At 42.5% G+C, this 72089-nt stretch overlaps 4 protein-coding genes across 4 annotated transcripts; 3 read left to right on the top strand and 1 right to left on the bottom strand.

The window, feature by feature from the left end:
* The first annotated feature begins 7335 nt into the window (after window positions 1–7335).
* entpd3 (ectonucleoside triphosphate diphosphohydrolase 3) lies at window positions 7336–16516 on the top strand. The gene is made up of 9 exons (XM_036539825.1): window positions 7336–7455; window positions 8705–8822; window positions 9458–9617; window positions 10823–10982; window positions 11623–11856; window positions 12612–12875; window positions 13277–13387; window positions 14258–14392; window positions 16260–16516. The coding sequence occupies exons 1-9, from the start codon at window positions 7336–7338 to the stop codon at window positions 16449–16451; spliced, it is 1494 nt and encodes a 497-aa protein (XP_036395718.1). The 3' UTR covers window positions 16452–16516.
* Window positions 16517–18009: 1493 nt separating this feature from the next.
* Window positions 18010–21299, top strand: LOC118785093 (60S ribosomal protein L14-like). The gene is made up of 6 exons (XM_036539629.1): window positions 18010–18060; window positions 19210–19311; window positions 19414–19508; window positions 20022–20121; window positions 20625–20678; window positions 21237–21299. Exons 1-6 carry the CDS (start codon window positions 18058–18060, stop codon window positions 21297–21299), a joined length of 417 nt encoding a protein of 138 aa, XP_036395522.1. The 5' UTR covers window positions 18010–18057.
* An 11050-nt stretch (window positions 21300–32349) lies between these two features.
* On the top strand, window positions 32350–44318 carry gask1a (golgi associated kinase 1A). The gene is made up of 5 exons (XM_036539548.1): window positions 32350–32361; window positions 33312–34835; window positions 39877–39999; window positions 42597–42700; window positions 44114–44318. Exons 1-5 carry the CDS (start codon window positions 32350–32352, stop codon window positions 44316–44318), a joined length of 1968 nt encoding a protein of 655 aa, XP_036395441.1.
* Window positions 44319–57342: 13024 nt separating this feature from the next.
* pomgnt2 (protein O-linked mannose N-acetylglucosaminyltransferase 2 (beta 1,4-)) lies at window positions 57343–71726 on the bottom strand. The gene is made up of 2 exons (XM_036539432.1): window positions 71464–71726; window positions 57343–59461 (listed from the first exon to the last, which is right to left on the bottom strand). The coding sequence occupies exon 2, from the start codon at window positions 59400–59402 to the stop codon at window positions 57633–57635; it is 1770 nt and encodes a 589-aa protein (XP_036395325.1). The 5' UTR covers window positions 59403–59461; window positions 71464–71726; the 3' UTR covers window positions 57343–57632.
* Between the last annotated feature and the right edge of the window lie 363 nt (window positions 71727–72089).

The following is a 72089-nucleotide window of genomic DNA, read 5'->3' as shown; positions in this document are numbered from 1 at the left end:
TAATAACACATTTAAGTCAACGTGCGTTTGGTATCTCTCTTTGATATGTCTTAGGGATTCACTCCCCTGTGTTTTCAGGGCTTGGTTTGTTAGTGCTCAGAACGCTGCTGTCAACATAATCATAGGTGTTATCACTTGGAGTGAGTAATTACCATAGGACTGTGAGGAGATGGCAGTGGTGGATATGAAAAAAACCCCAGGCAAAGTCAGTCACAGGTGTGTTGTTCTCTTCATGTGCCTATCTTTTTTTTTATAAAAATATAAATAGTTTATCTTTTTATAAAAAAAAAATAAAATAAAAATACACCATGGTGCTGAGTCTAAATTGTACTGCAGTTAACCCAAGCAGCACAACCAGAGCTGGTTAGATTGGGAACTAGCTACCACACTATTTTTGCCACACATTTTTATCAACGGGACTGAGGACAGTTTTAGGTAATAACTTGTGTTTGTGAATGGTTCATAATGATGTTTGTGAATTTGTGAAAGTGAGAGCTTTGAGTGTCTGAAATAAATAATTTGGGGTGGAATGAACTTCCTGTTGCGGTCGGAAGAGCTGAATCGTTAGCCACATTCCGGCACAGAGTGAAGACCCACCTCCTCAAACTGTACCACATTTCCCCTAATCTGATCTTGTTCCTCTTTTATGTACTTTTAATACATCAGTTTTGTTGCTTGTAGTTTTTTGTAGTTTTGTAGTTTTTCATTCCCATAATAATGGAGCCTTTCATTTATTGAATATGACGCTGAATCATGTACATGTCCATTTTTTACCACATTTCATCCTGGTTTGTTAAATGCACTTTGAATTTGCACATTGGTAGTTGCCCTGGATAAGAGTGTTTGCTAAGCCATAATGTAAATGCCTGAGTTGGGGCTGTGTGAGTGTTCTGAATGGGTGAGACTTATGAATGGTAGGATTCTGAATGTGTGAGTGTTCTGAATGTTAGAATTCTGAATGTGAGTGCTCTGAATGTGCGAGACCTCTGAGTGGTGGAATCCTGAATATGTGAGTGCTGAACTGTGGAGTGAGGTTCTTCAGTATCGCAAGGCACTCACGCTTCACTCTCCAAATCAAATAGTGAAGGTCTGCCTTTCCGGCCTGCTCAGACTAATGGGTGTCAGATCACACATCCACCTGCTAAAAATACACTGATTCACCACACAGCATAATGAGGAAAGGGTGTAATTCAGCGATGGTGTCATGCTCTCCATCAGAGTCCACACAAAGACATACACTGCATCTGACAAACAGACCAGGCCAAGGGGGTCCCCCTCACCCAGCTTTCCACAATGCCAACGCCCATCACAACAGCCGGTTTCAAGCCTGATGGAGTTTCCCATTGAATTGTGATGCAGCTGCAGACACAGGGTGATGGAAGGTCCTCCTTCCTCTGGTCCATGCATTTCCTATAAACCAACACCCCCCCCAGTACCCCTCCCCCCACAAATCTACAACACTGCATTTTCTTGGGTTTCCAGAAAATGCTTTCAAAATGCACAATTAACCATGCACTCACACCACTTATTGCTGACTTGCAAGAGAAATGAAAAAAAAATTGAAGTACATGAAAGCCTCTGCACTTAGAATGTGATGTTAAATTAAAATCCATGGATAGGTGAAATATTTCAGCAAGACCGTGAGAACAGAGAGAAGGTCTCTCTGTTGAATGATTGAGATATATATATATATATATATATATATATATATATATATATATATATATGTATATTTTTTCGGCTTATGTTTCAGCATCACAGTCTTCCCATGATGCGTTGTTAACAGTGCCATCATGTTTTCTGTCATACAGGTTGCCTGAAACTGAAACACTCAATGACATTAATCACATGTATGTCTGATGTGTGGCATACTGCTCATGGGAGGTGTCCCACCGGCGGAGATTATCTGTAATCCGGGGACACAGAACACGCCGTGTTTTCGGCAGGGGTGTTTATGATGCCTGTGTGAGAGAGGTGGTCTGCCTACCACTGGCAGATGGGTATCTCAGGGTTGTCTGTAGCCTACACAAGCAACCGTCTCTTCCCATACAGCGACGGTTTCTGCCAACGCACTTAGTTTACTTGCTTGGGTGGCACCCATGTCCAGCCTGGCTTATACGTTTTACATGGCACAGTACACTTTACTTATAAGAAATATTGATATTGTATTCAGAAACACTGCAACAGCATCATTTCTATTCTGCTGCTGACTAAAAACTCCACTTGCTAGAATCAAGCAGTCAGTTAATAAGAATCAATCTGGGCTTACTCACAAAATGAAATACAGTACTCACCGGAGCACAATGGTGCATAATTTACAGAAAAAGACGGTTGAATCTGTATGTCTCTTATCATTTACATTTACATTTTGTCACCTGTACTTGGCAAATATTTTGGCAAGAATAAGGAATTTGAAATATTTCTGAATGTGTGAATCTTCTACAATTGAAAATGTTGCTCTCTTGACTCTCACAATGATCTTAAGATCAATGAAGGAAATGCATCTGAGAAATTGGGCTTTCTTCAGCCTACACTTAAGAGTCTCTGAAGATCTACAGTATGATGGCAACGTCAAGAAAATGACTTTTACAGCACTGCAGTGCTGATTAATACAGGCACACTCAAAAACATTGGCTCCTGAGTGGCTCAATCAGGAAGATGATTGTGTTGAGTGCATGCTGGGCCCTAGGGGTTGAATCAAATCTGCCCGAGTCATCTGCCAAAAAATGACCAGGAGCCCGCAGCAGCGGAACAAATTGCCTTTGTTCTGCCAGGGATAGGCGTGGACAGGTTGGCCAGAAATTCCTTCCTTCTCACTTCTCTCAGGCAATCTTGCAATTCTTCAGGTGCCCATCCTCAAAATGGCACCCACTTCACTGTGGTGTACTGTGGGACTTCTAATGCGTTAAATGCCACACGCTTGCCCTAATAAAAACCTAATCTAGTGCCTTTCCGCCTTCAGAGAGAGGTTTGTCTGGATGGTGGTGACCTGAAGTGAGTCATCTTAGCATTTTGAGATCCGAGAGTGAGAGGCACTGTACAATATCCACTTTCTATGGAACTGTGATCCATCTCAGCAAACCACCTGCAAATCCAGGTGTATTCATTATTCAGCAACATAGCACTTTGACTACATTCATTCACTTCACTTCCGTTTTACACCGCAGATGCACCCTTCATTTTGATTAAAACAAGATTTAAACTCCTGACATTTAAAATAGGGTTTTTTTCCTGTGAAATGGCAAATGTCCAACCAGCATACCATCTGCTTAAGTGACCATTTTCCCTCAAAGTCTCAGTAACTGAGTGTCAGAGATGAATGGGGCTGAATGATCTGTGCATATCTGCTCTGCATGGGCTTGTGTGTGCATATGTGCCTTTATGCAATAATTGCACAATTACACATTAACAGTGAATGTTTTTAGTGTTTTGCTGATTACAGTAACATACTTACCAGTAACAACAATTTAAGTAGGTGTCACCCATCAGCAGTTGATCTTTTTTTGCTGAAATGTATTTGTGCACCTCGCATTAAATGATTATAATAAAATAATAATGATATAACGTGATCAGAGATGGGTTTAGACAAGTTGTTTGTTTGTTCATTTGGTATAATCAAAATGATCAGATGGGATGGGTAATTAAATGCCATTCGATGGGTAGGTTAATGCTATCATAGATGCAATCAAGTAAGAAGTAATCAGCTGCTAAATAGGTGGTCCTTATTTAAATTGGTATGCTGCTTAATTCTTAATTTACTAAACAATCAAAAACAGTTTCAGAATTATGATCAGGTAGAGCCATGGTGCTGCTTTCCCCATTTAGAGCTCATAAGTCACCATTGGTACAGTATGTGTATGAATGTGTGTGTGTGTGTGTGTGCGTGTGTTCGTGTGTGTGTGTGTGTGTGTGTGTGCTCAACAGTGTGCATAATGTGTGTGTACGCATGTATGCATGAATGTGTGCAACGTAATGGGGGTTGTCAATGAGGACAGGGCTTTTCTGAGCCTCCTCATCGATGGCAGTCAAGCATGAGGAATGGGAGGGGCCAGTGAGAGATGGGAGGGGCCAGACAGAGTCCAGATGTCTGCCCTCCACTCAGCAGAGCTGAGTTCTCCAGAACAAGCTGATCAGTGAGGACTGCTCTCACCAAGGGAGCGGCCAGCGACTCTGCCCCTCTCAGCAAGACACAGCACGACACAGGTAAGCACATGCCTCAGCTGCTCCTGGAGGGGCGCCCTTCAGCGCAGCGCTGTAATGCTAAAGGTTTGCGCTGGGGTAGATGATGCCTCACTTATCTCTGCTTTCATCTGACTGCACTATAGATCCTTAACTGTTGATGCGTTTAAATGATTTAAGACAGAAGTATGTGTGCCCCAGGGGCACTTGGTCATGTTGAGGGGCTCTTCTCAGATTTTCTTAGATTATACTGTTCAATTACTGCCAAAACTTAGACAAACAGAACTTTAGACAATGGTTTATTTGTGTACTTTTTTGCTACTCTATATAAGTGCATCCTATGTAAAAAATGCCTTACATGTGCAGCTGCAGAGGGGGACGGAAGTGGGAGGGATTGTGCTATCTGGATGTGTCTATTTGCTTTGCATATTGGCAGCAGAGGTGCATTCCCTTGCCTAGATGAAAAAGGGAGTATAGCAATAGAAGTGAGGAGATAGAAAAAGAAATTTAATCTCAACAGAAATGGACACATACAGGAGACCTCAGGAAGCGTTTCTGTTATGAGCTCTCTGCCAAGTGTACCATGGCAGAGAGGTTTTTGACACATAGAGGCCATGAGCCCAGAGTCCTGTCTGTCTGATTATGTGCAGCTTTTGTAATTTTACAGCTGGTTGGGAGAGAAAGAGTTGAATAAAAAAGAACTGTACTGTCAGGAAATGAATTCACTATTCCCCCACACAGGGGGTGAGGTTGGGACAGTGTGAATTACCCAGTTATTCATGTAACTTGCTTTGATTGCAGTCAAGCACACTGTACTTCAAATTGCTTTGTTGTATTATTTGGTTCACCACACACTTTTCTGTCCCGTTCCACATTGTATTCTCACAAAATAAACACAGAACAAAGCAAGATGTATCTGTCAGCGCCCCACCTTTGATGATATGATAACGTTTGAATCTGTGTGGGCAATTGCAATTTACATCTCATATCCTTAACTGTTGTATTGAGGTGACCAATGTTACGTTATGCCTTGGAGAAATTCTAAAAAGCTGAGGGGGCCACTAGTTAAAGCGATGGTACATACATCATGTAAGCAATGCAATTCTTTGGTGTTGGAGAGAGACAAAACCCTGTTACTGAATGTTACTTGTGAGAAAATACCTCAGCCCATACATTTATTTCTTGCATTGATCATGTCAGTGCATTTGCATTAGTGAAGGAAAGTAAGTTGAAAACCAATTAGAGACTAATTTAATTTATATATGGTGCCTACAAGATTGGAGATCTTTTTCATACACCAAAAATACTGTTGGTGTAATTATAGATTTCTTATTGTATTTATTTTATTTATCATTTATTTAACCAGGAGAACCCCATCAAGATGCAGATCTCATAAATTCTTGTTGAGTCCTGCAAAGACTTAACAATACGAAATTAATATAAATGCTTTAATGCTGGATTTTTCCAAGGTTTCATGTACCCCTTGAACATACAGTCTTAATGCATTGTACACATATTCATTGAAAAACAAAGTTTTGATTGTTGAAATGTTTCAGGGTGTAGACTTGTGAATTATAAAATGCATTACATCTATTTTTTAAATCAATGTTTGCATACTGTTTCTACAGTAAAGATTTCAACAAAGAAACAAAAAGTGCAAACAAAAGTAGTTTACTGTGTGCAACATTTTATCTCTGCGTGAAACCTTATAATAAAGCAATAGAAGTCACTGGTCGATAACTAGCTAAATTGCAGTCATAGGTTCCAGCTGCACAGATTCTAGCTACTAACTTATCAGGGTGCTCCTGGGCCACACCCTTATCACAACATGTGCAGGCCTCTCAAATCTTTTCCCTGCTTTTCAAATGTATTTTAAATATAATTATTATATCATGATAATATTCCATGACTACAGTCACATTAGCTGAATGACTATGCATGTCAATTGATTAGTTAAATTAGTGGTATTTTATACGTGTATAATTTTGCAAGTAAGAGGCAGGCAATACATTAGTTTTAATTAAAAGAATTAGACAATATTGCGTAATATACATTTGCTTCTAAGTGTACACAGTCCTCCCACAGAATACAAGGAAACTGAATACAATATTGCATGTACTAATAAAGTCAGGCAGGCTTTAATCTGAACTAACTCAGCATCAGCATCTGCAGAGTCTCAGCGTGAGTCAGAATAGTGTCACCTCTCTGGTGTTACAATGAGCCACACCAAAATGACAGCCTATATGAGCCAAAACGTGCCCCACCTGTACCTCCTGTGTTATTTTTGGGGATAGGAGAGAGATGACCTTCAGAAAGAAGTCATGAAACAGGTGTGTAATTGCTGTGTGTGCAGGCAGAGGCAAAGCTGCACTTAGATGATGACTCTCAGTGCACACCACCTTTTTTTCTGCTTCTTATCTGTGGAGAACTGTGCCTAGGCAGACATACTGTATGTGTGACAGAAAGGGTGTAGTCAGTGTCCCAGTGATGTCATGGTGACAGTAGAGCACAAGGTAAGGGAGTGTCTTCTTACGTTCTAATGAAAGGGAGAGCAACACATCAACATCCACCGTGCCAATGAAGAGGTGTATTTCTTAGAGTGACCGAAGTAAATGACATCAGCCCACGTCTGAATGACAGATCGCACTGTAAATCTGCTGGTGACTTAAATTTAGCTGTAGTCACTTAGGGTTTATGCTGATCCATCAGTTGTGGACAAACTAAAGATTGACCATGTCTGTATTCCTTCTTAAAATAACGATCCAGCTTGTTCTCTGCGGCATTTTTCTCTGCAGTTAAACGTCCTTCTATTTTTACTGAAGCCCAAAGTTTTATTTGTGTATTTATTTTACAGACATGATCAATCAGATCAGATCTGCATTCATCCAAAGACCATATTTTGATTGCATTAGTAAAGTCTACAAATAACTGTTATTAATCCGCCAAATTGTGTCTTCTCTAGACACAAGATATTGTCACATAGCTCTTCCAAATAACAAACAGAGGTGAACTTTATGAACAAATCTAACAGGTCTGTTTAGGTAGATAATCGAACTGAGCTAACCTGGGCAAGTTCACAGTATTGCCATTATCAATTAAGTGTTATCAATGATTGAGAGGAATCAGACAGGGGTTTATGCTTCCCTCTGCACAGGAATGGCATCGAAGTTCTCAGCCGGCCTTGCTCTGTTCTTCCTGCTGGCGAGCGTGGCGGTTCTCATTGCTGTGGCCATTGTCCAGGTTCACAAGAGGAGCTATGAGTCCCCAGGGCTGAGGGTGAGACACACTGACGAACAGAACGCAATCATTTTAAAGACGCGCTGACGAGCAGAACATGGCCGTTTTAAAGACATGCTGGCAAACAAAGCACAACCATTTTACAACACTGACAGAAATGGAAGGAACACAAGTGAACACAACAATTGGCACAGGAAGGGCAGCCCCTCTTCCCCCTAAGTACTGTGCAACAGTGAGGAATCACTGTGGAATCATAGGACACCTGATTGGGGGCGACATGACATGGCTCATGCAGCTGGGCCACAGCAGCACTGGGCCAAATGTGCTGGCATCGTTGCTTTTAAATGTTTTTCCAAACGTCTACACTTTGTGCCTTGCTATGTGAGAGCTGTGCAAAAGCAACAATCATGGTGCAGTGGAATTCAGCGCTCTGATCGGATCAGAGCTGCAAACCCCCAACATCAGCAGCAAATTACAAACCATCCTCAAGGGCATGTTGCCACAGCGTCGAACCTTTGGGACACAGTATGTTTCCAGGGAGGGCTCTGTTTGTAATTTGTCACCGGGAAACATAATTCTTGTTAAATTTGAACCATAGCAGAGAGATAAACATACAACAGTCAGAATTCATAAGAACCATCACTCCGGTCCGATTTCATTTGAAGGAAGTATTCATTTCTAAACATTCGTAAATGAATGAAGGACGTTAACAGTTTATGTTGGGATTTGTGAGATTTTCCTGATATGAGCAGTGTGCATTTCTGTGTAATCCACATAATGGATCTGGATCTGTCCACCTCATCGTTCCCAATATCCCTAAAAGGGTTCAGTAGATTTGTGACGAAACTGATGATGTCAGGCATTTTAATAGCCTAACACCCCCTGGGGATGGTCAAGTTTCAGGAGTGTAACACATAAAAAAGCTGATGGTCTATTCTGAGGTGGTTCACGTTCAGACCAAAAGCACAGTGCACATTTTTCAGAGATCCTTATTATAGGTTGGGGCTTTCTTCAAAACTCTTCACAGGGTATCGTCCCAGGATGCACTCAGCCATTACCATATGGCCCCAAAATGCCATTTATACGGACAGAACACCATATAAGCTAAAGAATATAATGGGCCAAAAGCAGAACAGCTGATGAAATGATTGGTGGTGAATGAAAAGAGTGGACCTCTGTGAATAAGTGAGTAAAAATTGCAAGTGTAAATCTTACTCTGAATGTACGGCTGAGGCAGGCACTGGTGAAGGCTGGTGCTGTGGGACATCGTTCTTTTCTGTTCACGCAGTACGGGATTGTCCTGGATGCCGGCTCCTCACGCACTACGGTCTACCTGTACCAGTGGCCTGCCGAGAAGGAGAACAACACCGGCGTGGTCAACCAGACGCTCAGATGTTTGGTTGATGGTAAGAGCATGTCAGGCAAGGGGCACATGAGAGATCAGTGGTTAATCTTACATGTGATCTATGCCAACACAGTATAAGAAACAGAGAGCTTCCACAAGGAAGCACAGCTTTATCCTGATAATAACATTGCATTGAATATTTGCTCAGCAGCCGTCTTTACGAGGGGCAACTTACATGGATCATATATTTCTATCACTGTGAAGGGGCTATCATCTGCAAACACAGCTGGGTATTTTCTGCAGCAGATCAGTCTCAGCACTTTGCTCATAGGTACAGCAGTAATGCTCCATCTGGGATTTGAATCTTCTACCACACAATACCATACTTTTGCTCCAGCATTGATATGCGTATCCCACTGGACAGAGACAAGTGGTACATTAGTGATTAAACCGATCAATATCTGCCTCCTGCGGACAAATTCCCACGATTCCTTTTTGTGACCATCCCTCAGATCAGTAATAGAGAACTGAGGTTTCTGCTCTTTCTTTATGTTAAGGGCTTAGATCACCACATCACTGAATGGTGAAGCTGAGTGAAAGCAAAGACTTTACTGCTGTATACTGTGCCACCTGACTGTACATTATATAATCTGACTGCATTTGATACTCTGAGCAGGTTCTGTGCTTCACCCTTAGGTCCTGGTATCTCCAGTTTTGGCCAGGATGCAATTCAGGACCAAAAGACCTGGAATTCCATGGCGGACTGCATTAATCGGACCAAACAGGCCGTCCCCCTTGACCTGCAGAGCTCCACCCCCATTTTTCTGGGGGCAACAGCTGGCATGAGACTGCTCAGGTGACCAATGAGGAAAGACATCTAGCCTTAGCGTTCCTCTGAACTTCCCCTCCCGAGAGCATCCAAATATCACAGCAATCATACTGGACTCAAGTAAAGGGTCAGTCATGATCCTGTCAGTAGACTGGCACAAGGAGCAAGCACGCTCATGCCCTTACCTCCTGGTGTTTTTGTTTCAACATTTTGTGTCTAATATCGCAGAGAGCTTGTTCAGAGTTTCAGGCTTGTGATACTATTTATGTACTGTCTGTGGTACTCTTCATTTTAAAGTGAGGAGAGATCACCTATTGATGAGCACTGGATGCTGTTTGTGAGGCTGGACCTCTGTACATGTTTCTTGTTCATATTTTAAATATATTTTGCCTGGGGGTGCATAACCAACTCCTCCATTAGAAACAAACTTACTATATAGAGGACAGATCAGCTTAACTTACTGTTTCTGCTCCCTGGTCCTGGAAACACAGAGAACTTGGGTTTTCCTTCAAATTGATTTTAATTTCATTTGGTTTAACAGGTCTTTGACGACAGATATAGGATGTGTTTGTATGGGGTATATTTGTTTTTTTAAGAGAAGGATACAAGTGAAAGTAATTAAGTTATTTACATTCATTGAGCCCATTAAACAAATCTGTAATAGATTTATTCGGCTGAATTATTCAAGAGTAAGTAGTTTTCTAGTAAGGACTATAACAATTAACTGAGCAATGCATTTAGAATAATTGAGACTGCTGCCCCAGTTTTCTTGAAGGAGCAGATATTAAAAACATATTAAGTAAAAAAAGAGTAGTATAAGCACACCTCCAACAGGATATTTTCCCCAGAGAAAATATAGAAAAGATAATTTTCTTTTAATTTTTTGGAAAGAAATTTATACATAGACATCAACTTAATTATTGATATTTGTCTAAGAAACAAACTTCAAGCATTTAAGCATAGATTTTGAGAACAAAACGATAATATCATTGTTTGATATATAATATATATAATATATACTACTGTCTGATGACAATCAGTAGTCAGTTAACAGCTCAGTTAAATCTAATGAATTATTGTACTTGAAAGTTCAGCTGAAGTGTAAATCAGCACACACCGGTGTGGGTGCAGGACCGGGGGCTTGGAAACAGAGGTCTTATGCAGGTAAACCCAGGGGAATGGATCCCTTTAGCAGGGAGTGAACTCTGCTTGCCTCTTTATCTGTGTGCTAGAATTCAGAATGAAACGGCCTCAGATGAAATATTAAGGTCCATGGAGAAGTACCTGCGAAGTTTACCTTTCAACTTCCAGAACGCCTCTATTATCTCCGGGGAGGAAGAGGGGCTGTATGGGTGGATCACAGCGAACTACCTGATGGGAAATTTCCTGGAGGTAAGGTGACCGACAGATTCCGAGTCCTTGACTAATTTAAACACGAAACAAATTGTTTTCAGGCAAAAGAAATTTCATTTGACTTGTGCTTTTGGTTTATTAAATATTAGATGGCTTTTTAAAATATGACTGATGCATCACTGAACAAGGCATCTTCTGGGTATCCCATAACATTTTCGCAACTATAGTTAAATGTTTTAGCATTGTTGCCACATTATTAAAATGCCAGGAAAATTTTGTGAGAATGTTACATTTTATTTCACCTGTCCTGCTCCAAAAGACATCAAGACACACCTGCGCAAACATTTTCCAAAGTGTTTACAAATAAGGCCACTGCATATAGCCTATGATTACGGTGTGATCTGATCAGCCAGTGAAGAATCTGATAAATGAGCAATCCAATGATTTAATACGACAGGGCTAGACAGACGCATATAGCACATCTCAGTGGCTGTTGAACAAAACCAGACATGCCTTACAACACAATGTTAAAGGCCTTGGGGCAAATCTCATTGCTGTTTTTGTTCAGGATGGAGTCTTGATTTTGCTCTTGCTTAACTCTGACTGGTCCCTGCTGGTTCTTCATGCTGTGAACATGATGAGATCACAGAGGGCTGAGTAAGGCCATCCTGTCCCACAGAGGAACCTGTGGAATGCGTGGGTCCGTCCCCACGGTGCCCAGACCGTTGGCTCGCTGGATTTAGGGGGGGCCTCCACCCAGATCGCCTTCACCGCTCCTCTGGACGAGGGCATCGGGACCGAGGGATACACACGGGTTCGGCTGTACGGTTATGAGTACAACGTCTACACCCACAGCTTCCTCTGCTACGGCAAGAACGAGGCAGAGAAGAGAGTCCTGGCGGCGCTGGCGCAGGTACCCGTGCTCCTTCACACTTCGTTATGCTTTCGCTGGTGAACCGGCTCATATCTAACATGTGGCATAAAGCTGTAATTTTGCATCTTAGCCTGTCCTCCTTGCGTGTTCCTCCGTTGGACTCTCAGAATGATGATTGAGCTCTTATTTTAAGTGCCTGCCCTGGGCCAGTGTAATTAACGCTTTGCATTGTCTGTGTCTGGGAAGTCCATTAATACCCACAGCACCTAACTCTATCTGCCATCTGCTGCATTGAGACAGGGCTGGCTTTGAGAATGCAGACAGATGATACATTATGGGATGAGTGTATTGATCACACAATTTCAGTGAGTTTTGTTTCTTGTGGATAAAACGCCTGTGGTACAGTGTTCTGGTGCCAATTACTAATACTTTACTGCAGGAAAAACGACAGTAGGGATATCCTCCACTAGGATTAAAGATCAATTATCCTGGCCATTTGTAGGACCAGTTGTAATGGGTAGTAGATGCAGGGTCAGATTAAACATCCTACAGATCTCTATTTAACCACCATCCTTTGCCTGATACTTGCTAGCAGAAGTACATTGGAACAAGAATAATGATGCAATGCATTACAGCAGCTCTGAAACTGCACCAGTCTAGGTAATTATGTATGTTTTGTATTTGATAAAATCTTATCAAATAAGTAACATTTGGAGCCACCAAAAAGGCTGAGCTCTTCAGAATGTTACCCTGATGAAAAGCCTTCAGTTTCAGGAGAGGTTCCCCTCTTACAGAGCTCATCCTCTACAACTGTGGAGAATCCCTGCTTCCCTGTGGGCTTCAACACCAGTATGCCCGCTGCCAACATCTTTGGGAGCCCCTGCACACAGCAGCCCCCCAGCTATGACCCCGGGCAACAGCTTCACCTGGTGGGCACAGGGGACCCTGCAGGCTGCAGAGCCATTGTCCAAAGCATATTCGACCTGGCATCCTGCCATGGCCGGGCCAACTGCTCCTTCGCCGGCGTGTACCAGCCAGACATATCCGGGGATTTCATGGTATGGGCATCACACCATACTGTAAAAAAAGCCCCTGTTTTTTGCAGTGCTGATTTTTAATTATGACTACACTTTAAATCAATACAAATTTTGACTGAAATCAGTTTTAAAGGGGGTGCATCAAACAGATGGGGTTACCTTATACAGAGAGCACCATCAGAGTAAACATTCAGGAAGGTCAGCATTTTCCACCTGTTTTATCTGAAATTGTCAAATACAGCAATATGTCTTTCTGGATACGGGTCACTCTGAGTTTTCGTGCTCACTAATCTCCCAGTTCTCTCAGTAAAGCCAGACACGGAGAACAAACTGATGGGCACGGGTGAATGTGCATGACTTTGAATGAGTGAATGAGACTCCCAGTAGCCAGGCTGACATTTTAAACATGTGTGCTATCTCAGGCCTATGCTGGATTCTACTACACGGCTGCAGCTCTGAAACTAGGAAGCTCTTTCACTCTGGAAGCATTCAACTCCACTGCCTGGGCCTTCTGCTCTACAAACTGGACATCCGTGAGTGCCTTTTCAATATCACTGCAGTCAGACAGTAGTGCCCAAACCTTTGCAGAGTACTTTTTACTTTGCCATAGCTTAATTTCACCTCTACTGAAAAAGTATCCAGGGAGGCTTATGTGTGTTACATTACTTATTATCCACCTGTACTTGTACAGTAGGTCATCCACCTGCAATTCAGGTAATGTCCCTTTGTCTAAGTGTGCAATAGCAGTTCCTCACCTGAGAATCAGACCTACAACTTGTGGTACTGTGTGAGCGTAGTAGCTGGACATGTAGCTGCACGTGTAGTAGCTGAAGCTGTAGCTGTAGATGTAGTTCCAGTTGTTGCTGTAGTTGTTGCTGTAGATGTAGTTTTAGTTGTAAGTGCAGGTGTAGGCGACCATTTACTTCCATTAATGTGAAATGATCTACTATATTTAAATGTCAGGTCAATCACATAAATGTCTGGAAGGTCAAATCATTGGAGGACGCACTGCTGCCTGCTTGCCAAGAAGGCATTTTAAAAGTATAAAGCGAGAGACTGAGGACAGTTGCGTCTGTCACTATCCTCTGCATTTCGCATTTAAGAATATTATTTAAATAGTCATTAAAGGAGGACTTTTGACACTCATAAAAAGAGGTTAAATAGGAATTGGAATATCTGTATTGCTTTGATATACCATAATAGTAGATTTTGTTTAATAAGTAGACAGTTAATCAGGAATTAATCAATCATTAAGTTGAAGGACAAATGGCTTATGGTCTGATATTAGGACCTATAAGAAAACAGGTTTAAAGTTTTAAAAAAGGAAGAATTAAGTCCAGTTCTTATCATTTAAATGATGACACTTTGCATATGTATAATAGTGTAACTCTATGTCTTTTTAGCTTAAAGAAAACTATGCAATACGGGAGATTTATCTGAAGTCTTACTGCTATTCAGCAAACTATGTCTACACTCTGCTGGTGGAGGGCTACAAGTTCACTGCTGATACATGGAACAACATTCAGTTTAAAAAAGAGGTAAGTCTGTTACACACTGCCCACAAATGTCTATTGGACAGAAACCTCTGTTTAGAAAGAATCAAATAATGACCTGAATTAATTAATCTCAGTTATAGGCATTATCACTGATTAAAGTATAAGAATCTCTATTTTCGAGCTTATGTGAAAACATTCACCAATTACAGTTTGAGTAAGTTGATCTTTTCATATCCAATTTTCGTACGTTGTCTATGACCTACCAGCAGTGCAGAGATTCTACTCTGTGCATATTCCCGATTAAACAGGAACACAAAGTATTATTGCATATCTTTCCTTCTTGTTACGTTTTTTAAATCTTATTCTTTAATCATTAGTATTGAAGTACAAGGACAGAAATTCATATCATTCACAAATGTTATTCCAGAAAACATGAGGATCACATTTGTTCACATCTTCAGGTAGCCTTTTAAATAATATCCAACAAAAAACATATCTACACCATAATTCTGAATTTTCACTGGTTTCACTGGTGAAAGTTCACTGGAAGCTTCTAAAAGTATATAAGGGCATCCAAAGGCTTTCTGTTTCCCTGGCGAATAAACAGAAGTGATACACAGAGGAGCCTTATCATTAGCATGCATCATCAAAATAAACAGTAGAAACCCCTTAAAGATGCAAACAAATGGTCACTGGCTTCCTCAAACTATATACAAACACAGCTATAAAAGAATTCACAATAGGCTGAATGGCTCTGCTGTTGAGTTTTACAAGTGATTATTAAGCAATATAAGGCTAATAGGTACGGTGGCCACCCTCCTAGGAAGACAACATAAACATACCTTGTATTTACAAGCTGTGACACAAGTGGTTTGAGAGACAACTATAAGTTCAAAACCAACAGCTGGCATCTCCAGGATACAGGATCAAAAAGTATGATTCATGATTGTGGAATTTATACATGTTGCAAAGAAGAAACTTCTGAAGGCAAACTACAAAATAGGCATGTTGAATTTGGCAAACTACAACTGAATCTGACTGTTGGAAGCATTCCTTATTGTTAGAGTAATTAAAACTTGATCTTTTTAGATCTAATCATCAGTGTTTAAAAACAAGCTTTTGTTTAGAAATAAAAACTGTGCTCACTGTACTATGGTAAAGGGTCTATTATGGTTTGGGTAGCTTTGCATCTATGAGTCCTGGACCCCTTATTAAGATAGAGGGAGTCATGACCTCTAACACATACCAGGACATTTGGGCCAAAAGCATTGTTCGCTCTACAAAGAAGCTCCAGCTTCATGAAAATGGACAGTTCAGCATGACAACAATCCATAGTATTCATCCAAATCTACAAAGACCTCAATCCTAACATTTATTTTTTGGCCTGAAGAAAGCAGTTCACAAAGGGGTTACTTGTCTCTATTAAATCCATAGATAAAAACAGCATATTTGAATTTTAGACTATTATATAACAAGCATTGTATTAACATTTTCCGGTCCCCAAGTCTGTGTTTCACATGGCAAGGGTGTTTATGTCTTCTTCCACCAGCAGGGGGATATCCTTTATGCAGAAGTCAGAACATTAATGTCTCTTTTGCATCACTAAATTTACACTAAATAGCTACCCCCCATCATCTTCATCAAAAATACAAATGGTGGAATGGGCTACTGTTGAATCTGTGTCTGAATGTTTTCATGAGTTGAAAATAAAACGACCACAAACCCTCAGTAGTGGTTGAGTGTCACATGACTCATATCGGACCAATTACAGAGCAGAAGAGAAGGAGCTGGCAGAACTGTAATTCAAAATTAATAAGTGCATTGCTCTGAGTAAGTGGGTTGTGTCTTGTGCCTGAACAAAACAAACACATTTATTTCTTATTGGTTTATAATGACACACCTCTCTTAGGTGAAGAAGAACAGTATAGCCTGGTCCCTGGGCTACATGCTGACCCTCTCCAACATGATCCCGGCAGAGGCCAAGCTGCTGCGGCTGCCCATGGATAACTCTGTCTTTGCCGGCCTACTGTTCATGTTCTCCGCTTTAGCCATCCTCAGCCTCATGTTCCTCATCATTTCACTGGTGCGCTCCTGTTACTGACATCCACCAGAGGGCAGTGCTGAGATCTCACGGCCTGTGAGAGGATACGACCTCTGGCCACAGCAGTTTACCTGGGCAAGAGGGAAAGAAGAACTGCAGATTGATGCAGGTCCGCAAAAGGGTGTGAGGAAGGTTTGTTTTTTTGTTTTGTTTCAAAGAGAAAGGACGGCAAAAGAGGTGTGCCAAAATCACATTTAAATTCCAACCTTCTTTGGTGCCTTTGTCTTTGATTAATGTCTTGGACAAAAGGGAAAAAAGCAAATACCGAATTAAGAGTTTTAACGTGACTTTCAATGGCTGTAATGAACTGGAGCATTGTTATTTATTTATTTTATTTTGTTACAATGAATCTTGATGGTGACTGTTAATTTTGGAGAATATGACAAGACATTTATACTTTATTTACATTGTGTTCCAAAAAAGCACAAAGGACCTAACATGGATACACTCATGTGCATACTGTGATAAAGAAAAACAGCATGGTGGAATGACCTGTGAAGAAATTGTGTGTCTGTATGCCTGTCTGATTTATTGTATTGTATTGTATCAAATTTGTATGGATCACTGAGTCATTTGTTTGTATATCACTGGTCCAGTTAACGTCTGCAATGCCTCTATATACATTTTGTCCATATGTGTATGATGTATTCACATTAAACTGATGAATGATTACCCAAGCATGAATATGGATTTTCATTTCTGATTGCAGAAAATGCTGTCAATATATGACATCTGGAGTTTAATGTCCTTCAGGCCTCAGTCTCACAAAGTGAATCTTCATGGATCAGTTAGACAGACTTATGTGACTGCTCTTAAATTCAGCAAAAAGACCTCACTTGTGTAAGGAAGAGTCAATGTAATTCAATAAGTGATTGTCTGAGAAAGTCTAAATGTATTGACCTCAGCTCCCCAGAGGCCAGACCTGAAATTTTCACCAATCACTGAGGAGCTCAGTCCGAGCTGTGCAAAACTGGTTGGGTTAATCTGTGAGATGTAACCTGGAACAGTACCTTTTGTGAAAACGAGAGATTACAGACCTCAGACTGCAGAAGGTATTTGTAATTCATCATGCAAAGTCTTTATAGAGAAATATTTTCTTTTGTCTGTAAGATTATTGAGGTGGAGAGATGATGGTTTTGCTAGAAAGAGATTAATGATCAAAATTTAGTTTTATCATATTTTGAAAGGTTATTATATATTGCCATATAAATGTAAGAATTCTACAGAATGTGCACTAAGAGCCTCATTGCTCTACGGCACACGTGGTTCATCCCATGTCCTACAGGTCTCCCCATGAGCACTAACCCTGGGTGAGGATCGTGTATTCATCATTAGTTAATCAATAAAGTAAGAATTTACTCCAACCATTATCAAGTATTGTGATTAGCATAGTATATCTTGCGGATACTTACATTTATTTGTTATTCATCCACGAAAACAAGTACATAATCCGTTCTCTTGTGAAGAAAAAATTCTGTAAAATTTAAGAAGAGACACGTTTTGCGACGTAATCACGTCTATTGACGTATGCACGGAAACATGTGGAGACGAACTTTTTTCTGCAACGGAAGCGAGAACGTTTCTTTTTGGCTCAGAGACAGCCAACATGGTGAGCACATGAAGACGTTTCTTGTTAATCTTTTTACAGAAACACCTAAGAACACACAGAGTTGTCGGGTCGAACAAAATGGAATCAACTGTATTATTTAGATAGCTAACGTATCTGTGTTAGGTCAGGTACTCTGCAGTTTAGCTAGCCAACTAACAGAATGACAGAATGGACAATACAGCCACTGTAAATTAGGTAGTTAGATCCATTGTCCAGCATCACCCTGCTACCTAGCCTGTAACATTTATGCTAAGTAATTAATGGCTTGAACTGTTGTCTGGTTAGCAATATTAAAATTTTGGTACATAGCCTGGCAAGTGTATGGCAGGTTCTTAGGTAGAGATCGTTTGTTAGTGATCTCGGTACTGAAAACTAGCTGTAGCTAACCGGCTACAGCACACATTGAATTGCATGCCTCGCATATATCTTATCTTTTCGGTTCTTGGCTAACCAGGCAGATCTACATATTAGCTAGCAGTTCACGAAACTTAATATAGAGAAGCAGTTTTATAAAACCTAGTAAGTAACAACTAGATTCTTGTCGGGCTGGCTTGCTAACCACAGCACCTTGGTGGCGAATACAATTTAAAAAAAAAAAAAAAAAAAAAAAACTAACTCGTCTAATTTTGTTAATTTGAGAAGGAAATTTGCGTATAGATCGGTCGTCTTAATTTTTTTTAGTTGGATTAGCAGATATGTTTCTTGCTAACTAACGTTACCGCCTGCACGCCACATCAACAAAACTTTGTCAGCGCTACAAAACTAGGAAAGGAAAAAAGCACGCTCAGATCTGCGGGTGAGATACAGCCCTAATGCTAGATGAGTTGTATACGATTCAAGTCTAAACCAAAACACAGATAAGTTGTTGGTGCGTCCTTGATGTGCATTCATTTGTCCCTCAGTGAGGTACTTGCCTAAGGTTGGCTTCACTGAATAACCAACTGAATCAATTTCCAAAAAAAAAAATTTTTACCTAACTATACATAATTAAACAAAGTTTTGGAAGTCACCTTGGTTAAGGGTCCATGCAAATAACTATGAAGGAATAGTCTATTCGGTTATTTCTGATTTAAATGTGATTATTATGGTAGGAATTTTCTGGAAGTTATCCCTGAACAGTGTCCTCACAGTGTCTGTCCTATTGCACAGGTGTTCAAACGCTATGTGGAGATTGGACGGGTGGCATATGTCTCCTTCGGGCCCTATGCTGGCAAGCTGGTAGCCATCGTAGATGTCATCGACCAAAACAGGGTAGGCGAGCTGCCTGTTTGATACCTGCCTGTGATGTTTGTTTGTGACACCCTGCCTGTATGAATGCCAGCTTGCTGATCTGACAGTGTCGCTGTTTCTCAGGCCTTGGTGGATGGCCCATGCTCTGGGGTGAAGAGGCAGGCCATGCCATTTAAGTGCATGCAGCTCACAGACTTTGTCATTAAAGTGCCACACAGGTAAGATTCTGGTGCACTGCGCTCCAGTTCACAGGAGAAACTAAGGTGTGCTGTACCTCAGTGTGGATTAGCACTGATTCAAGGAGAGTTTTTCACAGCCTTTGTTACACATGCATTGATTGTGTGAAATGTTGATATAAGTAGTCTTATAAATAAAACAAACATCCCGAATGATAACATTTGGCTTCTTAACTGGTGCAGCATCCATTTTGGCTTTGCAGACCAGAACATAGTCATTTTGTGGTCTATGCCTAAAGTTAAGTCTGAGTCTCAGTGGTGATGTTTTAGTCTCATGTAAAGGTAGGTAACATCAAGTAAATACAATTTCTGAGGCAGTAACCATGCTTCATCTGATGTGACTGCAGCTAAAAGGTATGAGAATGGGGAAAATGGACCGCATGGTCCAGTATGTTCCTATGGACATTGAATATGGGTCCATGAACCATTGAAATTGGGGTATTGAAAATGTTTGGGGAATTGAAAATGTTTCCTGCTCACTGTTGTGATTGACAGCGCTCGACAGAAGTTTGTGCGACGTGCGTGGGAGAAGGCCCAGGTCAGTGAGAAGTGGGCGCAGAGCAGCTGGGCCAGGAAGATTGAAGCTCGACAAAAGGTATGAGGAAGCTGGGGAGTGGACTGGGGAAATGGTGTGGCATTTTTCCACCCCAGTATGTGTTTATTGGAATGCTGTATACAGACAGAGAGGGAACAGTGGAAGACACCCAAAGGAGCTATACAAATATACAGTAAGATTGGAGAGCATTTGTGTTAGTAACCGTTACACTCATTCAGTTTATATGAGCAGTGCAGTACTATTAAGAAATGAAACCAAACCAAGGCATGGAAGTAGTTGTAACTGAAACAGATGAAGTGCCAATGCTGTACTGTAGTGTTCAGCCACCTCTGTGGTTTTCCATTGATTAGTTCCAGTGTGGCATTGTTCAGCGTATCTGAGCAGTGAGTGTGCAGTTACCTGTTTCCTGCAGCTCTCCACTCTGATCACGTTAAAGCTGTTTACTCTGTTTGTGTAGTGCTAGCTTATGTGCTCAGATAAAAACAGATCAACTAATGTTGGATGATTTTTTTTCCTTCTGTTTTTTTTTTTCTTCCCCAAAGAGGGCTAAGATGTCAGACTTCGACCGTTACAAAGTTATGAAGGCCAAGAAAATGGTATGTTGTGTTTAAGATTGCTAGTTTTATTAAAATAAGAATCCCTTCTGCCTCCCTGTTAAGTCTGTCAGAAAACAGATCTGAATAAGGAGGTCTGTTTATCACATTTAAACTGATGTCAAATGTCTGGAGGACATGAAAACCCTCACCCTTTGTGAAATTTGTGATTGACACAAATGTGTGCACTGCCTATCGCCAGCCTACTACTACATAAATATACATTTGAAGCCTTTGGTAATCGTATCGTTACTAAGGTATACCAATAATTCTCTTGTTCGATAGAAATCTCCTTTGTACATAAGCCTCTGGTATTGGTTCATTGCAGTATTGTGTGAGTGTCTGATATGCTCCAATTCAATATCAGCAGATCAACCTGCAAATATATAGCTTGTTAACACTTGTATATCTGCATATTTCTTCAGACCTCATTGGTTCTCCTGCAGTGCATTGTTATCGCAAGGCTTTTACCTGAAGTAGGTTTATAGCATGGTTATACTGTGGCATGCTTTGTGTATGTGCATAAAGTATGTACTGAAGGTTTCTTGGTGTTTGCCACAGAGGAACAAGATCATCAAGCATGAAGTCAAGAAGCTACAAAAAGCTGCAGTGAAAAAGGCATGAATTGTCTAATAAACATCTTCATATGCTCTGAACAGTGTTTTTCTGTTTTTTTTTTTTAACCTTTCTGTGTATGAGCAAAAATCACAGATGTTCAGAGAACTCAGATGTTATTGGTGTTTTAGGATTATTCAAATTTAAGGTGGTGTTTAATTTAGTTGTCTTAGTTTTCAACATCTACCATGCTATATTGTCATGAATAACAAAAAGGAACACAGTAAGTGGTTATTGATTAGGATTCTGCTCCAGCACAAAACATTGTATTTACAAAGCAGTTTCAAGGAACATGTGCAGCTTGTCCAATGTTTTATGTATTTTGAGTCTGTTAAGAGACTACTGAAACACACCAATTATATAGAACACGTCAGTGAATAATGTAATTCTTTAAACAAGTGGGTGAAATTTGACTTCAATAGAGCTCAGTTCCATCCAAGATGTCAGCTACTTTTTGCCAGAAGGGGGCATTGTTGTGCCACTATTTATTTGAGCTGGAAGAAAACTGCACACTGAGGAGGGTTATCTTATTTTACAACAGGACCTGTTTTGTGGTCCAGTAGGAGGCAGTGTTCCCTCAAGTAAACATATTTTCCTCCTCGGAAGATATTTGAGTGTGAAACACGATTTGCAGCCTTGACTAAGTAATAGTTTGTAGAACAACATTTAAATGCATGGGGTGTGTGCCCTTCTTGAGGCACTTTGAACACTCTATATAGAAACATTGGATTTATGTATTGACGGCCTGTGTTAGAAATCCAGGACTTAGATCAAATTATTCATGAGAAAATTGCCAAATGCAGTGACCATTTTTCATTCCAGGTTGTAATTTATAGGAAGAAGAACCCACATGTCCTATGTGTTTCTTTCTGTCGCAGTGTCTTGTGAATATTTTTTGTGAAGCAGTCCCATGCTTCTCTCTCAGTTCTGCTACAAGAGCAAAAGCAATTGTCTTTTATGTTTTCATTTTATCATTGCAGCCTGGAATAGGAGCACTGAGTGGATGTTCTTAAGAGACTTCATCCACCTTTATATTAGTGTTTGGACTGATAACTCTGGAAACAGCGCCGTGATGGATATCACACATGATCAACCACCGGTACCAATTGCAAGCCTGTTTGAACTGGTCTGCTTTGCTTTTTCCCCTGAATGTCAGCCCTGTGACAAGAATAGTGGAAGATGTTGAAAAAAAAAAAGTATTTATGTGCTTTATACATTTATATGGTATATGAATGCTGGGGGGGTTGTTTTTTCATTGGTCAATATATGCACAAAAGAGAATATTTTTTACCCCAAATTAAGGTAAAACATGTATGCAGTACCCAGAAAATAGGATATAGATGTTGTGCTTTCTGTTTGGAGTCTGTTTATCACTATTATCAGACAGAACCCAATCTGGCCAAAGGAACACAGACACCGGTGTGAAATTCAGGATAGCGTCTGGCCATGGTGTGCCTGTAAAAAGACTGAAGTATTTATGCACAGAACAGTGCCAGCTGCCTTGAGGAACTGTGCTCTCTTTCCCCTGCTACGCTTCCCTGAAATCTCTCCCTCTCTCCCCGTCTGCCGTTTATTTTCTGTTGACTTCTGCCGTGAACTCCAGCTCCATTTCACACAATGAATCCTTGTCAGAGAATCAATAATGATGGAGGGCAACAACGAGAGGGAAAACAGAAAAACACCGCAGCCACTGTTCATTCAGCAGTGGTTTATTCTGACTGCAGGCCCCAGCTAAAAGGTTCAACAGCACATACGAGGTAACAGGGATGATGCAGACCAGAAAGTGAATTTTTATTGTCTGTACCATGTACTCTGTATTCTGAAGTGGGCCCCAGACCTATAAGTATCTCTGTCCACCCACCCCGGCATAGATGTGCAGGGCCACATAGAGACAGACCCGATTGTGTTCGTGTGTGTGTGTGTGTGTGTGTGTGTGCTGCTGCTCTGTATTCACACAGACTCTGAACACTTTCACCTTTATCTAGGGCGACTTACATAACATGCATTACACTATCCATTGATATTACATATTTCCTGAAGCAGTTTTTGTTAAGTGCCTTAATCGAAAGAAGAGGCGTTCCATCTGAGATTCAAACCTGCAACTTTACTTACAAAACTAATTTATGTTTTATTGTGTTGTTGTTCCTAGTAGATGTTGTGTATTGTCTTCACGGGTTATCTGCCCTCACAGAGCCGTTACTTATGTCATCAGCATCACTTAGTGTGCATCTATATAATCTATATTATGTTTGCTTCAATGGCCTTTTGGTCTGAAATGGTAGATGGACAGTATAAAGGTTATTATCAAACAGTTCATTGCTTTAGACCTTTTTTATATAAAACAGTTGCACTTATTTACAAATATCGCTGTTTATGAATGATATGAAAATTAAAATTACAGTCACTCAGCAAAATGGAGCGATCACTATATAAACCCACTTTGGTTTATCTTATGCAAATTATATCGGCCTATCTCACAATACTGTAGGCCTATGTTAAGAAATATGTTGTTTTAAGTCAGATGGATACTCATGATTCAGGTGGATTACAAACGGACAAAATTTTTTAGGGGAATAAACCAGTTTTACATCAGAATAATAATAGCTCACTGTATGACGCCTGAGAATACAGGGATAAAATGTGCGGTTTTTTCTAACCGCAATATGAAAAATAATCTGTCTCCGATATTTGGCAGCTGATCCTCGCATTATTAGGAGGTCGGGCTGAGGGATCTCGGATTTCAGAAAATTCCTTCCCCAGACAAAACTGAGGGCTTTTATTGTGAAAGAACTTTTTCCAAGTGAACAGGCCTCACGGGAGGGACGGCTGGTTCTGATTGACTTCGCGGCTGCTAAAATAAGAGTGTAACTTTTGTCTCGTCCTCGATGTGCTTTAATTTAAAAAAGATCGTGCATTGTCTCTTTTAACGTTTCTTTGTTTTTTCTTACAACGTTCTTCCGTTGTGATACTATTTATCTTCAATTGCATCCACAGTTTTTGCACTTGATTAGTTGCAAGGTAAGTAAAGGTGGAGTTAACTGAGGCTGCTGAAAAGTACAATGATGTGAAGTGGATGAAGAAGTTAATATGCACCTAATGGATGGAGAACGCTATTGTGTTGTTAATATAATAAGTGAACGTGCACGAGGAGAGCTGAGTGGCACGCAAGCTCCGCTGGACTGATAGATGCCCATCTGGACAGAGATGACCGCAGTCCGCGGCACCCGTGTGCAAGCGAAACCGTAGAGGTTAACCCTTCCCCGCAGCAAAAGAAATAATGGTAAGTTGCACCTCTAACCAAGTTTCCTAATGGTAGATATTACACCCTTAAAATACGAAACTGCTCAACGCGTCTGCAGAAACGGTGTGCACGGAATCGAGCAGAACCATGTGGTGCAGTTCTGTTTACGTATCAATCAACAACAAACAAAAAGAAAACATCTTAAATGGTAGCATTCTGCCTTTGGTATAGGTTTGCTAAACTTCATACAGTGCAGCTGCAGCGACACTTCACACCTGGTTTCTTATTTAGTACGTGGCATTGAGGAGAATCAATACAGCTACATGCAGAAAACATCAGCGCTGCATTACAATACGTGTCACATTTCACCCTACAGTTCCATTTTTTTCAGAACATGATAAGCAACCTATCAAAAGAGCATTTATATACTGCTTTTTGTTTGTACCACTTGTTTAAAAAGTGCAGCAGGAGAATCGTATTTGCGCCGTCTTGTCATTGACGATCGAAGGTTATTTAACCATTTTGGGGGGATGGGAGAGGGGAATAGTCCAAAATTTAATTGTTTTCATTGCATCTTATTTTGATGCGCCTACAAATACCACCATAATTTCTCAAAAATCACAAGAGCGAATGCGACAGCAGTGTTTCACCGGAATGGTTTTAACCGTGTGCATCGTGTTAACGCACAATAAAGAAGAGAAGAAAAATAAGTTCACCTAAAACCACACCCTAGATACCACAAAATTAAAGGGAGGAGAATGAAAGACAAAAAAATGTAGGGACTGTAGCTACCTCACCATTCCCTCTCAGTTATGCTAATCGGTGCTGCTAAAACTCAAAAGCAAATGTTAAAAACCCCTGAGCTCGCGCTTCAGTATCAGCCTCAGTTCGCAGTAAAAGTTGTGGCTGTGCGCCTGGTTTCTCTAGCATGGCAATGCCCTGTTTGTGGTGAGATAGATTAAGTGTTTGCCGTAGCTGTTTGAATCAAAATGTGTATTTTTTAGACGCTGAACTTATAAACTGTGGACGTCGATGTGTTTATTGTGGGTTAGTTCGTGGCACCAATCATAAAAAAGTAAAACCCTGGCAAACTGTTAAATTTATTTTCAGTAAATTGTGTTTCAGTGGAAATTAGTGCATGGAAAGTAAACCAGGCAAGTTTTCTCTTCAGGCTGGCGTTCCTGCTGAAATTCCAGACGTGCAGAGTTGGTGCGTTACCCCATACAAGCCAAGAATAAGTACAACCCTTTTCTGTTCTGTCGGGCTTTTTGTCTTCCTTTTGCGTTAAGCTGGTCAGAACAAAATGTTCGTACCACTCTAAAATGTTGTGGCTGGAGCTGTAGATTCTGCACTGAAAGGTATTGGTTCTGAGGTTTGTGAGGGTACTTTAATCGCACTATTAAGTAACAGGGTACAGTGTAAATGCATCAAGAGCAATTTACAGGTTCACCAAGGTTCACTCTGGGTATTGGGACTTCTGAATCAGTAAATAATTATGATTGAGTTAGGGCAAACAGATATAGTGACTTTCCATGAAATGTGTATAGCTAGAGCCAAGATGGTGGAACCAATCAAAGAAGATGGGGAAAGGTACCTGACAGGCATCTCACAGTACAGGTTTCCCCCCACCACAGGAAGGAAAGAAGCCCAGATCCACAGAAGGCACTTTAAACGGAAGGCCGGGGTGGAAGATCCTGCTGTGCTTTGGTATCAGGTCTGTCTTCTACTGGCCCCCAACTGAATTTTTGCTTGACTTGAGCTTAAAGACACCATTGCTCACAGAGAGAGATGAAGTGCCGGAGTGGGATGTGTTCACAGCTGGGCTCTCAGCTCCCAAGCCATGGAAGTGAAAGTGGCGTGGCCTCGAATTCCACAGTGATATGGAGTCGCAGGGCAGAGCAGTCTAAACAAGCCCAGGGTCCAGCAGGAGACTGGGCGGAATGTGAGAGTCTCGCTGCGTGTCGTGTGACCCGTGTAACGCCCCGGCTCCAGCCTCACACACAGCTGAAGAAACAGCGCAGTGTCTTCAACACATTCAAAAAAAAGGGGCAGTTGAAAATTGTTCCAGGTGCCGGAAGGCGCAGGTTGAGCTCTGTGTCAGAGGTGTATGCCAGAAGTCCTTCGCTGGATTTGCACACATGCCCAGTTTTAAAAAAAAAAAAGAGAAGATTGAGGGTGAGATAACAACTCTGTCAAAATTCCAGACTCATTGCTTTTTTGCTGTTGATAAATAGGTTTATATTGGACAGGGGGTGGTTTGGAGTTGCTGCAGGAAATTTTAGGGATGTGTGTATTTTTTCACTGTGAGCAGGTCAGAACAGATCTGACCTCCAAAGATTGTTATGAGTTCTGTAAACTGTGGGTCTCCGTCTATTTCCCAGTCTAGCAGTGCAGCACTGATGATGTCACACTCCTGGTCTGCTTGTAAGAGGTTAGGAATTGGAGTTGGAAATGTATGTTTGGTTTAAAGAGTCTGTTTGAAGGAGGAAACGTGCTGGTGGGTCCAGCCAGTGAGTTATGCCAAAGGGGAAATTATAGCTTCAGTGCCTGTGTGCCTGGGGGGAAATGCATGCCTTCTGAGAGGAAATACTTTTTTATCTTTGAACAACAAGTGAAAGGAGTAGGTTAGACCAGGAGTCTTCAGAGCGTCTGGGGAACAGTTCAGAATTCATGCATCGTCTTATGTATTGGTGGTGGCCAGGCTAGAGATCCAGCAGTGAAAATCGCACACTAAACTGCACCTAAGGGTCTGTTTTTAGAAGAAGTTTCTTACTCTTTTGTATATTCCTTCTGGGTGAGGAGATACAGTGTAAACAAATAAATACTATATATATATATATATATATATATATATATATATATATATATATATATATATATATATATATATATATATATAATGTAGTATATATTGTATTTTATATATATATATATATATAATCATCTGCATGCATGTTCCAGGAAGAGAAGGTTTCTCAAGGACACTTAAAGAACAGCAGGGTGCTCTGATACCAGCACATGCCACTGATGTGAAAGTGCCAATCCAAAAACTGAAAGAAAGCTTATTCTTTCATTGTTTTCCAACAATAATCAAAATAAAGACATATTGTGTGTGTTTTGGCATGGCTGAAGATACATCTCAGGCTGTTGGCAGAACATCATGTCTGAGCAGGTTACTTAAGGAATATTCCGATATAACACTTCAGTTTTTGGTTTCACGGAGAGTCTCAATCGCACAGCTCTGGGCTCTATGTTAACATCAGGTGTTAAAGTTAGATCACAGAAATCATTTGTTGAATTAGGGCTGTGTTCAGCTGGATAAGCTCAGTAGCACTGTTCCTCCTGGGAGTCAAACACACCACTGACATTAGAGCACACATGGGACAGAGATATTAGCCATTTGCAACACAGTGACAGTTTGTAAATGACACCAAATAAACATGCTAAAAGCTAATTACCAGTTCTCTCTCCTGCCTCTGTTCCTGCAGCCAGCAGTATGTTTCTGCTTGGTAGAAAAGGTTGCTACAGCTCTTCCATTCATCAATGCCAGCCTGCTGTTACTGCAGAAAGAGAACAACTGCATCCCAATCCTCTTAAAGCAGAGGAATGCAATTTGTGGCGAAATACTTTCAAATAGATGGTGTTTCTTGCATGAAAATGCACATGAATACCAGTTTGATTTGGTTGCTTGTCTGTGACAGCGGCCACCGCATCACAGTTTTTAAATGACACTGATTTCTGAGGGTCACGGGACCCGAGCAGCTGTTTGTGTCAAGTCTTGATTTACCCCCCATGCGAAAGCAGCTACAGCAGGCACATCCAGAGCCCTGCCCCCCCTCACATGGCGGCCCCTCTAATGAGATTACTGGCACAAACATCACACATATCACTTTCTCCTGTCAGCTGTTATGACGCGCTGCTTCTCGGGGTGCAGAAATTCTGCTGCGAATGTGCATATTTCAGGTGATGCTTCTCTCTGTTTCATGCTTCATTGTTAAAGAGGTCAGACCTTTCGGTGTTCTCTAAAACCATCCTCTGCCTGTGTTGCCCTTCTCCAAGCCCCCTTCCCCCTTCCTATAACACACACACACACACACACACACACACACACACACACACACCGTCCCACTCCCTCTCTCTCTCAGTGTCACTGTATATTCCCCTGCTCTCTCTTACTCTCTGCTTTTTCCCCCCTTTTTGCTGTCTTTTTGTTCCTCTCCCCTCTCCCTATTTTCCTCATTTCTTCTTTTGGGAAGGCATGAATCATGTTTCTGGGGCACACTGGATGCCTCTCTTCTTCAGTGTAAAATCTGCAGTCAGGGCTGGGGTAGGTCATTTTTTTTAGGCCACTTTGCGTAAGGTGCGTAAACCTGGCCCGATTTAACGTGGATCATGGATCCTGCAGAATCCTGTGAGATTTTTTTCTGAGTTTTGCTGTTGAATCATATGATCTTACATTGATGCGCATCTGTGTCTCTCCTCCCCTGGGCATGTTGCCCTCAGGGCTGCATGTTAGAGGCTCCCCTCTGTGACATTCTGAAGGAGGCACAGCGAATTTACTTCCTTAATAAACCTGCATGTTCACTAAGCAGTGTAGAAATGTATGATGTTATCTGCCTTCCTGGCAAAGTGACTGAATGAATTTAAATCTTCTCACATCGGGAGTCTGATGTCGACAGCAGTCTAGAGATTTCAAAGTATGTTTCCATCCAATCATATCCAATAATAGTCAGTGTGATGAAGCTGTCTTTTTTTCTTTCACCACCATTGTTTGTTTATTCTGATGTGCTGTTCGGTTTGTCACAAATCAGGTTTTGCAGATTGTTGTTTGGTGTGTTATTCATTTCTCTCTTCATTTATTTGCCTGTATTCTTTGAGTTGCTTTGGAGCTGAGGTTGGATTCTGTGTGGCAGGGATGTGTTTGTGCAGATTGTCTTCCTTTCCTGGAAATGCAACTCGGCATAGAATGGGATATGTATTTTAAGCCTGTTCGAAATGAATAACAGTTATTTTTTTCTAACCAACTGATAATTTGCTTTCTTGTAATATTTGCATTCGTGGCTGTATGCTTAGAATACCAAAATAAAGCACCCGTTTGTGTGTGTGGAGCTTAAAGTGATGACACTCACTTGCAATAGTGTTCTGTGGAGCAAATGTTTTCTACTGACTTGGGCCACACCACATCTCATTACAAAAGCAGTAAAAGGATAGCACTGTTTCCTCAGAGGATAGTTAGGTTACTTCTGCTTTCTTTGAGCGTTTTGTCTTTATAACCTGAGTGCTTGACTCTCCTTATGCCTTCCAGGAGCATGCTTGCGCCCTCTACAAATAATGGTTCTGACTAGCTAGCAACATTACCATATTTCATAGGTCAGATCAGAATTGGTAATCTAATGTAAATAAACTACATAGGCTGCAGGCTTTTGTCGGAGAAAGGGGAGACACACTAACTGACACAAGTTCAGGCATGAACTGAGCTGAAGAAGGAACAGGAAATTGCATTTCAGAATGGTAACACCTAAAAAAAAGTCTCAAAAATATTGGTGGTTGTTCAGGCACTTTCAGCTCTAGCGGTGAAGTCTCATTTGGTCGCTTCTGTAGAGGCAGTAAAACGCTTTCACAACAGGCGCAGACCTTTTTTATCCTGCTGTCCTTCCTGAGATTACTTGCCGCTCTTTACGGTTTTATTATTATATTTTTGCAAACCTCCTGCTCAAGTGTGAAAAGGGAGAATTAAAGATAGAAAAGGAAAGAAAGGAAAAGAACACCTGCTGTCTGAAAATAAGGTGAAAGCATTAGCATTCCCTGCATGCTGCTGTTGTGGCTAGAAGCATGGAAAGGTGGAGCAGAGCCAAATCATTTGCAGGTGAAGAAGTGAATTGAAGGCTGTAGCTGCCACATGTTTGAGGAGCTCCTTGCTGCCTCTGCCTAAAAGTGACAACAGAACACAACCCTGGCTCTTCACAACAAAGACACTGCATCTGCATTCACACTATTCCACACGTACTAAACAGCAGCATACTGTGTGTCTAGTCCTTTGTTATTGCAGAGCCAGGGCCCTTCTTTGTGTCCCCCCCCCCCCCCCTCCACCTCATCTAGCCTTGTCATCACTGCCTTAATCCCCTCCAATCACCCCTATGTGAATCACCTCATTAATCTGTGTGAAAGTGGCTGTGGGCTTTGGTGGCTCCACACTAGTGGAGTGTATGGGCATTTGGAGCTGCAGGCGGGACTGCTGGCCATGGGTTTTTAGAACTCTAGTCTGGGCTCTTTTCAGCGTTTAGTCAGAGTTCCCTAATGAGGACTGTCTGAATTCCTCTCCAGCCAGTAAGACACCATTATGGCTCTCCTCTGGCCAGCTCCATTGAACTGACTGTAGTTTTCCTAGGGCACTTCCCAGCTGACTGCTGTGATCTACTTACTGTAAATGCTACAGCTGATTTCTCCCAGCAGGCTTTGGTCGTGTTGTGCAGCATCATTACTGTGTCCCAGTCTTGAAACACACACTCACACACACAATAACGCATGGATACCAACTGCCTGACTGCTAATTAGCGCTGATACCAAACACACACACACACACAAAAAGTGATGACAAGTTCAAAAAATTAACCCTGATCTGAGGGCCTTGTTCCAAATGGGGCGCCTTTATTAAGCAAAACTGCCCCCTTTCAGAAGGGTCTTTGTCTGTTGTGTGTAGACAAAAAGGATTGTCATGGTTGATGTATATCTGGCAGTCAGATTGATGAGGACAGTCAGTAAATATTTGGTGGTTAGAGAGAAGAGAGTTGAGAGAGAGAGAAAGACAGACACAGAAACAGGCACTTGTGGTGCTGGAACAGGTTTGTTACAGACAGCACCTGCCTGGTGGAGTGTCTCGTAGAGCCCCCCTGGGGCCCCCCCTGTATGGGCCCTTCCCTTTCTGCATGTGGATTTGGAACCACGGAGGATAGGGTTTCAGCAAAAAGCATGTCAGACCTTCAGAACTGCTAGCAAGACATTCTTTGTGTGGAGTATAATGGAATCCTTTCAGAGGCAGATCTGGGGGAGTCCATAAAGATCATTGACTGAGAGAGTGGTGGCATAGTTCTGAAACATTCCTTCCTCGTTTCAAAGTCAAATTCTTACTGTATGTTCTTTAATGACATTCCCATAAAAACAAATATAGTATTGCTAAAGTAATGCATTTAGAAGTAATATAAACACTGCTATAAAATAATTCCTGAAGGATAACAAATGACAAAAAATGCAAGACAGACCCAGTTGTTCTTTATCCCCTGTTCTGGTAGAATGAAAACCCACTATTCCTTAGACTGTGGCAGGCAGCTACATACCTGACTGGTAGGCTAGCAGTTAGCTCCTGCTTTCCCAGTAGGGTTTCCTGTGATCCCCCCTCAGACTCCTCCTGACAGAGAGAGGACCCAGTGCTGGGGCAGCAGGTGTGTTTTATACAACCTTAGAATGAGCGAGTGGAGCACAGCCAGAGAGGAGAAAGGCAGACTGACACTCTGTGTGGTTAATGTAGGTTTACTCATCTGAACACTGGAATGTTCTTGGAGAACTACCAGCTTTAAAGACTGCCATTAAGCAAGAGACGCCAGGAGGAAATGAGGCCTGGTAATGCCACAGATATTCTGTATTACGTCCAGACATTAAGTTCCAGGGTTTCTTCCATCAAGCATCTCAGAGGTTCGGTTGGCAGCAGGAGGTTCTGTTTCTGTCTGTGCCTATGCTAGCAATAGATGTACTGTTACAGGCCACATCCTTTCAAGACTATTTGTAATGAGCCAGCAAATCAGGACTTTCTGAGCTTCGACAATGGGAGAGAGAGTACTTTCAATGTGAAGCACATTGAGTCAACTATCTAGTATGTGTGTGTGTATAGATATATATAACACGCACACACAGGAAAAGGTTTAAGTATTGGATACATTATCCCTGAAAGGGAAATCAACCTTTCAGTGTTGATTTCCAATATGCAGTCCATTGCTTGAGCCATTGTGCATTTGAAATGTATTTTTCAGTTCGATACACTCAATATTTGCAGTTCGATACGTTTGATGTTGTCTCTCCTCTCGCTGATTATCGTGTTAATAGTTAATCATTCAGACATTGCCACTGAGACAGAGACTGGACTCTGTGCCTGTGGGTTTTCACCACAGGCATTCAAAGGCCCAGTCCAGCCAGCTGAGACGCTTCACTGAGGGAACACACGGATTTGACGGCTGGAATCTGAAGTGAATCACAGGATGCACTGTGAAAAATGAATGTTGTTTGGGGAAGCGATAATGGAAAAGCCTCACCAGACCCCGCTGTCTAAGAACCAAACTGCCTGACCATGAAATACCGATTAGCTGCAGTGATAAAGTAGTTTGTGTAGGATGCATTTGTGCCTTGAATGGAACTCTTTGGGCAATTAACTATTAATGAGATAATTAGTTTAAGCGCTCTTCTTTGTTTCTGTTCTAAAACTGGGAATTCATGTGCACAGTGCTGTGTCCAGAAGTCCTTTTAAGCTTCAACAAGCTTCTTTTGAGTCGGAACAGACATCTGTTAAATACTCACCGAGAGAAATCTTAAATGAACATTTTATTGAAGAACAAAGTGTTGCTATAGATCATAATACAACAATAAGTGACACCTTGTTGTATGCTTAAATAGAGATCCAAATGTGCAATGACAAGTTTGCAGTGTTGAGTGTAATATTGTTACAGTAATATTGACTTTCTGACTTGGCTGATCTCAGGGCTGATCCCAGCTGTTCACCGTCTGTGTCCCAGGTGCTCAGGTTGTGGTTGAAGTGGTTCTGCAGGAGGCGTTCAGCAGTGGCCTTCCTCTTCCTCTTCATCCTGTCCTTGGTGATGATTAGCACCCTCCCGCCCCTCCCCGAAGAGAGTCACAGCCTGTCCCAGCGAGGCTTGCGCTCTGCCGGGCAGGACCAGGGGTGGGGCTGGGCTCCCTCTGCACCCCTCCACCCTCAGCCGCCGGATCTCCCAAAGAGTGTCAGGAAACACTGGAAAGCCAAGGAGGGCCGGCCGGCAGAGAGGCGGGAGCAGCAGACGAGAGAGCGGATGGTCCAGCACAAAGCAGGTGTGGCCCATCATAGAGGGGGCGGAGGTAGGGGTGGGACTGAGGATCAACAGAAACCAGGCGAACTACATCACGAAGCATATGGGAGTGAGAGTGAAGTCCAACACAGAAAGGAAGGGGGTGGGGTCAGGCACATGGAAAAGAAGCAGGTTTCTCATCAAGCTCATCTAAAGACTCATAAGAGCAATGGCTCTGCTGCTGTGAGTGGGAGGAAAGATGGGAACATGCCCTGGAGCCAGAGAGAGAAAGGGCCACACCATCAGGCAGCCCATACAGGGAGCAGGCAGGGTAAGAGCAGTGACACTATCATCTCCGTCCAGCTGCCTCCACCCAGACAGCACACAAAAGAAGGGGGTAACACGGGCGTGAGGGTTTCTGCCCAGAACCGTCCTGCAGAGCTAGGGCCATCCAATCACGCCCGCTCTGCAGACAAGCACAGGGGTGAGGGGCATGCGGGGAAGGCCTTGACCCCTCAGCAGCCTGGGAAAAGAGCAGCTCTCGGAGGCCCAGGGAAACATGAGAAGCTGGCAGAGCATGTAGAGAGGAAGAGGCCTCAGTCGTTCTCTCAGGAGGAGAATGGAGCTAGGGCGGTAGCCAACGCGGACGAGCTCCGCTGGTGTGAGAAGCTGAGCGAGGAGATGTTTACAGACCAGCGGAACCACAGCATACGCTCTGCGGTGCTTCCCCTGCCCTGGCTGACCGCGGACGACACCAGGAAGATGGAGCTGCTGGCCAGTGGAGCGGTGGTCAGTAAGGCCAGAGTGCCTTCCCACGGCCAGGTCCTGCAGGTGGGGCTTGGCATGGAGGGCGTCCCCCGGCTCTCGGCCAGCGAGCATGCTGGACACTGCCAGCAGGGCCTCTGCGGTCTGATCAAGCGCCCGGATGACTGGTTTGAAGTCTTTGCCTTCCACCTGGACCGGGTGCTGGGACTGAACAGAAGCTTGCCTGTGGTGTCCAGAAGGTTCCACAGCGACCTCCTACCCTACAGGTACACGGGCGGCTTGGCCCGGCCCATAGTGTGGTGGGACCCAGACATCCAGCACCTGGCCGATGACGACAACGATCAGAACTCCTTCCCCCTCACCTGGCCGCAGTACCAGGCCCTGCTGAAGGCCCGTTGTGGCAGTAAGGGTGTGTCCACAAATTCCACACCCTGTGTGGGTGTTCACCACACAGAATGGGGCAGGCTGGCACTGTTTGACTTCCTTCTGCAGGTAGGATGATTACAACGAACAATGTTGCACTTTCTATTAAAAGTGTTTAATCTGTGCTGTGCTTCATCATATAAATGGTATACATTTGGAAAGTTAGGCAAGCATCATTAAAAAGTTGGAAGACATGGAGCCAGATTTACCAAAGGATCATGAATATATTGAAGAAAAGTAAAGGCCCATAGCACTGGTGCCATCTACTAAGCAGTCACAATGTCATATGAGCAGTCATAGTTGAATCTAACACCTGTTTCTCAGGGATCACATCACAGTGCACCTTTTCCTTGATGCATTTGCAGTTCTTTGTATATATTTAACTAGGATGAATATATGGAAAGATATTTATAAATTTAATTAATTCCATCAAATGTATTGTTGCCAATATTATGCATTGGAATTGCATTGAAATTTTACAAGCCTTAAAGGCCAGGTGTTAACGGTTGCTTTTTGGGCACAATACATGGTTGTATAACTCAAGCACCATGAAGAACAACAGACTACTATTTCATTTGCTTGCACTGCATGTGATACACTATATGGACAAAAGTATTTGGACACCTGACCATTACATTGTAATGACATTGTATTCAAATACATATACACTATATGGACAAAAGTATTTGGCCACACCTGTTTTTCAGGGTTTGGGCTAGGCCCCTTATCTCCAGTGAAGGGCAATCTTAATGCTTCAGCATACCAAGACATTTTGGACAATGCTATGCTTCCAACTTTGTGGCAACAGTTTGGGGAAGGCCCTTTTCTATTCCAACATGACCCAGTGCACAAAGCAAGGACTATAAAGACATGGTTTGATGAGTTCGTTGTGGAAGAACTTGACTGGCCCGCAGAGAGCCCTGACCCCAACTCCATATTAAAGTATATGTATTTGAATACAATGTCGTTAAAATGTAATGGTCAGGCGTCCGAATACTTTTGTCCATATAGCGTACTTTAATATGGAGTTGGTCCCCGTTTTGCAGCTTCCACTCTTCTTGGAAGGCTTTCCACAAGATTTTGGAGTGTTTCTGTGGGAATTTGTGCCCATTCATTCTGTAGAGCATTTATGAGGTCAGGCACTGATGTTGGACGAGAAGGCCTGGCTCGCAATATCCGTTCCAGTTCATCCCAAAGGTGCTCGATGGGGTTGAGGTCAGGGCTCTGTGCGGGCCAGTCAAGTTCTTCCCCACCGAATTCATCAAACCATGTCTTTATAGTCCTTGCTTTGTGCACTGGGGCACAGTCATGTTGGAATAGAAAAGGACCTTCCCCAAACTGTTGCCACAAAGTTGGAAGCATAGCATTGTCCAAAATGTCTTGGTATGCTGAAGCATTAAGATTGCACCTTCACTGGAGATAAGGGGCCTAGCCCAAACCCTGAAAAACAGGTGTTGCCAAATACTTTTGTCCATATAGTGTATGTGTGCCACTCAGTGCAACAATAAGGTGTTTCTTCACAGGAACTGTAATTACCATACCTGTTTTCCATATCTAGTCTCAGTGAATTGGCTGTTAAGCTACAACTAACTGCAATTGTAACATATCTGCCTGTTTTTGTGTCATATTATCAAGTTAGTTTTTGGCTCAGTAAAAAGAACTGCAATGTAGACTACAGTGAATAGTCTAAGAAGAGCCCCTTTGCTGAAGCAATAAGTCACATTTTAGAAGAAATTTTTACAATAGTTGTCTCCACTTCTCCACAGCTCTCTGTCTTTTCTAGATAAAAGCTACCTTCTTAAGCAGGGAGTCAGCCAGTGCGAGGAGTCTTCTAAATGAGTTTCAGTGTTTGAGTACATGAAGTGGTGGCGGTGTTTAAAGAGCTCACAGCCGACTCTGTCTGATTAAAGCCACAGCATGAGCACAGGGCACGACTCTCTCACTGGAGCGATAAAACTAATTGATTACTCTGGAATTAATTTTTGCATGAATCACAGGTAAGGGTATTGCAGGTCAGCCTGTTGCTTATTAAGTGTGCAGCTTAATAGTAAGACATTATCTACATCGTTATCAGATCATTTCAATTAAGAACCCAATGAAGCTTTCCTTGAGCAGTGTCTGAAGTTTATCTCCAAGACAGAGGTAATTTCCTGTATGATCTTGCAGAAAGTTTAATTGACCAATAAACGATTGCCTTTTATGAAACAAATGAGTGGCTTCATACGCGTGGTTTTCCAGGAGGTTATCAGGGTTCACTTGGTTGTATCCCCAGCTCACTCATTTGTAATATTTGTTTATCAACACCAGGAGGCTGTGAGTTCATTCTGGAGCTCCCATCACTATTTTCACTGCCTGCTATGGAAGATATTGACAAGTGAGATGATAGGCAGCTTGGTATCTACAAACGGGCACACAGTAAGATGCACTCATGTGCATACACACACAAAATACACACATACACAGAAATGCACGCTCAAACAGAAACTCTCTTTCCCATTCTCTTTCTCACACAAACACACACACACAAATGCACTGACTCAGAGAAACACTCTGTCGCACATACGTGGACATAAATGCACACGCGCGCGCGCACACACACAATATGTGACTCTAGTGCCACATGGTTCGGTGTTTGAGAGGTGTTAAATGATCAGGTAGGAACAGGTGTTGCACAGTCTCAGTCAGTAATGTGAGTCTGGATCGATCTCCATTAGCTGCTGGCGATTTTACAGCTATCGATCTGTCCTTCATTTGTCACCTTCACTACCCACAGCCACACATTCCATCCTTTCTCAAAGCCCATAAGGTCCTTCTGCCATTCTTACTTATCCTTTCATTCTCATGTGTAGAACACATTGCGGCTGTACAGGAACACAGATAACAAAACATTTGCCAATTGTACACGCATATTTGTTAGAAGCTTGCAGCACCCAATAGTTCACCCAGTAATTACATCAAAGCCTAATACTATTATTAGGTTTCGTATTGGACAATGCTTTTATTCAGGACAGTCCGTAATACATGATATTAAGTCCAAATCTAGGATAAATAAGTACATTTGAGTATTACAAGCACATATATATTACACATGATGAAACAGCATTAACTGCAGTGCAGAAAAACTATACCCAGGAGAATATCATTCAGTTGTTAGAAATATATTGTAGCATGGTGTGAAATTTCAAATAGGGCCTGACAGTAGCGTATTTGGATCTTTCCACAGGAGTTTTATGTATGTTGAAAGTAGATAAAGGTAATATCTCACATGGTCGTCAGTTGCCTGTATCTCGGGTTGTGTGGCAGCAGTGTAGCGCTGTGAGCAGGGCTTGTGTCCCAAAGGTTGCTGCTTTGATTCCCAGGTTGGACGCTGCTGTTTTAACCTTGAGCAAGGTGTCCAGTTGTATACATGATTGATGTGAATGCAAATATGTAAGTCAGTCTGGATAGGAGTGCCGGCTAAGCAAATGTGATAGAAATGTTGTTTGAATGTAATTTCTGCTTCTCATAGGGCCCAGTTCTGAATGCTGATGAGGCAGATCTGAAGGGAGGGCAAGGGCAAGTTCCTTGAAGCCAGCAGAAACAGTTAAATTTGAATATTGTGGCCAAGACAGTAAGATGGAATACTCAATGGAGGACAGATGTATGTTGTGATTGTTTTTATCTAGTCATAAACACGTTTCATTATAAAGGGTTTTTTTCTCCATATGTATGAAAATATTAATTTTCTACTATAATGTATAGGGGAAATGCACGAATCAGTCAGGCATTGACTGTTTGCGGTCCACTCTTTCTTGGTAGCCCTTCTTCTTGTTTTTAGCAGGTTGTTGACACCCTGGTGGGTACTCAGTGTAAATACACAGGCTTCGGTGGACACGCCCTTCGGGCTCTCTGAAAATGGAGCGTTCACACGGGCAGGTGAAATATGGGAGGGAAGTGTGAAAGTAAGAGGTGCCACTATCTCGCCTCAGTCAGGGGATGACCTCTGCTTTAACACACAGGGAGCGTAACACTTGATCAGTTAACCTACATCCATAACAGGAAAATTCATGGATGTGATGGTTTTGTTAATAAATATTACATAAAAAACTAACAATAACAAAAAAAACTGATGATACAACTCATTTTAATAACAAGCAGTGTGATTAGTGCTACTGTTATGGACAGAAGATATGGAAGTTTATACACTTATGGCACTGAGACTAATGCATTTTCACAGAGGCCTGGACATTGGTGGAGTCTTGAGATGGAGATACCTCTATACACTCGTGGTGCATCAACCCTGGTGTACACTGTATTCTGGTGTAGTTCTCTTATAGTGTGTGTCTGGTTTGCTCACAGTGTAATGGCTTGCAGTTTTCAGGAATCACGATATGTATATTAAGTTAATGTACTTTACACACAGTATTGAGGGAATGTACTCTAGACACAACAATGAGAGCATTAAATTTTACATAGAGAGCATTGGTCTTAATGTATTCTACACAGAGCACTGACAGTATTGTATTCAATGCACAAAGAAGTGAGAGTACTGTATTCCACTGCAGATTTGTACAGTGAGGGAGCATTCTCCATATGCAGCCTGCTGGTTTGGTAAAGGAGTTATTCCTGTGAACTCAGACAGCCTCACAAGCCAGCTGCTTATCCATGAGCCCCGTGACCCTCCATGACACTGAACTCACTGACCTGTGCTGACTGCTCTTTTCTGTAAACCCTGCCCACTCTCCTCTGGCTGTGTTATTGCTGTAGCACCTCTGTAGCAACTGTAGCCAAGATCTCACTCCCTGCTGTAGCACCCCCTTACAACCCCCTCCGCCTCAACAAATGACACAAATGAATCAATAAAAACCCTTTATTATCCCTATGGGGGAATTTGTGTCGTGGCATTCAACAGTAACAGTGGAGAAAGCAATAATGTCTAGAACCCATTAAAAGAACAACACTCATTTGTTAAAATGTTCAATGTTTAAAATTTAGGAATTATAGCCTGTGATTAAGTAGAGTGACTAAATAAAAAAGTACATCTGTGAATAAATGTGATTACTGCTGTCATGTATGCAGTCTCCTCACCTTTGTCAGAGGACTGTTTAAACATCCTTCCCTTTCCTTCCAGGTTAGCGACCGGCTAGACCGGTACTGCTGCGGGTTCGAGCCGGACCCCTCCGAGTCCTGCGTGGAGAACCTGCTGCATGTGAAGTGCAGAAGCCCAAAGGACCTAGTGCTGGTACATATCCTGGTAAGCCACTTACTCGCTGAAACCCCTTTTCTGCGGGATGCAGCAGTATCATTCTGCATATGACTGTACTGGAGGTGGCAGCAGATTGATGATAAAGGCATATCAAAACCTAGTGCCCTAGACTTACTCTACAAGCTTTGTAATATTATATGGCACCAAAACTGACCAGTGACTGTTGTTGTTTAGTCCTTCCATTGTGACACACAGCACCATTTCCCGATTCCAAAGTTCATGTAGTGTGTCAACGCCATCTGCAATGGCTCACTTGTAATGTGTGTCCTGTTCACTGTCCAGCACACTCCCTTGTGATTTTCAAGCATCATTATATGTGTTCTTGGCATGTTGTGAGCTTTTGGGCATTTTATTTGTGTCTTGATCGTGTCAAGAGAATGTTGCATAAAGTGGCCCCACCAACTCTTTAGCAGGCAAGTGTAGGGAGCGTCGCTAGTCTAGTCAGTCGTTAATAGTATCCCTAAAGTGTCTGTTTTACCTTCCAGCTTTAAAAGGCTAATAAATCATCAGTGACACCGATGCTCAGCAGTGCTGCAGAACTACAGAGTACAATTCAGAACCGTGCACACCTGCATGAAGCTTCAGTGCTCTCATTGAGCGAGGCAGATCTCAGACAGAACTGCACACCTGCTCGCAGCAGCCTTGAGAAGAGCTGAGTTCTGCTTCTGCTGTTTTCCTAATAGTTTATTTGTTGCAGTGCGGTGCATAAATATCACGTAAATAAAGCATGCATGTGGCTCAGGGATCAAACGCACACAGTTGTGGTGCAGGGATCAAACTGAGGCAGTTGTTCTGGAGGGATCAAACACACAGCTATGGTTCTGGGATGAAACACACACACACACACACACACACACACACACACATACACACAGGTTCCATATGCTGCATTGATAACTGCTTGTTTAAATCTCAGCCAGGGGGTTGGGTGTCAGCGGGGAATGGGTGGGAATGGGTCTCTTATTCTGGGAGCCAAGGATTTAGACTGAGGCCTTCTTGTGTGAGTAGATTTATGCCTGTATGTATGTGTCTCTGTCTCTCTCTCTTTTTTATGCTTTTTCCCCTTTATTCATTCTTGTTTTTTGGAATTGCCAAGTGGTAAATTAGGCTCGTGTCACCCTGGCATTCTCCACACTTGCACAGGAGTGCTGAAATGAGATAAATCCAATACTCTGATACATTTGCCCACAGCCAACAGCTTTTTCTACACTATGAGTCACACGGCACACCACAGCAGAGTTGGTGCTCATTGGGGGATAGGCGCTACTACTCCACTGATGTCATCCACACAACGTGTAGGTGCCTGAGGAATCCCAGGGTTCCTGAGAGCAGTCAGACGAGCACACCCTGGCCAACCTATCCACCCCAATCCCTGGCAGAACAAAACCAGTGTGTTCCACCACTGGAATCAGAGTGATTGTTGGCAAATGACACAAACCCAGGCTGTGAAGCTTACCGTGTGCTTAAACTGAATGAATTACCATCTGAACCTCTTAAGACCCCAACTCTGTGTCTGTAATGCTCATTTCTTGTGTGTGTCTTTGTGCATGGGTGGGTCATGCATGCTTGCATGCATCTGTCTATACATACTACCATTAGTCATTGTTTAGGCCATCAGTTTGTGTCTTAGAATTCGTGTTTTGGGATTTCTAGCTTATCGCATGGACATCTGAGCTAGCTAACATGTAAATAAAGTGTGTCTGTCTAAAGTAAGTATGTCTAATGTAATGTTTGGCTAAAAGCTAGCCTGTCAAACACACTATTAATTAATTGCATTATTTACAGTTACTGTTTGATATAATGCCTTTGGCATACAATGGCTGCCCCGTCCCTTTGACAGTTTTCTGTCCTTGGAAAAATAATTCTTGATGGCATAATAAAGACAAATCTGATTCTGAAATCTGATAATCCCAAACTCATTAAGACCTTTCTGTACCCCCTGTGTAATAGCAAAGAGAGATTAATGGCCTGACTCTGAGAGTGAAGGACAGCCCTGTGTAGCCTACACATCTGTGTATTGTGTACAGGCTGATTCTGGATCTGGAGTAATTACTCTCTGCTTGTGGGCCTGAGGCCTGACTGACTACCCTGTAGACAATAGAGCACAGGCCTCAATTCAGTGTGAATGGGTTAGTAGGAAAGAGGCTGTCTTTAGTCTCTGAGCCCTGTAGTTACTTTGGCCTCACCTCTCTTGGTGTTTTTGAGGGGGTGTCTGTGTTTGAGGTTAAGTTGGTTGGACACTTTATGGAAATCATGTTGCCTAATAACATGAAAGGTGACCATTAGGTTGAGATAAACACTGACTCAGGTTCAGTTCTTTGGAACAACATGGGAGGAAGTAATAACCTTTGAAACGTAATGTAAATGTACTCTCTCACCTCAGACACATTGAAACCCTTATATCGCAATGCATGCTGGGAACACTCGTTACGTACAGACATCAAAGGTTCGCCTTAAAACTCCCAGCTCAACAAATCCCATGTGTCAGTGTTGTGCTCCACATCCTTTAACTGCTGAAAGACTTGTGGAGAGACAGGACTGCGTGTAAGCGCTCTCACGGAGAGATTTCTGTCTGTCTTCCACAGGTGAGGAAGGCCGATCCCTCCAGGCTGGTTTTCATCGACAACGCGGGCAGACCACAGCACCCGCACCACAACCTCAACTTCCGTCTGGTGGAGGGCATAGATGAGTGAGTTTGGAGAACTCGAACCTGCTGCATGAACTCTTGCTGCACTCAGTGACCAGCTGACAAAGGAGCATGTGCCTGCAGCAGAGAATGTGCTCCCTCCCACATGGAAGTGTCCTAATTGAGTTCATTACATACTTGGACTAATTGTGCCATAAATGGGCAGGTCCCTAAAGGCGTATTTGGAAGGGTGTGGCCTGCAATTAGTAGAATGGCTGTAGTCACAGAATTGACACTTTCCTTGACCTTTTGGTTCTGCATTTAAAACCAGGTGTGTTATTTTTGCCTGAGGCATCTTGCTTGTACTGTAAATTACTAATAATAGGAGAGCAAAGCTTTATGAACCCCAGAATAGTTGAAACCATTATGTGTTAGCAATTTCTCTCTTATTTGGTACAATCATGGTTTATTTTTATAAAGATTCGTGTCTTTTGAAGGGTGGATATGAGTCACCAATTCACAGTACATGGCAGCCTTACCCATTATGGCATTCTTGAAGCCTCAGTCTGAAAGAGGCTTACATTTACCTCCAGAGAATGAAAAAACAGTATATTTTGTTGTGTTTTAAATGCCTTAATACCTAAGGTCTATGTGTGACATAATTACAAATTACTGCAAAGTCTGCTCTGGGAGGCAGTGCCTACACAGGTGTTTCCATTTATATTGCTTTGCTGGGAAACAGTGGAATCACGTGATTTGAATGTTCCCTACATTTTGTGGTCTGCAATGACTTGAGTTAATTATTTGTATGAGCAAGTGGTGGAGTCTTCATAGCAATCAAGGTACAGGGTAGGCTTCTGTTTCCACTTCCCTTAGTGCATGTTTTGTCCATTTATTCAGCATTAGCAAAGGTTTGCCTTTTTTAAGTTGACTAACTTCCAAATTTTTACCCATTTTTACTTGGTATGATACACAAAATTGTAAATGTATTTTGCATAAATTCACAATAATGGACACATAACTTGTCAGGACAAACTAGCTGTCATTCATTTCAGTAGACTGTGGCTCTTACAAGTATTGCCACCATAGTGTCATTGCACACATTTCTTTCTTAAAAATAGATTTTAATGTCGAGGTTGTCCTTTCCACCCAATATCAGGCAGCTATGTTCTCATAATTTTCCCTGTCAGTTCTGCATAATACTTGCTACATTGTAAAAACAGCATGAACAAAATTGCATTAAATGCACATGCCTTGTAACAGTTAGTTTAGAATGACACAGCCTTTGACAGTAATCAAATATATCAATTGATATATATATATAAAATATTCGGAAGGCCTGTACACACCAGCTGTTACTTTTACCTCCCAGGCTGTGTCTCTGTCTTTGTCTCTGCTGTCTTGCACTCACCTCCTCCATGATCTATATGCCACTCCTCCTTTACTTCCTGTGCGGTGTGTCTTTGTGTGTCTCAGGTTTCCGGAGAGGGCGGTGGCCGTGCTGAGGTCAGGCTGTCTGGAGAGCATGCTGCTGCGCTCCCTCTTCACTGACAAGGAATTCTGGGATAGCCAGGGGGGCGTGCAGGGCCTGCGTCCCCTTGTGCGTGTGGTGCAGAGGAGAGGAGAGGCCCTCCTGCGCCACATTCAGGACAGGGCGCTGAGACCCAGCAGGGACCTGTGATCGGTTGTGTCACCGATGGGGGGCGGCACAGACCTCCCGCAGGTGCAAGAGAGGCAGGGGATGGGGTCAGTGCCTGTTTCCCAATTTCTGTCAGGTACCTCTCAGAGTGAGAAAATCGATTTCAATTTATCCCCTTTCATCCGCATGCAAACCAACAATCCAATTCTGTGAGGCAGTCTCTCTGCCACTCTGGAGAGTTGATTTAATCAATTGAGCAGCGGATTCTTAAATCTGGTGTGGTTTAAATGACACAAAGGCATTAAATGACATTGTTAAATTAATGATGTGTTTAATGAAATAAGATTAACCCTTGTCCTTACTATTGGGAGGGTGTTGATACAAAGGCACCTATAAACCTGATGAATTGTGGCAATCAAGGTTTCATCTTAGTGGTAAGTACAAACTAGATTGTTATGGACACAATTGTCTTCCCAGGTAGACCTCTTTGTCATACAGGGAATTTAGCCTTTTTTAATAGACGGGTTCTTTATGGTGCTGTTTATTCCCACACAAGTTGTATTTTTACATCTGCATCGGTGCAGTTTGCACAATGATTATTGGGAAGATGATGAATTTGTTTGCTATTTATAATTGCTGAATTTTGAACTCATTTGAATAGTCTGTATGTGTTTCCTTGGACATTTTGGAAATAAGACACTCAGGAAAAGATTTCATTTTCTCCCTGTACAAATCTATATATGTAAATGTAAATCCCTTCATTCCAAATGATAAAGATTGGGTTGAGCACTTACAGAAAACGCAGAGAGCTCGAATGGAGGCTACTTCTGTGGTAATTATTTCACAGGCACTTAAAGCCCTGTAGTAGCATGCATAAGTGAACCTTTCAACAAAGCCTTGTGGCTCAGGAGCACAGAAGTTGCTAGGCTGTGAATCCTCAGTTCATAGAAATCTGAACAGCTGTTGGGCATCAAATATTTAAGCGTGTTTTATAATGTAACAAATCAAGAGGTGGCTCTTTAGCGGACTTAAAATCATATTTACTGATTTCCAAAAATTGGCAAACACTTCTAGAATGTGTAAGTGCAATTACAGTTTCTTGTAAGCACTCAACACACAATGTGATGTAAGGTATTAAGCCAATGTACAATTGCAGCATGCATGTGTAGAATTTTAGCTGAATTGGAGCTGTAATTATAATGTGTGTGAAGAGCTTTTGAGATTGGTCACCCCCATGGGAGACAGCAGCTCTTACCTCCTGACCCCTTCAGGAATGTTATCACCATCATGTACAGTACCAGTCAAGAGTTTGGACATGCTTGTCTTTCTTTATTTTTACCATTTTCCACATTTTAGAACAATAGTAAAGACATCAAAACAACACACATGGAATTACGCAGTGACCACAAAAGTGTTACCAACAAGTCAAAAATATCTTGTATATCTTCAAAATAGCCAAAAATGTTTTTTTTTTTTTTTTTAATTAATTTTTTTTTGGAAAGAAGGCATCAACTTCACAATTTATATTTTTCTAAGAAAAAAATTCAAGCATTCAAGCGTAAGTCTTTAGATCAGAATGTCTTTGAATGTATGTCTCCCATTATCTTAATCGGGTGTGTCCAAACTTTTCACTGGTACTGTACACATCACAGAATGTGCCTATGTCTCAGTTTTACTTCATACTCAGTTCTGTTTCATTTATGCATGGAAAGCAGTGTCTTGCTATGAAACAAAGGCTTGATTTGTAAATGTCACGGCCTGCTTCTCCTTTTCTGTGTGTTGTGTGCTGCAGGGAATTGAAGCTCATGAAGCTCACACATCTCTGTTTACTTACCACTGTGCTTGTGAGCAGAAAGAGAAATGCCTGTGTTCTAAGATTTAGAGGCTAATGTCAATGTTTGATGATGACTCTACATTAAGCATCACTTTATTCTCACAGATGTTTTTTGTCTGTTTGTTTTGCACTTGGTGAACAGAGAAAGTTCCAGTTGTCATAATGTAGTCTTGTTCCCATTTTGATTGACAATGGATTGATGTTTCCCATGAGAAGATGTTCTCTTGTCTTGCAGGACCTTTAAAATTTGATATCACTGTACTGGTTAATCTTTTGTAATGCCTGATAAAAAAGAAACATTACTGTACAATTACCATGTGACAGGAGCACAAGGAAAAGATTTGATCTGTTTATCAAAGCCGATGCTTTCACTCTGGACTTTGTACTTTGGCATTTTTAATGAGAATAACATCTTTCAGGATGAAAAGTGTCTGATGTAAATGTTTGTATCATATTGACAAAATAAAAAATGTCATTGGATAGAAATATCTTAGGTGTGATGTATACAGTGTTCTGCAAAGTGACCTGTGTATGTTTTTGTGTGTGTGTGAATATTACCAGTCACTAAAAACCACCAGTAAATGTGAATTTATGTGGGGAAAAAAGTGAAAAAATTTGAAATGTGAAAAAAGACAACTGCCCAGCGTTTAAACTAAAATATTCGACATGATCTTTTTTAATCCCCTCTCTTCTCTCGCTCAAATCTCTCTTTTTTATGTCCAAATATAAATTCACATTTACCTTTACGTATTCAGCATGTGTATAGAAAAGCAGCGGACCGGTTCACAGTACAGAAACCTCCCTTTTATCCAGAAGATTGTCACTCTCTCAAATCAGCTTGTGTCATTTCCTTTCTCAATTATATGTGCAGTGACAAACACCTTCTATCTCCCTACCACAAGACAGTGTTCTTATCTCCGTAAAAGAAGCTTTTGGATAGCTCATGGATGTGACGCTGAGAGTGGAGTTTCTGGATTGTGTGTCGATGTGACACTGAAAGACGAGTTCCTGGATTTGACATTAAAAAGGAGTGTGTGCACATGTGCCACTGAGTGTTCCTGAGCTGAGTGTAAGGATTCGATGGAGAAGTGTGGGGCTCATCAGCACAAGGGGAAATATAAATGAGCACATCGCATGGATCCCTCTGCAGCAGCAGGAAGTGTCAGTTAGCCAATCACAAGACTGGCACACGAGAAGAGCGTCTGCCGAGCCTGCGGCAGGCGTGCCCAGAACAGATGGATCTGTTCGGTAATCACCACACTGTAGAATACACCAGCATGTACAAGAGACATCACCCTTCCATTCTATTCTATTCACATACCCTCTTCAGAGTTTCCACCCTATGTTCTGTGCTGTAGGCCACATCTGGTTGTACCCTCAGTGCTCATGGTCTGCTTCACAGTAAGAGAAAGAGAGGGAAATGAATTACTATTGTCTAACTCCCAAGTCGGCATTATATCACTTGGGCAGACAGTGGTGCTAAACTAACTCCAAACCTCACCAGGAGGCTGTGTTATTCTCTACAGCTATTCTTTCTCATCACAGCCGTTCCTATGGAAACAGTTACCTTAGCTGATATTGCACTCTGCTCTAAACTAATTTATCAGATAATGAATTAGTAACATGTACAGCAACATATTCAAAGCTGAAAGAAATGACACTTTTCTTACTGGTTTGATATGATTTTTGATTATTTGATAATTCTTACTGGAAGTGAGACAGAGATAGGAGTCCCTTCTATGAAGATACAAACGGTCTATTGATGAATTCGGTAATTATTGCTTGCATGCCAAGGGAGCACTTTGGATGAGCTGTGTCTGCATGATGGATGGCAGACCGTTTTCACGGAGAAAACCTCGCAATGCCTGAGGAACGCTGGATAACGTGGCAGTGCTAATGCGTCAGCACTGGTGTGTCTTTAATTACATGGCAGAAAATGACTGTGGTCTTCTCACCCTGATGTTTCTCACAGCGTGAACATTAAGCCAGATTCTCCAGCAGAGGTAGGGAGGCAGGAACTTGTGGTGAGCAGTTTTGGCCCTGCTCCTTGGTTCTCAGGTAAAAATGGAGAGAAGGTGCTGGATTTACATATTATGATCCATTGGAATCTCTGCATCCATGTGCTTTATATTAGTCTTGTTGGGAAATTTAGTTGACAGACACCAAACCCGACATTCTACTTTATTCCCGTATTTGCAAGGAATGTCTAAAAAATCAGCAGTCTTTGCTGACCCTTTAGTAAAGCTTCACCAAAACACAATAATAGCTTTCAATATTGTGCTAAAATATGTAAAATAGATATATACTCACAAAAGCACAGTAAACCCAGACTATGCCACAATGTAACAATATTTTTCAGGCGGTGTCTGTAGAATCCATATGAGTCAGAATGGATTTGGTCCTGGTGGATGTGCTTCCTTCTTTCCTCCTTCTGCCCTTGTGTTCTTGGACCAGCTACTGTACTTGGAGACCTTTGTGGAACAGTCCTGAACACACAGTGAATACATTTATTTACTGATAAGTTTTTTTTCTGGCTGATACTCAACATGCAGTAATTATTAACTGAACCCAAAGGCTATGAGATGAAAAAGACTTAATATTCAGCACTTTAGCAAGGATTTCAGTTCCTTGTCACCAGTGTTGCTCTCAGAGGTTTAGACTACATGAAACACAAAGGCCTGGGGATAAGTAAGTCATGTCATTTCATCCCATCCTGTTTCCACTCATGTTGTTTAGCATCACCCCATTTGTCTTTTGGCTCTGTAAAATCCTTACTCAATTGCTTTGAATGCTTTAGGTTTTTAATGCAAGGAAATGGCCTTATTTCTTTTGATACATTAACTGATGTCTAGCTTTGAAAGAAGACTTTGACAATGATTGACACCAGGGTGGCACAGTTTGTTGCCATGGAGAGGGGCCATCATCACATACTTACACAAGAGAAGGTTATTTGCTTGTATCACCCACGTCTCTGTCAGAATATGTAGGTATAATATGTAGGTGGCAGAGTTATAGGCCACCAGAACTTAAAAACAGTATAAGTTAAGTACTGACGAACAGACACGAAAATTCACTACAAGAAACCTTACTCCGTCTAAGGAATAGCCTTTCAGGCAAGAATTCAGTGCTTGTCTCACAGACTCAGAACAGCAGTCTTAACATTCTGTGAGTTTTCATTCTTTTTAAGGGAGTGTTTAATAATAACTGGGCAAGTGATTGTTGTGAAATTGATTGAAGAGTGAGGGAGGGAGTTGCAGGGAGGTAAATATGTCTCAGTGCACTCCCTCTGTCTGAGTAATTACATCTGTTGACAGGTGTGACCATTACATGTTCTCACCCCAGTCGAGGTGGCACCTCACAGAGTTGCAGTCTAAAAGAGGAGCCCAGGAGATGAGAACAAATCCACCAAAAGGAGTGCTTTGTCCTACCAAAATGCATTTATATACATATTTAGCCCTGAAACATTAGTTCCTTTTCCTTCTGTATGCAAGAAAACAAGCATTTATAAACCAATGGGGCCTTATGCTATCTATTCATTTCAGACTAAAACTATCTACCTGGTTGATGAACCAAGTTTCAGAATTGGCTTCAAAAGCCAGCCATCAGTTTAACTCTGATGTCCTTAAAATGAGAAATAGCTCAGTTAATCTCCGCATCACAGATCTTCCCCATTTCAGGCATCATCTTCACTGGCATTCATGGGTAGAAAAGATAACACACCCCCATTATTGCTTGTACAATGTGGCTAAAACTCATCCCACACGTGGCTCACCCCTCTTTCTGGAAGGGGTCCCTCATTCCACTGGATTTGCCAATTTGGAAGGTGTCTGTGTTTGACAGGTTGAAACACTCCACTCCACTGGCAGAGCATTTTTTTCTCCTGCTGCTATATCACAATGACTGCATCCAAGATATTTTGGCAGGCATTATCAGTCATAACAGTATCAACACTTCAACTTCTCGATATGCATTTTATTGTGACTTCTTATGCCAAGGCACCAAAAATGTCCATAAACTGTCAAGTCAATGCAGAAACTTATTTTTATGTTAATATGCTCATAGGTTTTGCTTTAAAATGTTTACAAATACTACTTGATAAAACTCATGCTTTTGTAAATACCATTAAAAGTTGATCTGATTTACACATACTCTAATTTTCTGATAATGTGACTCATTCAGGCCTTGCACACATGCCTTTGAAAGTGATCTAAACCTCTTTTTTACACCTTTCTGCTTTTTAAAATTGCTCTACCCACACTCACAAGTGGTGAAAATTCTGTGTAATTTACAGCCATCGAAAGCATGCATTGAAACCTGGTTCAGTGGTGTTGCACTTTATCAGCTGGAAGTCAGTACAGGTATAGATTTCTGGAGACCACAGCAATTGTGCAGAACAGAGTGTTGGCAGTATGTTGAAGGAGAGAGCACACAGTCCAAACTTTTTCAGCTGTACTCGCCTTACACTCACCTCACAAGTTTGCGTGAAGTTGTCACTCACTGCAGGGGACACACAGATCTGAGCATGTCTCTAGAGCTCCCAGAAAATCTTTGTTGTAAGAGTGGGAGCAGGGCATTGACTAGAAAGGATGACTAGGGATTGACATTTTCCCATTTGCACAAGTTGAGCATGCACAGGAAAGCACAAACTGATGCTGCCCATAATATGAGAACGTGGCAGGGGATTAATGCCTCCGTTAATTGAATTATATAATTGCATAACACCTTGTATCAGTTGGCTCATGCAGACACTGTTGTGTTAGCACATGTGAGATGGCCACACAAGTGGCACTGCAACAGTGAGATATTATCTTTCCATGGTCTTCCCCCTCCTCATTGCTCGTGATTAATTAGAGTTAATAATTATGCTAACCAGCTCCCACAGCCGCGGCGCTCCACACAGGAGGGCGGCCCCCCCTCCGACTGTAAAAAGAGCAAACGGATTAAATCACTGTCCCTACAGTGCTTCACACCTCCACTGTTCAACAACATAATATCAATTAAAGGTGATGCATACTTGTGCATCCTCATTAGCCTTGAGTTATGGCCACTTTTCACAGCTGGATGCATTTAGGGTCTGCGAAACAAGCGCCGTGTATTAGTCGAATGGAAACGTGTCGTGAAGTTAATGACCAAATCAAGCCTTTATTATGACTGACAATTGATCATTTTCTCCTGTTGTTATTAAAATCGGTGTGGGGCGTGACCTTTGGGCCACCAGAGACATGAGCGGAGTGAGTAATCCGCGGAGCATATCTCTTCAAGTAAGAGTAATCAGAACTGTTGTGGAAAAACACAGCACGCTGCTGGAAGAAGCCTCCACGGGCTCCCTACCCGTCAAGGCTGCTCAGAGAAAAAAGGAGCAGGAATTGTAGAAAACGCATTATTTTGAGTTCAAAGACCAGGGAACATTTTTCCCCCTTCTACAAGTCAATGAAACATGACCCTGACTTCAAACACTGTCAGATTAACCTTGCTTTCCTGCTCTTAGCTCCACTTGCTTTCAGCAACTATAAACTCCAATTAAGAGAGGCTGTGAGTCACCAGTTTGGGTGAAACAGGCTGCACTCCTGCCCCCTGGTAGATGAGTGTAACATGTGAAAAAAAAGTCTCACTCTCTCTGCTGTCTGGCACAAATAAGAAAGGATGTGTCATCACTGGAAGTGGCTTCAGGCATTATTTGGTACCTTGCAGGGGCATGGAGAGGCAATCAAAGAATTTCCTTTACATACAATGAGAGGAATTACGTGCAGCCAACAGAGATTAAAGTCTAACTGACAGCGAATGGTGTACATATTTTTGCTTTTGAAAAGTGTGGCTTGGCTGATACTGTGTGTGCGCTTTGGGATTATTTCCAGCAGGTCAAGGCCTGTTTCTGCCACCAGACACACCAAAATGGGTACAGGAAGGAGGGCCGATGAAGGGCAGGGAAACGCAGTCTGTCCTGCAGGGGGGACACCAGCGCAACACTGCCCCCCTCAGGCCTCACCCCTTCTCTTCCTCTCTGAACTCCAATCACCAAGAATGTCAAATGCACCCATTTCCTAACCAGGAATATGTCAGGTCAGCATCCTTGGGGGAACCAGAGATGCACATTCTGTCCCACTCTCTCTGAACCTCAACTCTCAAGGTCACTTGTTGCTCTCTCTCTCTCTGGATTCAGTTCCACCCCCCACTCTCCATCCCTTAATTCCGCCTGCCTGTCTCTGTCCCTCTCTCCTTCCATCTCTGAAGCCTCAGGCTCTCTCTCTCTCTCTCCATCTCTGCTCTGAGAGGTCAGACTCTCTCTCTACTCTCTGTCCTTCCATCTCTCCTCTGAAGGGTCAGGCTGTCTCTCTCCCTGTCCGTTCATCTCAGCTCTGAAGCCTCAGGCTCCCTCTATCTTCCTGTTTGTAAGGCTCATACATTCTTTCTCCCTCAGTCTTTCTCAGTTTCAGTTCTGAATTTCAATTTGCTTTATTGGCATGACAAACACATTTGTGTTGCCAAAGTAAATAAACTATTAGGAAAGAATTCAATATCACTCAAACTAATCATTTAAAATGATAAGTAATAATGAAACAAATCTAGAACAGTATTAATTATTGGATTATTGGAAATATCCCAAAAAAGTAACATGAAGTCAAGGTTATACTGAAGACCTTAGTGTTGAACTTGAGAGTGGAGTACTGAATTTTTGTGTGTCACTGATTGCCCCTCAGGCAATGTGGGTCCTCTCCAAGGACATGGGTAATTGTGTCTATGTTCTATAGGACAGCGAAGCGTGGATTAGCCTGTGCTCTTTGGGGTGTCTCTAACCTTGCTGTATTCCTCATATTTTGTGATTAAGTGCAAGAATATCATAGATCTTAATATATTTTACTAACCTGCTCCACATGGGCATAATGTGCCAACACCGGGCCCCAATGCAGGATGGTCAAGGTGGGCCCCCAGCCCATCTCACTTAACCAGAACATGTGGTGACATAATGCCAATAGCGAGCGGGAGGAGTATTTTGAAGCACGCAGCTTTAAAATGACTGGCAACAGCGAAATGCACTGCACACTTGACACCACAATTATATTATTAGGCCACTAGTAATAGGCAACAGACTACCGTACATTATAGGAAAGGACAGAAAATAGCAAGACCTATGCATGGGCCTAATATATATTATCGATGGAAGATAGAATGCATTAGCATTTCCCAAGTTAAATCAAGATAGTGATGGGCTACTTGACAAAATCTGGTGTCGGCGCACCACAACAGATGAAAAACATCATTGGTGACGGTGCACCACAACAAATGATAAACATTGTTGGTGTATCTCACCTTCTCCAGTCCTGTTGGATGGCCCGCTGGTGCTGGCATTAGCCGCTGAGCTGCTGCTGCTAACGGTCACTGCAGGTGCCTCATTCAGCTCTTGCTCCAGCTCGAGCTCACAACTACTGCTTGCTATCTTCTGAACTTTCTTTTTAAAGAAATTACCTATTTTTGGAAGCTTTGCTTTATGTTTCTCAACTCCTTCTTTTAATTTTCGTTTTTGAAACCCACTTTTACATTTGTACTTGTACTCCATTGCTTCTTGACTCGCTGTTTTACTGTGTGAAAACTTAGCTAGCTCATGTTCAACTTACTGTTTTTGCCACGCAGTACGCATGTTCACAATTACCATGTCCCAGAATTCTGAGTGCCCACTTTTTTGAACATCAAATCAAGTCCATTAATCCTCATGAAAACTTCATTTAGGACTATAATATGTAGCCATGAGTTCATACAAATATATATGTATGTATAACTGCTATATCCTATTGTGCTATTTATTCGGTCAATGACATTAAGAATGACACATCATCAAGCTGATGACTCTGCATGATATATACTTAAAGGGCCCAATTACGCTGATAAGTAGCCCACGCTCACGGGCCCCCAATTGTCACAGGCCCCAATGCAACTGCATTACCTGCTTACTGCTAGTTACGCCCCGGCTGCTCCAGTGTAGTGTGTTTTTAAGGCCCAGTGCCACAAAAGGAAGCATTGCTGCATCTCTAACATCAACTGAGCAACTTGCATGCACTTGACAAGTCACGAGCAGGCATTGATGTAGCAGTGAGATGAGTAATCCTGGCCCACTGAGCTTATTCTCAGACCTAGATGTGTGTGGTGTGTGCAATGTTGTTGCGTTTCATTTCTGAGGGGGCATGTTTCTTTCCATCTCCTCCCTCTCTCTCTCTCTCTCTGTCTGCTCAGGCCTGCTGCCACCTCCCGCAGCGCAGGTCCATCTGGGGCTGTCAGGGCAGATCTCGTCTCCGCAGCTAAACTGGCAGAAAACAGCCCCCGGGGAAGGGACGAGCCAGCGCGGCAGAGAGGGCCAGCTTAAAAGGGGCCCCGAAAAAAAGGAAAATATGTCCAGAACGTTTATACATCTGACCGCGCTGCACAGCACTGCCTTCGATCCATCAATATGATTTTACCTTCCCAGAATTTCTGTGTATATGCTCTCATAGTGCAGCAAAAGGCACAGTCAATCAATCAAGAAATCAACGCATGAATTGCATATTTTTTCCATATAGTGCTCATAACACTACATGGATTGTCACAGAGCATTTCACAGACTCCATTACAGAAAAGTGCTAATTAAAAATAAAAAATAACAGAAGCCATTCTAGTAGCAATGTAACACTTTCTTAATTCAACTGCAAATCTGGTGCAGCTCTAAAATTGCGATTTCAGTTGAAATATGTGGATAATTCCTGATGTGAAATGGCTGCATTTCAGGCTTCGCTACACTTTTCCAGAATGAAGAACATTTTTAGGAGGGTGAAAAACTCATGAAAATGACAGAACACTCATGGACAGCTTTGGTATGTTAAAAAGAAATTTGCTTTATTAAATAAATTAACTGCTCAAAACATTTCATAGTATGCTCACTGTTCCGTTACAATGACAAACACAAAGCCAGTTTCTTTTTAACTCATATCTAGTTGATTTTCATTTTTAGCAAATATAATCTCCTCACTGTTGGGGGGGAACACACTTTAAACTAACAAGGGTTACGGGCAAACACCACAGTACCATTTCACATTACACAGTAAACAGGGATGGTTCAAACTAAGTCCTCTGATACTGCATCCATCACATGTCAACGCTACACCAGACACAGAACACCAACCTGTAAAATAATAAAGACATCAGCTGGAGACACATGGGTCTAAGCACAGACAGGGGTATAGCCAGCGAAACCTTTTTAGATATTTTTCTCAGCATTATTTTTCCACTTTGAAATGGAAGCATCAGTTACTTATCTTGAGAGGTATTCTCTGAAAAAACACATTACTATCAGGGTAGGTTTAGTCGGGTAAAGGAGGTGTTCAGTTTAAAGTGAATTAGAGGACAGCATCCTCCAATAGACGGAATATATGATGGCACCGGTGAACCTCACACTGTGGCACTAAACAGCATACCATGTTTGTGCTATAAGAACAGATGATTCCCCCCTGCTGAAACCACAGCACCATTCATCAGCTGATACATACACCCCAAAGCCACTATAATTTTGATACTCACAAGCTTTTGGCAATTTGATATTCAAACAGTTTGGTTCAGGGAATTAAATTAATTTCATCAATATTCTAGTTAAATCTGACACCAGAAAGTGATATTTATATACTGGGATTATACAAGCACACAACCTGCATGGAGTTATAGTATTGATCACAAAGATTAAAATCAGGATTGGGGCTCTTCTGCATCTCAACAGGAGAAAAACATTTTTTTGTTTTAAGAAATCCAACTGTTTTAATGTCTCTACAGCAGTCTTGTGTTTTTCTTTTTTAAATTTTCCTCCAACACAAAAGGCCACATTGAATTTTTCATTACAAAAAATTTAAGAATCACAATGCACAACAGATGTATTCCAGTGTTGTAACACAGAGGTTAATCAGTAGTATTTGCTGATGGTAAATATTGGAACAAGGATTTCCAAGACAGCACTGATGTGTCTTTTTTGAATTATTTCATCAATAAGTGCACAGTTAATGTGCGTAATTTCAGAGTGTTGGGTCACTCCGTCTCCATATAAATCTCAAACTACCGATGGGACATTGAGGCGGAATGGCCTACAAAATGGATGGAGACTTCATGTGTTACTGGCATCTCCTCAGCTTGAAACAATCATACTGTTTTGCCATTGAGAACATAATTGATTCATTCAAACAAGTCAGTGATTGACAGCTCATGGTAGCTCCAAGTATTATGGTTCATGAAGCCTAACTCACCCACCACTAAATAAACTACCTTTCCAGTATTTGTACAGTGTACAACTCTATAATGATCAATCTCTCGCTGTCCCCAGGTGGCCCTACAGCACCCAGCTCCTTGAAAACACAGTTTCCACGGTTTTTCTGTTTCAAGAATGAGCTCTTCAAAGAACACTGCAGTATTAATGTATTTTACATATTCCCACCATCTTTTGAAAGACTAATGACATATATTCCTCAACAGCTTCCTTCTGCAGGCAAATACATAATTTTATACATACTGACTCTCCGCTTTCTCAGAATAACCTTGAGAATATTTACGTTTGACAGGAGGACCGCAGCCAGCATATAGCATTGCTTCACCAGCCATGTTATCCAGAATGATACTCACAAAAGTACATACAGCACTAGAGTCCCCAACTTCCACAATTAAAAACACGGGTAGAGGGTCAACAAATGTTTTGAAATGTACTTTGGTTTCTCATTCATGGTTTTGGCTACATTGTGCAAAAATATGGAACATTAAATAACAAATTAAAACTAAATGACAAAATCTCAAACAGCAACCTCTTAACAAAAAGAATATGGCAAACCCCATGTGCAGAAGGTTCGGTACAGGTATTTACAATTCTTGCTTACTTCTAATCAATTTACTCAATTAATTCAACAAATCACTCTTGGCAAAAATATGAGACCTAAAGAAATATAATCTTACAATATTGTCTGGAACTGATACTAACTTACAAAAATCCTACAATACAATTTAACACAAGTCACTTGCCAAATGTAGATTAAAAACTCTTCAGTGTCCTGAACTGACAAATATAAATAGAAACAAAGCATGAAATTCCTTTTCCTCATAAATACCTATTTCATAAAACAATTCATACCTTTCGAACAAATGTGCAGACTAAATGTATAGCACATTCCAAAGAATCCTATGCAGCTTTCTATAGCAGTGCCTTCAGGTTTACAATTTTACAGACAGGTCCTCCGCCTTCTGAATTTTTTCCAACGAGTTTTATATTCCCCCAAAACTCCTCATTTAAATTTTGCCCTCATACTCTGCCACCCTGTAGAGAGAAGGTCAAGACCTTTGTCTCTCAGGTACCAAATACCACAGAATGAGTCAGAACCTCAGCAGCATCGGGCCTGATTTTTCTGATCTTGAATACAGAACCAACTGAAGGAAAACACGTTCAAGAGTAAACCTCTCCAGTGAGTCTGGCTGTCGGGACAGAGCTGGGGCGGGAGCGTCCACCTTACAACGCTGTGGACATACCGGCATCAGGTTCTGCACATGAGAACATCTGCGAAGGGGCCCAGCAGCGTTTTGTTGAAGATGCAGCGGACCCACACCAGGTAGGTGGTGAACGGTTTGATGTTTTCAGAGAAGGTGTAGTTCTGGTGCGGGAGGATGTAAGGCATGTAGGTGTTCTCCCCCTGCTCCTGAATCCACACCTCGTACTTCACCTCTCTGACCTTCAGGTACTTGAGGTTCCAGGGGATCTGCCAGGACACAGTCAGCTTGGCCTCGTTGGTGGCCTGGACGGACGTCTGGCACCGGGGCTCCCTCACCCTGCCCGGGTGGACCGTGCTGGCGGCCCTGGCCTTCTTGGGGCTGGGCCTGGTGGTCAGCCCCTGGCGCAGGGTGTCCAGCAGGGAGGGGATGTCCACCTTGGTGTCCTGGTAAATGCGGAAGAGCCACTCCGGGTTCCTGCAGCACAGGTGTCGCGGCACCTCCTTGCTCTTCAGGATGCGCTCCTGCTCCTCCTTCTCCAGGTGCGCGATGCCGCCCTGGTCCCAGGATCGCTCGGGGAAGGCCACAGAGTTCTCCTCAATGGTGTTCCTCCAGGCCACGTAATGCAGGTCCATGCCCGGCAGCGAGGCCAGTGTCCTGTAGGGGGCGTAGTGCTCCGGGTTGACGGCGTATGGGAAGAGCTCCACCACAGCGGCGCCGCGCGGAAGGAAGAGGGAGGTGATGAGCTGGGCCCCGTGCATGCTGACCAGCATGGACGCCCTGCCCACGGCCCGGATAATGTCCGCTAGCGAGTGCTCCTCCAGTGACACGGTGACCACCTTCATCTGGAACTCCTGCGCCAGCGTCAGGATCAGCTCTGCCTCGTTGAGGATGAGCCTGTTGATGGAGCGGCTGAAGACCACGATGTAGCCGTCGTCCTGCTCCTCCTTGTGCTCCTCCGCCGTCACGTTCAGCTTCTCCGCCAAGAAGGCCGCGAACTGCCTGAGCTCATTACCCGACACCAGGATGTTGGCCTTGGGGCCCTGTGGCTGGACAAAGCCGTACTGGTACCAGGTGGTCATCTTGGACAGGCCCACGTAGGACTTGGTGAAGCACAGGATCTTGCCGAAGTTCTTCAGCTGCTCCTTGAGGAGCGGCTGCTTGCTGCTCAGCAGCCGGTAGAGCTGGAAGTGCGGGCCCTCACTCCAGCCCTCCATGAACACTAGCCTGGCCTCCTCGTCCAGGTCCGAGTACTGGCCCATGGTGTAGTAGATGGGCAGCAGGTCGTCGTGAAAAACATGCATCAGGTTGTCCGGATTGAAGCGGTTGAGGATGAGGGCGACATCGGGCACGAACACGGGCTTGGGCATGAATTTGAGGGCAGCGGCCGGCAACTCCATGAAGTTGAAGTACTGGGTGTTGTGGTCCTCCACGGAGGAGAGGTCCAGCAGGGCAGGCTGGAAGCGGCGGGCACCCAGGTTGGGCAGCATGACCGAGGAGTTGCTGTGGAAGAAGACAAACTCCTCGGCCTCGGTGGAGTAGCACAGGTAGTCGAAGCGGCAGATGCGGTCCGTGTGCATCTTGCCTGTGCAGACCATGCGGGTGCCGTGCTCCTGGAGGGCCAGCAGGGCGGCGTGGTAGTCGATGCGCACCTGGGACAGCTCCTGGGACTGCCGCGTCAGCAGCAGCTCCTCCTCCAGCAGGGCGGCGTGCTCGATCAGCTTCACGTACTTCCAGAGCAGCGCCGCCACCACCGACACCAGCAGCCCGTTCAGGACCGCAGCCAGGTTCATCCTGCAGCCAGGAGCTTGCATCATAGCATGACTCCCTCCCTCACCCAGGCCGCTGCTCTCATGCTCTGGCGAAGGGGCTTCACCTGCACCAATCACAGAACAGAGAAGGGGAAAGGGATGTCACATGAGTTTTGTTGGGGTATAGAGCAGGGGTGTTAATCCAGAGATTCGAGAATGTCAGGCGGGCGGCTGTTATTGCACCCTTGGGCAAGGTGCTTAATCCAAATTGCAAAATATCCAGCTGTGTAAGTGGACAACATGTAAAAACAGTCAGCTGCAAGTTACTCTGGATAAGATTGGCTGTTAAACAATAAATAACATCAACATGCTGTCCACATTTAAGGTGGAAGAGTTTTCCCCTGTCCTTCTCCTGCTGTACTAGTACTGTACTATATGAGAGGAGTCAGTTTAGTCTAATCATTCTGACACTGTTGTCTCTGGAGTGTAGCAGGAACATATTTTAAAGGTAGTCTCACAAATTAAAAAGCTGATCTTGTCTCAGGTCAGAATGATGATCGCACACATCTGGATGAAAATTCACACCTTCATAACACACCACACTGCACTAAATATGTGTCTCACTTGCTTGTCAGAAGGTGAGAAATGTGAGGCTACTTTTATATAAATTCCTTTAACAAAATGAATGCAAGCACGGCTGCTGTTGGATTTCACACTGTTGCCCAGCTGGATGGCAACGGGCGCTGAGACGTTCCTCCTCTAAAAAGAGAGCAATTGCCTTATGCGATTAATTATCACTTAAAACAAAAATAGAGAAGCTTAATCATGTTGTTCACAATGTAACCGACTCTCACCAGCAGAGAAATGAATTAATGTATGCCTCAAAGTCCCTGTGTTATCAAAGCCTTTATTTACTCAAATGAAGAACCACAAGCAACATAACACCTGAAACTCAACTAATTGCTGGATGGTAGGACTTGTGAGGGACCTGAGAGAAACAACGGAGGTAAATGCAACTGAATTATTTAAATCATGACTATAGCTGCAAGCAATGATCCTGGGGGTGAGACACAAGAGAAACCAGCTTTCACAAAAATACTGTTACCTATGCAACACCTGAATTTGGAATTCAACACATACTGCGGTGGGATTGAATCCAATGACTTTGAGATCATAAGGTCAGCATCATACCCCCAACGCCATGAAACAGACAACAGTGGTCATACTGTACATGCTGAGCTGAAGAGTGGAGTTTTATTGTCATATGAAGTACATGTGTACCAAGTTTCATGCCATTAGGCACAGTGGATATCATTTCAAACCTTTCTGGACAGTATGCCGTTGCACATCAATTGGTTCACAATGGCCCTTTTATTTCTACAAAAATAAATATGAGAGTAACCTTTAAAGAGGACAATCCAAACAACAGAACAGTAACAGTTGCATGTAGATAAGGATAAGTGTATTTGAGGAGATGCTCCCCCCCCCCCCCCCCCCCCCCATTTCGTCCTCATGACAGATTTTATACACGGCTATAGTTTTCAACAGTATTCACACCATTCAAAAGTAGATTCAAATAAAATAGGATTAAGGTGTTCTTTCAGAGTCAGCTATAGTCCTAGTCATTGTTAGGGACTGACACAGCTCAGACTCAAGCCTGGGACTCAGCATGCACTCAAATGAGCACCTTAACTGACTGAACAGACTCTAATCCCTCTAATAAAGCAGACTAACAACGTAATGAAATTAATATGAAAAGGATACTTTTGGATGGTCAACTTGAAATCCTTCATGTGAGCACCCATATTACCTACAGTTGCTCTTTATCTAAAAAAAAAAACCTGTGAAAAGTGCGCTCCAGCTTCTACCACAACTGGAACTGTATTTAAACAGGCAGGTGAACACTATACACAACACATCTGAAGGGCATTTGGGTTCAGTAGTTTACTGGTTTTCAATGTCAGCAGAGTCAATCCAACCTTACACGCCACGCAAGGAGCTCATGTTGGTCTGCACTTTACAGCTAGCTGTGGCGAAGAATACACTAAACACCATTAACTGGCTCATGTCCAAGCTGTCCTAAGTAGTATTTCACATGATAAGAAATTACTGCCTACTCTACAGATCTGTCACTGCTGTCTGTGTGCAGTATAATAATGCCATCTTTTTATAATGTTATGGAACTCTGCATTCCTATCTGATGCATTAGGAATTTACTTAATATCTGACACAAGGACAGAAATCTCACTGCATTGATGTGCATAATCACAATCATTTCAGCACAGGAGTGAGCTGCCTTAGTGCCGAACAAATCTTCCCATCTGAAATGAAAAATCCAATGCGCCGCCACACGTACGGGAAACACAAACTGCAAAAGCTTCTGAGGTGAACCCAACTGTAAAGTGAAAAGGGAATATTCTGCGCATTCTGAATGAGATAAAAGGATAAGTCTGTCTTTTGTCTGCGGTATAAACTATGTATTACTATAACTATTTTTATGATACAAACCACAGTAACTCAGGCTGTGGTTCCTCTGGTTCTTCCACATGTGCAAGCTGGCAAACCTCTGTAGGTCAGTGTGTTCAACAAAGAAAAGTCAGAAACGCGGTGATGAAGATGCTCCCCTCTCGGTTTTCCGGAGGAAATCGCCCAGAAGACAGCAAGTATTCCCTTACAACCCCTGGGATGATTTTGCTGTGATGTTCGTCTCCATGACAGAAACATCGTCCGGCACTCTGCACCTTGTGTTTTTCTCCAATGAAAGAATCTGTGATGAGCTACATTCATCTCAGATCACCACAAACACTGTTCACCCACACAATACTTGACACACAAGCAACTAAAGAACAAGAAGTCAAAGTACTGATGCTCAGTGAAAGCAGAAAAACAGAGCACTGCTGCTGGGGCATATATGAGGGTGACATCTCACACCCTCCACCCACTCACCTAATGGAGTAGTAAAATGAGAAAATAAAAAAACCCGAGGAGACTATAACAAATATAATTAAAACTTAAAAATACATGAGGCACCACATGTGACACTGTATCAACTCCAAATACCAAACACACTACAGATAGGAGATCAAGAATTTTTGGAGAGCACATAAAAGGAGAGACATCCCAGATATTTCAAGGCAGATTCCACATCTGTAGAGCAGAGACAGAGACAGAGAGGGCAGAGAGATAGTTACTTCATATCAATACTCTCCAGATCACAGAACGCCTTCAGTCTCCATTGTTACAGAGCAGCTTTGGTCTCCATCTTGCCCAGCTTAAGAAAGGGCTGCAGTAAGGCTTATCCAATGACTTCAATATTCTCAGCTATATATTCAATGTCACCTCCATAGAGTACTATTACATGCTTGTATTACACAAGCATCCAGCTCCAGTGTCTCTGTGCAATAGCAGATATTTCTGTGTTTCATGTTCATTATGATAGAGAGTAAAATAAATGCAGTGTTGAGTTTCCAGCTAAACTGTACCAACGTATTAAAGGAAACGGCAAGATGGAATATGACCATGATCCTACACCTTGGAAATAAGGCTGAGGAGCCAAATGTTTGTGTAAGCACATCTGAAGTGAAATACACTGGCCATTTTAAATAGAGGACCGGTAACTGATCTGATCAGACACACACACTGAGAACAAAAAAGACTTAATCAGTTAGAAATATTCTGAATAATTACTGCACTGTTGTGCATCGTTGTATCACTGACCCAGGGAAGGTAGAGTTATATTTGCCTCCACAAAACCTTACTCCAAATGTTTTTGTAGGACCAGGGCAGTTTGCAGACTTTTACATACATACTTTACATATAGAGCTAATTTTCCGCTAAGCACCTACATAACAGTGATGAAATCCACATGAAAACCAATGCACATAAATACTCCTAAACACATCTGGCACTCGTGAGATGTAAGAATGAAGTAGGCTGCATTCCGGGGGCCCCATCTGCCAAAGGAGCAATGGAGAGAGCCAGCTGCAGAGGAGTCATGACGTACCTCTCCCTCCCACAACATTTACTATGATAAGCCTTTCTCTGGAGGTGATCCACCTGCAGAAATACTCAGACTTAAAGCACCAGTCAAAAGTCTGAACACACATGATTCACACATGAATAAGATAATGGGAAACATGCATTCAAAGACATTTTGATCTAAAAACTTGTGCCTAAATGTTTGAAACTTGTTCCCTAGACAAATATAAATAGTGAAGTTTATGCCTATGTATGAATTTCTTTCCAATTTTTTTTGGCTACTTTGAAGAATCTGAAATATAAGATTTTTGCATATTTGCACTTTTTTGCATCACTGCATAATTCCATTTGTGTTATTTCATAGTTTTGGTGTCTTTACTATTCTGAAATGTGGAGTAAAACAGCAAAAATAAAGAAAAACTCTTCTATGAAATGGTACTGTACTCCAGAGGTGATCCTTGTATAGAAATACTCAGCCTTACTCTGGAGGTGATCCTTGCGTGGAAATACTCAGGCCCATTGTAAAGAATGTTTCACTTTCCACATGACCTTGTAAAGCGGGACTAATGGAATGTAGAAACTGATTAATGTCTGAACCTGAAACTCATCGTTCTCAGAGCCCCCTGGGCCTGAGCAGCATGTCCACCCATTTATCCTCCTCGCTCCATTGATCGGCAGCTAATATTGCAGGTGAGCGTTCTATCACAACTACCAGACTCACTCAAGGGAGTGCCTCCGTGACACACACACACACAGACTTACAATCATACATCCTAACTCGCACCTGTACTAACACATACATACATTCAAAATCACACAGCCGCATTCACACACAATAACATACCCACACACACCTGACACTCTAATGCATAGCCTTTAAGCCATCCCTAACCTCTGCCACAGTCCTACAGTAGACAAAATAGAATAAGCTCACAGGCCTACTGCAGATAACCTCAGTGCTTGTCACATACAGGTCTGCCCTGTGGAAACCAGCAAGTTTTCACAATATATTTTAATTGGTATGTACTGAATGGGCACTAAAGAATTGTAGTCAATCTCACACCACTGTCTGCAGTATGTCAGAAACAGAAGCACGAACACGGGGGCGATGACAAGGACAGGGACGGAGGTGAGTTTTAATCCTGCTTCTCGAGCTGGTGGCCCACTGCTATCTCTCTGTGCCAAATAATGAATGAGATGAAAATATCTTCCTGGAACTGAAATTAGCGGGAGACGCGTTGGCACTGTCAAAGCCCACACAGCCGTGTGCGTCTGGAGCCCAGCGCGTTCACTTCGAGTGGCCAATCCTTCTGGGCATCAGCTGGGGAGACGCTCTTCCACCCACTCGTGCCTGCAAGAGCTGTCCCATGATGCACTGTGGCTGACAGATCCTGTTAGAGCTCAAACGGTTGAACGTAACAGGCTGAACACAGACTGTTTGTGAGAGAACAGTACATATTGGGACCCGCCTCGGCTGTAAAACCTAAGAGGAACAAAAAAGCACTTCACCCAGGTAGGACATATAGGAAACAACTAGAGGGACACTGGGGGTATGTTGGCTGGTATTTCAGAGACATGGTTTGCTTACAGGCTCAACTGAAAAGTAAAAACAAACCAAATTACCTGAGCGCTGAAGTGTTAAATACAAGCAAATAAATAGCCAAGCTGATGAAGCTACTGCTGCCATAACACTCCCTTGCGTTCGACTACTGCCTCGTTTCATGCATGCTGGCAATTAATTCATCATCTGAGGCAACACACTTCTGAAAGCAGAACCATCCAGAATGTCAGAATATAACAATCAGACAGCCTAGTTCCAGCTCCGCAGTGGAAAATGAGCGTATGACTCCGAAGCCTGTCAGGACGAGCGAGTGAAGAGTGCAATAGCCGGCAGTGTCGGGTACTTGCACCAGCAGGTCTGCATCGAGGAGCTGCACTGCGCCGCGTTCCCTCCAGCCACGGCTTCGGAAGCAGAGGCCCCAGCCCCGTAATGCGCCGTAATTGCCCGAGAGCGAGCGGTAAAAGGAGACGGTGCGAGAGCCTCTCGCACAGCAGCGAGGCTGCAGAGTCACGCGCTAAGGAGAACAGAAACTCTGCGGGGCTGATAACCGCTTACGGCTGCGCCGCTTGCAGTGCGCTGACACGCGCATTGCTACATCTCACTTTACAACATGCCTACAAAAACCCTTACAACGGCTGACCTGCAGCGAATTGATCTACGAGTCAACATATAGAGTGAAGTGACTTTTCTTTAAAAGCGAAATCACACGATATTACTGTTTTAATACTAACTAATACTGCTGAACACCTGCTGAAATTGTCTTATTGTCCTCTACACTTTCTACATTAACTCAAGGCCATATTTAAGAGAGATACCTTAATCAGTCACATTAATTCAAAGAACTTCTAACCAACAGACCTGCCTTTTATGCAGAGATTTTCCGTTAAAATGTTTGTAATTAGGGGAGGGAGTAAGACAATCTGACCTGATTCTTCTTTCATTTGTAACAGTTTAGGGTGTTTTGGCTGATAAGTCTGATGAAGGAAGTGCAGCGTCTCTGTGAGATAATCAAATTAGGAAAAGGTCACAGGGCTTCGTACACAGCTCTGTACACACGCGGTCTCGGGCGGCACCTTTGGGACTGCTACACGTCTGAATGCTATTTCTGTCTGCTGCAACGTAAACACTCCGTTCCATCATCCATCAGCATTCACTTCACCTCCCTGGAGGTCCCACCCACCATGGTTTGAAGTCATCTCGCCCACTCTCTTCCTTCTGCCCAATATTGCTAAAACCTTTCTTATACTGAAAGCTTATATATAATAAATGGCATTAACTGAAGTAAATACCCTTGGAGAATACAAAGAAAATAGGTTTTGTGTTGGGGGAGAGGTACGATTCGGCACCCTGACCGGACAGAACAATGGTTTACCTACAAGTACATCTGTCTTCATGAATCTTCAATGACTTCTTGTGCTTTTCCATTAATTGGATGCTTTCTTCCAGAGATCAGACCTTCAGCTGTCACGATAATAAAAATCTCCACACTGCACAATGCAACACAGCTCAGAGTGCTTTCTGAACTTTCAGTGCAGCTGGCACCGAGTGAGACTGAAAGTGTTCTGAGACTCAGACGTGCGAAATGCTCCCATTTTACAGCAGCTGCGCCGATTCTCCTGGTTTACCAATGGACGACTCTCCACATCTGCAGCATCTGGATGGCTCCATTTCATGAACTACCACCATGAGCTAGCAAAATCAGCTCACAAACTGGGATGGTCCCTCAGTAACTGACATGATTTTCACCGTGAGTAAGAGAAATAATCTTGCAAACTGAGACAGCCTTTCAGTAAATCACTGACTGTTTGGTTTCTTCAATATGTAATCCCTTCTTTTCAGTATTTCTTCAAAGTTTTAGCTGAAAACATTTTTCCTGCTGGTTTGACTTCCAGGGCAAGATTTCACATTTGTATTATCAATTATTTTTGAGATATGACTAAGTGAACTAGTCATCTTTCACCAGCTGTGATGCAGACACGATGTTGATGTCATTCAAGCTCCAATTTTGCCTCGTGCTCCGATTTCTGCTCAATTACTGGTCTTTGATGTTTGCTGAGAATTTACATTTAATCATTTTTCAGTGTTGAAAAGTATGAACATTAATTCCACAATACCTGTTTCACATTATTTACAGTATTCTGATGACATAATTCACTATCACCATTTTTGGTATGACACCTCAAATTTTTAAACACATCTTTTGTGCTTTTTCAACCGAAAATTATTTTTAAAGCATTTTATTTTGAAATGTACTAGCATGAGAGATCCACTGTGGTAGGTAGTTTTCTCACATCAGAGGTTCAAATGAGTCTCCACTGGTATAACGCCCCATTCTGAGCTTGCATTTCTCTACTGCTACTCAGACAGCAAGTGATCTAAAATTTAACTTCAGCTAGCAGAGCATATATGAATTAAAAACAAGCAAAAAAGTATTAAAGTGCATAACATGGCCAAAGTGCTGAGGCAGTGTTCATCAAATATGCATAGCAAACTAAATTAATGAAAAAATTACCAACAAAATAAATATTAGAAATGGATTAAATTTCATCACATCATCAACAGCACAGCACAATACAGTACAGTCATGATGAGCCAGGATGCATTATGGCATGTTTTCAATCTGTGAGAGACAGGAGCTTGGATGGTAAACAGGTAATCAAGCTGTTCTGCCCAATGATACAAAAGTTGACCCCGAGCATCACATGAGACACACATCAACATCCCATCTACTGGCTGATGAAAGGAAGCCAACACTGGCTGCATCAACTGCTGGCTAGCAGTTCCTAATGTGCTAAAACATCAATTAACCCCCAGCTGAAAAGAGCATCCCAGACTGTCTCACTTGGCAGCGCTGAATAGAGCTTTTGCATAATATAAACAATTACTCTAAACATCTACATACATATATTACAACAGAAATACAAAAAGGTGATTTTCCCAAAGTCATTCAGTAATGCTTCATAGCAACACACCATGAATGAATTTCAACTAACTGAAAATGAAATCTTCTCCAGCAGGTTGCACAGGAAAATGGGGGAAAGTTTTATGGAGAAACTTACACAGACCCTTGGCCTTTTCTGTTTGTTACAAGAGGCTATTTCTCACAAGATGACCTTTCCTCTGACAACTCACACAAAGGCAAACCTCTGAATGCTAAAATGAAAAACTGTATGGTCTGATAAAAATGTAAATACATTTATATTGTTATAACTACCAGGGAGGGCTAGTCATATAATATAAATTAAATAAATTAATGAATAAGCCAAATTCACAGTGCAGCCATTAGCTCCTGCGTGAATCACACATTTGGGTCAGATCAGCTAGCACTCCAGAGCTTTTCTAAGAATGGCTCAGAGACCAACTCCAGTGCAGACAATGAACCCTCTTTCTGGACAGGCGTGAAAAGCACTGACCACATTGCCTGAATCCCTGGAGGTCTCCATCCCCCCCCCCCCCCCCCCCAGCCACTCTCCACTCTCCATGCCTGCTGTTCCCTCTCTCGCACGCAGCATCACGGTCAAACGAAGAGTCCTTCACTGCAGCCGCGGTGCTGGGTTTGTTTAAGCAGGGAGGGGGGATGGCGTGCTGAGTCCCCCGTGGTGACCCCCGGCCAGCGCATTTCTCAGAATGAGGTGCTCGCTCTCTCTGCTGTGGCCCTGCCATCAGTGCTCCCAGAAGTCCCTTGTGTCTCACCGTGGGGGCACTTGCGCTGTGCTTAAGAAGCACCACAGAGCTGGGGGAAGGTAGCGCAGGGCAGCGTCAGATTTCTAATGCATTTTAATGAGGCTCCCAGAACGTCGGCCCGCCGGTTAGTCTTTTCTCTGACATCCCGAGCTCTGCGGGATCACCTTGCACCTTCCCTGCTCTGAATCCTCCTTCTGCAGGACAATTTATTGGCGATAAAGACGCACTTAATATGCCTTCCAGAGAGAGGGGCTTTACTGTGTGCCTCATCAGCGTCCCTTGATGTGTCCCCCTCAATCAGCCTTTTACTTTCCGTTCTCCTGCAGCGTCCTGGGTTGGAGCAGCGCACTGTCCGTATGGGCGTCAGCAGCATCACTCACACAAACAAACAGGCCTCTCCTTACACTACATCATTGGCATTTAGCAGACCGTCTTATCTAATTGTTACATAGGTTACAATTTTTCATGTTACCTATTTATACAGCTGGATATTTACGGAGCCTATTCTGGGTTAAGTACAGCGAACTGGTAAGCTCTGGGTTACGAGTCCTGCTCCCTACCACTGCACTACATGCCACCCTCTCCTTCCACACAGCACACAACCTGCCCCACCCTTAGTGACTTTGGATTTGTGACGGCTGCGCCACACAGCACACTGGGCTGGTCTATGACATCCGATTCCAGTTCCAGTTAGTAAGCACTCTCACAGCTTTCCAAGCCTGTTATGAGGAAACTGAATGTGGCGAGGTGAGACAGAATACAAAGTCCCAGACAGGCGTTACAGTCATTTTACGCTCACCCTCAAAACAACATGGCAACAGCCGACAGAAGGGAGGGCATCAGCAGATTTTCCACATACACAACTTGGCCCACAAGCTGTGTGACTCAGCACAGGTCATGTGCAAAAGAATTTTCACTAAGAAAAGCCATGTGCATGGAGAACTATTGTAACTTTAATACTGTATGGCATAGGAACTTGACCTCCAGAATTCTACTGGCTCTAAAGAAAAAGCTCTGGGGTATCTAGAAAACATAGGCTACTTGTAACCTTTTCCATCTGCATTTTACACTGTAAACCTCAGGTTGTAATAATGCATTCAATGCAAACAACAGGCCAATCAGCGACACAACAGGAGCAATCTTCATAAGGCACTACTACCCAATCATGCCTGATAATTAAAACTGTATAGCCATCTGTTAAACTGAAAATTAAGAATATTAAAATTGCTTTGTTTATTCATAAATGCATATTCCATAAAAAAAAACTTATACATGTTCCTCAGACTGCTACTGCTTCATATGTAAATAAGACATTTCGAAGATGCTTTATTTGCCCATAAATACATATTCCATACAAAAACGTATACACGTTCCTCAGACTGCTACTGCTTCATATGTATATAAGCCATTACAATGGGTACACCTGGGTAGGAACAAATAGCCAAACATTACACAATGCTTTTTAACGACTGTTACAAATGTGTTAAGAATTTCACCATAAATGGACAAACATATTTTTCACACAACGTTAAAGGTGGAAAACAAAAGCTTTAACTGAAATGCACATACACAAAGGGTCCAGCGGTCTTAGTTCAGCTGAATATTCTCACTCTCTGCTATGACATCCAGCCCCCCTCGCAATCACAATGAGGGCTGCAGACTTGAACTGTAAGGCAGGTCAGACAATCACGGTCCTCCTTCTCCAAATACCCTGCTTTGTCTCTCAGTGAAAACAGTCATCTAAAGCTTGTACCCAACAGTGGACAAACTCTTGATAAGAAACAGGGCAAAGTTGAACTCACCAGTCACTGAGAGCAGCTTTCATTTATGACACTTGTGCCCATGTAAACACATAAGTATGTGTCTAGTTCCATGTACATGCATGTCTGTACACGCATGTTTGCACGCTTGTGTATATGCGGTTACATATTTTATTTAATCTAGGCCTTGGTCTACTGCTGATTTGCCTTGCAATCAATCACACCAGCTCCGACCAGTTAGACCAAGACAATTTCTCAGCTCACAGATACTTGCTGAAGTCTTCCCGTTGCCGCTGTTTTTTAACCTTATATTTCCCAGAATGCAGCGGGTCCCCCCAGTCCTCACTGACAATTGAGTGGAACTGTGGGGATTAATTACTGGGATTGGGTTCCACTCAATTAAATCCCTAAGGTTTTAGTGCAGATGGAAAGTAATCATCACAGATAATGCCGTCCGGCACTACATTGCACAGACAACCCTCTGTCATTCGTCACCAGCCAGATACTCCGAGCCCACTCTCAATACTGCCTAATACAGAACAAATCCACACAAGCATCGGCCCCTCCGCTTGCTGAGTCGAGCCCTGAGGAAGAAAGCCTTTACTCCGCGTCACCCAGCATTTATACCAGGGCGGCATATAAAACATAATTAACAATACAAGATTTGCAGTCTTGGCGGCATAAAAAAATAACCATGTCTAACCACGGAAAACAGACCCGTGTTAATTCCACAATGGGATATCTATATACACAGTACCATTATCTAAAACCCCATAACCATGCTTAGGTTAAGCATTAATTAAGGTTAGCTACATAGCAACATTTAGACTACTTCAACTGAAGAGTCAAGGCACCCAGATGTTCAACGGGTCCCTTCTTAAGTACCGTTAAGGTAATGTAAAGTTTGATGTCAAATCCAGATGTAACACAACACAGTGTGGATGTTTAATTTTACGCAGGCAACAAATGTGTCTAATTCGCCTTCTCCACCGCGTCCGATGACCAGATTGGCTACAGTATCAATTTTCAATGTGAAAGCTACCCTACAAGTAGCAATGAAACTTTCACCTCAAAGTTAATTTATCGAAAGCAGTGGCATGCAAACATAGTACTTAACTAAGTAAATATCACAAACTGCTCTTACCTAGGATTCTGATATAACGGGAGTATTGGGTCTGTGCACTGCAGCTGTAATGTTTCAAGGATTTTCTGCAAGAAACAGCAGCATCGACAGCTACAGAGGTTTTCTGCAGCAGAAGCTCTGTGAAGCGATTCTAACGAAGAGCAACCTTGCCGCAACCCGGCGCAGCTATATTTGTGTAATTCTACAAAAGGCGACTGCATTCATTCATCAAGTTTTTTTGTTTGACAGTGAATTTGTTACTACGCGTTCTCTCCTCCACTGCACCCGCTTCCATCGCTCCAATCCAGGAAAATTCAAGCAATCTTGCTACCCTAACTCCGCCCACATAAAGGGCTGGTCTCATATCAACCCTCGCGAGATCTTCTCGCAACTCATCAGTATTTCGTTTCGGATGACAGGACGTTTGGTGCAAACTGTGTCGGGATAACTGCAAAGTCGCAGTTGATAGGTTTTCTTTTTCCCCTCTCTGTATAAAAATGAACAAACAAAATATTACATAGAGTTTGTCTTCTCTTAGCTAATAATATGAGAACGATGGCATGGTCGAGGGGAGTAGCCTATATTAATAACCCAGCTGTTTGAATTCAGACACATGCAATAGGTATACCTAAATAGCAGTTAATAGG

Source organism: Megalops cyprinoides, chromosome 10 (assembly GCF_013368585.1).
Source record: "Megalops cyprinoides isolate fMegCyp1 chromosome 10, fMegCyp1.pri, whole genome shotgun sequence".
Lineage (NCBI taxonomy): Eukaryota > Metazoa > Chordata > Actinopteri > Elopiformes > Megalopidae > Megalops > Megalops cyprinoides.
Note: the sequence above shows the minus strand (reverse complement) of the source record. Positions and strands in the feature narration are given on the sequence as shown.

Coding starts and splice junctions, on each gene's coding strand:
- gask1a (XM_036539548.1), top strand. Junction 34,836..39,876: donor TGTTTGACTTCCTTCTGCAG/GTAGGATGATTA, acceptor CTTTCCTTCCAG/GTTAGCGACCGGCTAGACCG. Junction 40,000..42,596: donor TAGTGCTGGTACATATCCTG/GTAAGCCACTTA, acceptor TGTCTTCCACAG/GTGAGGAAGGCCGATCCCTC.
- LOC118785093 (XM_036539629.1), top strand. Junction 19,312..19,413: donor ATGTCATCGACCAAAACAGG/GTAGGCGAGCTG, acceptor GCTGTTTCTCAG/GCCTTGGTGGATGGCCCATG. Junction 19,509..20,021: donor GTCATTAAAGTGCCACACAG/GTAAGATTCTGG, acceptor TGTGATTGACAG/CGCTCGACAGAAGTTTGTGC.
- entpd3 (XM_036539825.1), top strand. CDS start 7,336: ATGGCATCGAAGTTCTCAGCCGGCCTTGCTCTGTTCTTCCTGCTGGCG. Junction 10,983..11,622: donor TGATGGGAAATTTCCTGGAG/GTAAGGTGACCG, acceptor CCTGTCCCACAG/AGGAACCTGTGGAATGCGTG. Junction 12,876..13,276: donor ACATATCCGGGGATTTCATG/GTATGGGCATCA, acceptor GTGCTATCTCAG/GCCTATGCTGGATTCTACTA.
- pomgnt2 (XM_036539432.1), bottom strand. CDS start 59,402: ATGATGCAAGCTCCTGGCTGCAGGATGAACCTGGCTGCGGTCCTGAAC.